The 72,089-nt window shown below is 36.9% G+C and overlaps 1 pseudogene; it reads left to right on the forward strand.

The window, feature by feature from the left end:
- The first annotated feature begins 29,114 nt into the window (after positions 1-29,114).
- Positions 29,115-38,363, forward strand: LOC102504004 (annotated as a pseudogene).
- Positions 38,364-72,089: the final 33,726 nt, after the last annotated feature.

Genomic DNA, 72,089 nt, shown 5'->3' on the forward strand with positions numbered 1-72,089 from the left:
GTTAATAGATGCAAATGCATCTTAGCTCATGTCCTGGCTGATTAAGGAGGATTTTTTTCTTGTGAATCTTATCACTATAGTAACTGCAGTATAGGGAGATAGTCCCATTTTCTCATTAGTGCAGAGATTTAAGAGCAAAACCAAAGTTCTATTATTTATGTAGCAAAAATGAACATGAGCAACACAGGAAAGCATGTGCTTAATTAAGGGTAAGTTGTTTTCTAGTGATCACTAAAACTTCCTTTTACCTTTTTTCCAAGCTTCACATAATAAATTGTAGTGAAGCATCCATTACATACAATGCACAGAGCTGGGTGTGTGTTTTATACAAAGATACTTATTTCAATTCAATAGACACTTGTGAGTACCTACCATGTTCCAGGAATCTCACCAGGTGCTGGTGATGCTGTGGTGAATGAAGTGGTCCCTTTACCCCCAGAAACTGATGACAGCGTAACAAGACATTGACATATAATCAAATAATTAAAATAAAATTGATATCCCACCAATAGAAACATACCCAAGTTCTAACTATGGTACACGAAGAGGAGATATTAACTCAGATGTTAGAAATGGCTTCACAGAAGAGGACAAATATTTTGAAGGATCTGCTAAGAGTTTACCAGGCAGGAATGGGAAGAAGAGAAATTTATTTAGTTTTGGGATGGTTGCCTTTTAGTCTTTAAAAAGATCATGTGCCAAAAAAAGTACAAGGAAGGAAAGGCATAGATGTCTAAATCAAAAGTGATAATGATGCAATGTTTATAGAGGTGCAGAACAGTATTTATTGGTCATCAATAATATGAAACAAACTGTACCAAGCACCATGACATATCCAAAGCTGAGGGAGACATAGACCCTTTCTCATTCTTGCACTTTAGTGCAAAAAATATGTAGAGAATTATTTTTAAAAGACAGAATAATATAGTGCTATGCTAGTCAGAAGTGTAAATTGCAGCAGGAGTAGGTTGTCTATTGTCACTTGGAAATTGATCAGGGATAACAGGGTTAGATGTGGCTGGTGCATTAGAAGTAGGATGTTAGTGTTTGCTCATGTCTAGGATCCTGATCCTTTGGAGCACCCCCATAGAGCCTTTCTGCCTGCCTTACACACACACACACACACACACACACATCCCTCATTATCTTCCTTGGCTCCCCTAAGCTCAATAATTCCTTCCCAGCTCCTACACTGCTCCCTTCTCTCCATCAACTAGGTGACATTCTGGACCTTCTTGCTCTCACATCTTAGTTTCCCTTCTTTTCCTATAGCATCTGGATTTGTTCCTTGATCTGTTTCATGAAAAAATCACAGAAATCTCCAAGATGACTGCTATGATCCATGTTCCGTGACTAACTCCATGAGACAGTGTACTCCAGAAGGGAACCTGGAAGCTACCCCATAGTCTGATAGTTATTGCTGGGTCACAGAGTAACATCATGTAGGAAAGGGACTGGTACTATTTTGTGCTCTCTTGCAAGGATTGGTATAGTCTTGTCCTTTCCTTCTCTTTTTCCTTTCTTTTAAATTAACGTTTACTAACAACTTCTTTTCTTTAAGTCTTGATTTCTTAGAAAATGTAATAAATTGTAAACTCTGGAGCTGTGTCCAGGCATGCAGCTGAATGTGCTACATGCTCCACAGGCGATTCTAACGTCTGTGGAGTGTGTGACTCCTACCTTAACTGCTGTGGTGTACCACCAGTGACAATGTCTCTCCAGCCCCCAAGACTGGAATCTAAACCAAGGGTAGTGTGATCACACTGACTAATCTTAATCTTAGTTTCACATTTGAATCAGTGAGAGTTCTGTTTTGTTTTGTTTTGTTTTTTTAAGTATCAGTGTCCCTGCTTTACTCCAAAGCTAGCTATTAAATCAGACTGCAGGATGGGTCCTGGATTTTATACCTTAAAGAACTCTAACATGCAGCCAGGGCTGAGAATCACACATCATCTGAACTTCATGTTTGTAGAACAGTCTGGGGATTAGCTAAGGAACTAATCTGAGCAGACTTTGCATGTGAACCACAGGCAGATATACGAAGTTTCTAGGGTCAGAATGAACGTTTTCATGAAGAAATGACCAAGAAATGCACCCACGAACAAATGGTGTTAGATAATTGGACAGATGGATGGATGGAATTTCAATAAGAAGAGGTCAAGGTAGAGGGCATTCAAGTTGGAGGTCATGTGGAGGCAGGAAACCCCTTGTGGAAGGTAAGAGGTCAGAGCCTGCCACGTAGGACATCACAGGTTAAATTGTAAGGCTTTGCTGTTCAGAGTGGTCCTCTCATATGTAGCATCAGTTTCTCTTTCTTATTAGAAATGTGGGATCTCTGACCCCATCTGATGCCTGTGTTTGTGCAGGAGATAACACTAAAAAATTGAAGCCAGAATAAGCAAAACTTCGCATGCAGGCTAATGTATCCAGTGGGCACTAATACTGTTTGTTACGTACCAGGCAATGTCTAATTATTATATGCCCACCTGCTTGATATATGAGACTACACAGAACAATGGAAGGAACTTTAACTGAGAATACATAGGATTGTTTATAGACCTAATGTGCTCTTTCCTTAACTATGTGACACTGGGAAAAGTCATTTAACTTTTAGGTTTTTTGTTGTTGTTGTTGTTGTTGTTTTTACTGAAAAGGAAGGTATGATGGCTAATTTTTTAGCTCTAAAAGAGTAATTAAGCATAATCATCACAAATATATACTTATATGTAAACCAAATATATTGGAAATAGTCCTTAAATTCTTAAACTTTTCAGAGTTTATCATTGTCTAGTAACTCTGCTTGCTAGCCCATTACAATTTAGGTTTTCCTCTTTCATCAGCCAGATTGTAATTTAAATTTGGTGCTCAAATAGGAATTAATTTAAATTCAATAAGACATTTATTACATAGTGTGCTAGCCAAATGTCATCCAGTTATTTAAAGCATATTTAATGAGGTTTGTCATCCAAGTAATTATTGCACTGTATTGCTTAAACTAGAAAATATGTACTTGCAAATCATCTTTTAACATGGAAATTATGGCAATTAGATGCATCTCCTTAGATTTACTTTAAAATAATTTCATCTGTCTAGTTACTACTTGATCCCAACATACCTGTTTTAGACCATTAAGGCTAGTATTCATATAACTTTGCCACCAAAGTCTGGTAGTAATAACACTTCCTCCAAGGAGAGGAAACACAATATTGGACAGAGACTCCGGTTTTCAAAGCAGGTCAGAACAACATGGTTTCAAGCCTAAATCTGATGTCAAGTGAACTTAGATGAGAGTCTTAAATTTCTGCATTTTCTCATCTATAAAGTAAGGATGAATTGATAGCTAGGAACTAAATGAAGCATATAAAGTACAAAACATACATAGCAGACAAAAAAAAGGGATTATTATTATCTTTGTCATAGTTATTATACAAAATCTAAGCTAAACAAAAATGTGGTTAAACCCCAAAAAATTAACTGATGTTTCAAATATATTTTTTGGCATGTGTGTGCACATGCATCATTCAATTTATTATTTAATAATTACTTATAGTAAAAGGTCAAGGAATATTTGTTGATTTATTTATTCAGTTTGACTTCTGATAAATCATTGTGCTCATGACCTCATTGTGATATTTATAAAGTGGTATTTCCCAATGCCAAGTAAATCTCTGCATTTTTTTTTCTGTTTTACATTTTGGATTTTCATGTAATAGTTTTTCAAAAAGTAAACCACAACCAAATACCTATATTCCTTTTTCCCCTTTAATGTACCAATGATCTATTTTTACTTCTAATTTCAATTTCTAATTCATACTCACTGAAAATGCCTCAGTGCAACTGACTTGTCCCTTAGCACCTTTCCCAAATTACTTTCTCACTCTCAGTTTATGGATAAGAAACAGAATCCTTTTTTTTTTTTTTTTTTTTTTACCAAATTGCCCCCTTTCCTCTGAAATCCAGAATTAATTCCTTTCTGTAGGATAAGAATCACACAGCTCTATGAGACAGTGTTGAGGAGAAAAGGAGGAAGAGATCATTTGATTTTCAGAATCCAATCACTATAAAAATACGCAGATTAAACTGGTTGAAAAATGAAACATTTAATCAGTCCCCTGCTTGATAGGGAACATGATGTTAAATACCCTGTTCTGACTCATTCTGTTTCAGAGAGTAATCCAAAATTAACTCTTCATAGGCTTTATTCATTTCTGGTCAAATTAATTATTATTTATTCATCCTATTTGTTTATTCATATATCACAAACACATATATGTTATGCACACACACATACACAACACAGATAGATAATTGCTGAAAAATACGAAATTGTATCTAGAATTCCTGTAACTAAGTCTCTAGAAAAAATAACACCTATAAATGATGCATCTCCAAGAATTATACATATCAGACTTCAAATGCTATAATATCTACTAATTCTTAGGCATATGCAGGCATTTGACAATCTTCTGATTAAATCTTTCTCTTTCTCCTTTTTTGTTTGGATCTAAATCAAAATATTGACAGAAACAATTTCAGAAAGGAAAATGGGAAAGTACATAGGATAGTTGGAGTTGCATGCGTGTCTGTGCATTCGCATGATTTATATTCTGTTTGACTTCCATAATGCAAAATAAATAAGAATTCCAGGCCCCTTTTTACTCTGAACTATGATTTTTGGCAAAGTAGAGGAAAAAATTTTGCTATATAAAATGATGATGTTTTATTTGGTAACATTCTATGTTATCCTGTAAACATTCACCATATAATTGCACTGACCCCTACAATAATGCCTTAAGGACAAAAAGTAATTACTGAATCAGAGTAAGAACACTTGATATGAGCATCTGAATAAATACATAAACCACCTATAATACATATACATTCATCTATCCATTCTTTTCTCCCTTTCAACAAACATGTATCCAGAGTTTCTGGTGCGACAGGGATTGCTATATAGACCAGGTCTGTAATGAAAGGAGAAGTGGGGTCATGAGATCAAAAGGTGATATGTTGAAAACATTAGATTCAAGAAAACCAAGGAAGACAGTGGGGTAACAGCTTGGCTGAGCTGAACCTATGAAGTTTCTAGGTTCCCATTAGAGCCAGGCCACTCCCTATAAAAACAAGGAAAACAAAACCAAGCAAAAAACAGAAGACACAGAAGGAGACATGGCATTTTAGGGAAGGGGCGCAACATCTCCACTCTTAGTTTCCTCATCTGTTAAATTAGGGAATAGTCCCCAGTTCACAGATGGAAGAGGGATAAGACAGGATAGTGCACATGAAAGCGGTTTGTAAATAATTAGGCATTGCTCAATTATAGGCTGTCATATCTGCCCCTGCTCCATCCTTAAAATTGGTATTTAAGGATGAGGGGGACTAAACCTGAGCAAGCTTAGGATATGTGGAAGGTGTTATCTTTTGCAGGACAAACTGAAGCCAGAAGTTGTGATTTGGCGAGAGTAAAATGGGAGTGTGGCTTTATGAGGAACGACATACAGATGACAGTGATTCCTATCACGGTGAAAAATAAGTGTTCCCCAAACAATGTAGAAGCAGAAAGCTGAGAATCTGTTTATCAAACCTGTTTTTTTTATCAGTAGCCATTTCAGAGACCTATCAGTTTGTCAGCGCGTTCATTTCACCCACTGCATAAAATTCTCCCTTCAGACATAACAAAAGCATGAACAGAACCAGTATTCTGGCAGTATTAGTGGCCTTCGGTGTGATGAGCTGCGTGGGAAGCTACTTGTCAAGGCCCCATGATAATGAAAACGGTTCTCTTCACATTACAAAGATATTACTTATCTCCCATGGTTTGAAAGCCATACAATTCTTACACTTCTCATATTTACATTCTAGGCTTCCACATACTGGTTAAGTGCATGATATTTTGTTTCTGCTATTCTTGCCAGAATATATGAAAGGATGTGTGGGTTGCTGTTATGTTTTTGTTTTAGGAACCAGTCAAAACGTGGTTGCCTGTAACTTTAAAAGACTTTTAAAAACTTCAAACTTCGCTGTTATTGTTGACCGTTTTTCCTCAGCCTGGAGACGATGAAAATCCGTTCCAGGTGTTTACTGTGGCACTGACAAGGAGGCTTCCAGATAATAGGCTTCTGTGAAAGCTCGGTCTCACCGTGAACGGGGGTGGAAAGGGTATCTGCCAGTTTATTTGAAAGGAAGCAACCATAAGAAACAAAGTGTAGTGGATGGTTTTTTAAAGCAAGATCAAAGGAATGAACCCATAAGAGACTTCACACTGTCTTTTGGAGAATTCTGCTCTTTTTGAGGCGGGCTTTTTATTTCACACGGTCACCACCTCTATATAGGTAGAGAAGGGTATTATTTGAAATAATATAATTGAACTCAGTGCATCCCAGGTAATGTTTGTGTAAACTGTTACTGTTTCCTAGTGTCCCAAGCTATGAGAATTATTGGCAAAAACAAATACACAAGCAAGTAAATAAAAAGATGAAAAGTCATTAAAAATAATGTCATATTTGTCTAATTTTTTATATGAAAATTGAATTAATTAATTGATGAATTACATATTAAATTTCCTGAATAGGACTATTTAAATTAGAGCAGTTAGTATTTTTTGAGGAATTGGTTTATTTTGTCTAAGTTGTCAAATTTATGTGTGTGGAGTTGTTCATAACCTTCCTTCCTCGTCCTTTTGACCTCTGCAGAATCTGCAATGATACCCTGTTTCATTCCTAAAATTGTTAACTTGTGTATTGTCTCTTTCTTTGTCAGTCTTGGTAGAAGTTGGTCTATTTATTGTCCTTTTCAAAGAACCATTTATCTGTTTCACTGATTTTCTACTATTTTTCTGCTATAAATTTTATTGATTTCTATTCTTATTTTTGTTATTTCCTTTCTTTTTCTTGCTTTATTTTGTTCTTCTTTTTCTAGGTTCTTGAGGTGGAAGACTAGATGATTGATTTGAGACTTCTCTTTTTGTCTAACGTATGCATTCAGTGCTATAAATTTTCCTCTCAGTGCTACTTTAGCTGTGTTCTGCACACTGTGGTGAGTAGTACTTTCATTTTCTTCTGTTCAAAGTATTTTATTTCCCTTGAGACTTCCTCTTTGACCCAGGGATTACTGAGTGTGTGGTGTTTGTTTCCTGTTTTCTTTATGTCACTGATTTCTAGTTTGATTCTGTGATAGTTGGAGAGCACACCCCTTGAGATTTGTTTGATGATCCAGCATATGTTCTATCTTGATATATGTTCCATGGGACTTGAAAAGAATGCATATTTTGCTGTTATTGGGTAGAATGTTCTATAAGTGTCAATTAGATCCTGTTGTTTGTTGGTATTGTTGAGCTGTTCATATTCTTGCTGTTTATATGTCTATTTATTCTGTCAAGAATGAAGGGTGTTGAAGTCTCTAACTATAATTGTAAACTTTAGTCTTTCTCCTTTCCAGTTCCATCACTTTTTACTTCAGATTATTTTACAGCTCTATTTTTGGTGCATAGAGATTAAAGATTGTTGTGTTCTCAGTGGATTAACACTTTTATTATATATCCTGTCTCTCTCTGTATTTGATAATTTTCTTGCTCTGAGTCTCCTTTATCTGGTATTATTATAGACCCTCCTACTTTCCTTTGATTAATGTTTGTGTGATATGTCTTTTTGCATTCTTTACTTTAAAACCTACCTATATTGTTATATTTGAAGTGAGTTTCTTAGAGACAACATATAAGTGAGCCATGTCACTCTAATCTCCATCAATCTGTCTTTTAATTGCTATATTTAGATGACTTACATTGGTAAATGTTAGTATTTTAGGGCTTATGCCTGCTTTTTTCCCCTGTTTTTCATCTCTCTTATCCATTTTGAGCTAATTTTTGAATGTGGTGTGAGGTATAAATTGAGGTTAATTTTTTACATTGCTACACAAATATGTCACATATAGTCAGATGACTATTCTTTCTCTACTGATTTGACTTTTTACTCTTGTTAAAAATAAATTGTCCAGAAATGTGTAAGCATACTTTTGAACTCTCAATTCTGTTCCATTCATCTTTTTCTATCTTTTGCCAGTACCATGCTATTTTATTACCATGACCTTATAATAAGTCTTGAAATCAGTTGTTAGCCATTCAATGTTGTTCTTGTGTTTCAACATTGTTTTGGCTATTCTTTGTCCTTTATATTACCATATGAATTTTAGAATCAGATGTTTTATAACTTTAGTTCCAGCTTATTTTCACACACACACACACACACACACAAACAGAGAGAGAGATTTATATATACCAACAATATAAAATTGTCTCTCTGTTTACTTCTGTAACTTGCAGCATAGTCTTCCCTTTGGCTTTATTTTCCTTATTATAGATGTAAGATCTTTAGTAGTTCATTCAATAAGAGTCTATTTTTAATAAAAATTTCTAGTCTTTGTCAAAAAATATTTTTATTCATTCTCAAAATATAATTTTTCTTGGCATAGAATTTGATGTTGATGGCTAATTTTAAGTAGCATTTTGATAATATTTTCCACTCTCTTCTGGAAACTTTCATTATAGACATAAAGTCTGTACTTAATCAGTACTTCCTATATCATCAGGGTCCAGAACCCACACAGTAATTTGAATAGACAAAGTTTAATATAAAGAATCATTAATTTTGACAGGGGATTGGAATATCAAGGAATGAGATAATGAGAAGAAAAGCAAAGTATAAAAAGTCTAGAAATAGCAAATGTAAGAAGTGGTTTCTACAAATGTAAGAAGTGGTTTCTAATGCCAGGGCTGACATTCAGAACTTTGCTGAAATGTACACAACTGCTGAATGCCAGAGAGGTTTTCATGGTGCCACACTGGTGGAACTTTCTGGAAATCCACCTTCTAGGATGCTGAAGAAAGCTGTTCATAGGGAATTATGTCATCAGTTGCAATCTGCAATGAAACCATCAATGTGGCAGTGTGGTCTGGCCTTTGCCCTTGGTTCTTGGTATATATTCTTTAAGACTTTGAAATGCCCTGTCTGACAAGAGTATCTTTGTTACCATATTGGATGGTAACAAAGTGTGAAGCCAAGTGTGATGGCCATGTGTTATCAGTTCAACCTCCATGCCCAAGGTCAGCCACACAGATGATCAACTATGTCTGTGTGACCCAGTAAAATCTCTGGGCACCAAAGCTTGGGTGAACTTCCCTGATTGGCAATACTCATAGCATATTGTTGCACATCATTGCTGAAAGAAGTTAACACTGACCATGACTTTACTGGGAGAAGACCCTGGAAGATCTGTGTTTGGAACTCTCCTGGAATCTGCCCCATGCATCTCTTCCCTTGGTAGATTTTAATCAGTATCCTTTTGTTTAATAGGCCATAACTGTGAGTATAATAGCTTTGAGTGAGTTCTGTGAGTACTTCTGGTGAATTATCAAATCTAAAAGTGGTCTTAGAGCTCCCCAAACTTGCAATTGGTATAAGAAGTGAGGGTGATCTTGGGGATCTTAAACTTTGCAGGGCTAACAGAAGTGAGAATAGTCATGTGAATTGTTCTCTAACTTGGCATGACCCAAGAGGCTTGCCAAGGGAAGCTGTTGGCTGTTGGGTGTAGCTGACAACGGGATACTGCAGAAGCTCGGTGCTGGTGAAGCTATCTGTAATGTAGAAGTACAACACTGAAGAAGCTACCTGCACTGCACTGCAGACGCTGGGATCTGGGGAAGCTGCAGCTGTTACAGGAGCCACTTTCTGGGGAAGCCCTCTGTATTGCAGGACCTGGGCTGTACTGCAGGAACCTGACAAGACATTGAACTGGGAAGCAAAACTTCTATTTCATCCCATGTCTCTCCAGTGCTTTTTACCAACAAAGCTCAGCATCATGTCAACTGGCCAAGAAAAATATTAAAAGGGTCCACCTCTGTTTCTAAATAGCAGGTAATGAAGAGTGAATTTGGAGATAGAGACCATAAATATATATGTAACAAAATTTTAATTTCTCTTTAGATTACATGTCTTTTTTCTTTAAGATTTTTCCTAAAATTCTGCAGTTTACTATAATATTTCTAGGCCCCCTTTGTCCTTCCTCCCTCCCTTCTTTCCTTCCTACCTTCCTTCCTTTTTCTTTCCTTTCTTTATTGTTCAGTCTTGCTTGATGAGCCAGTTCAACTTGAGGATACATATTTTCATTTATCTCAAGAAAACAAATATATATTACCTTTTTACTTCAATCCTTTCTATTCATATCTTCAAGGACTACCTCTAGATGGACTCAAGACTTCTCTTTCTATCTTCAATGTCTCCTAAATTTTTCTTTACTTTTTCTAGTATTTTATCTCTCTATGATGCATTTTGAAAGATTTTCTCAGTCTTTTGTTCCAAGTACAAATTTTCTGTTCATTCTACTATGTATAGTCTACTGAGTTCTAATTTTTAATGACTATTTTTCACTGGACTTCACATTAGTTCTTTTAAAAACCAATCATTTTTGTTAATGCATCTAATTGTGTCTTCTTGGATGTCTTCACTAATTAGCAATTTAAAATACATGTAATATCTCCGTTACATTGATGTAAAGTCTTCAGATTATTGCTGTGGGGTGTTTTTGCAGCATTTGTCCTCCTTAAATGCTCTATAATTTTTGTTGTAGAGCTTGAGCTTCAAAAATAATTTTCCCAATAGTGAACCTTCCTGTAGGATAATTACCTATAGGCTTCCATATTGACCCACAGGATGCCATGCCTGAATAAGCTCTTATGCTTAAAATTTAAGTTGCAACTTCAAGTGCATGTGCAGAGCAGTGGTTTTTAAACTTTTTTTTTCTCATTGGAAAATCAGTTTATTCAAATGCATGTAGGAAACTCCAGTAATCAAATATTTGAGCTTTTCTTCATGGAGAGAAAGGAATGAGACTAAGAGCTTTTTTTTTTTTTTTTCTTACCTCTTCACTTGTAAAAACTTATAAACTACTGTCTAAAGAATTTTGACTATATTGCAAAAAAATTTGCAAAATACATATATACATATAAAATATATAAAACATGTTTAATGTGTTGACGTGACTGAAACATTCTGAAATTCCTGGATGACAGGCATCACATTGAAATATGTGTGGAGAATTGTTGTTAGGAAATCATATCAAGATAAGCAATTTTTCATATTTAGAATGAAATGTTAGGAGAATAGATGTATCTAGATATTGAGTTTACAACAATATTAATGAAGTCTCATTTCTCAAGGCTATATATTAGAGAAAGAAAAGCAGGCAGAAAAAGTTGTTTAGTTGCCAAAATTGTGTAACTCAAATATTTAGCAAAAGTTAAGCTTTCATAAAATCTACCACATTGATATATTTTCTCATTGCTGTTTTGGGTGAACACTGTATAAATAACTCTGTGGTTTGTTTAGTTATAAAAACTGATGCGAGGTGAGTACTGTCACATAGCTTTGCAACAAGGTGAGGAGATAGGTGCTCCTTCTGTCTGATAATGAGGAAAGTGTAGCTTCAGTTTGAGGATTCTCACATAATGAAAAGTGACACATTTGCCCATTAAGTCTGAGATCTCTAATTGATTAGGTTCCATTGGTAAATTTAAAATAAAAAGCAGGATTCAGATCTTAGCTCTAAAGTTTTCTAGTTCAAATGATCTTGTCTTGCTAGGACTTGTGTAATAGCCTCCTGACTATTCTCCCTTCTATGAAATGAATCCTTCCCTGACTGCATCAGCCTGCTTCCAAAAAAAAAAAAAAATCACTGTACTGAATTAAGTGTTTATTATTACAGTTGTATGGATTTATTGATAATTATACTATAGATATATGGATACAGATACAATATACAGTTGACCCTGGAACAATGCAGAGATTAGGGGCGCTGACTCCTGCACAGTTGAAAGTCCACATATAACTTTTGACTCCCCCAAAACTTAACTATTAATAAACTACTGCTGACTGGAAGTCCTACTAATAATGTAAACAATCAATTAACAAGTATTTTGTATGTTATTTGTATTATATACTGTATTCTTACAATAAGCTAAGCTAGAGAAAAGAAAATGTTATTAAGAAAATCATAGAGAAAATACATCTACAGTACTGTACTGTATTTATCAATACCTTAAGTTTGCATCATCTGTTTACAAGATGAATTGCCTGTCAATACCTACATCAATATTGTCTTATATAATAAAAACACTGTAATGTGATGCATATTACTAACACTAGACATCAAAAGTGAAAAAGAAATTCATATTTATTTATGGGTATAATGATTCGTGCACTGATAATGAAGAAACAGCAATGACTGCATTATGATAGCCTAGTGTAATCGATACAACAGCTTCATGGTAGCCTGGCCTAGACACTAATGAGTGAATTGTTACAAAATGTTTATAATATACAGTAGTACAGTCATATTTGTAATACAGTATTGGAAACATTGTTACTTTTTTTTTTTAAAAACCACTTCCTTGTGATGATAGGCTGATATGTGGTCTCTCCAATTATAAGGGAGAGAGGGATACTGTATAGTAACATTAATTCTTTGAAAGCAAAATTATAAACAGTAAGAAAAATAACACATGATTGATTTTATATTAAATACCACTTCCATACAAGTCTTGCACATAATGTTCTACATGATGAATACTTAGGTGATAATGATGATAACACAAAAGTGTCTCATATTTAGGGGGAGGTTATAGCTCAAGTGGTAGAGTGCATGCTTAGCATGCACAAGGTCCTGGGTTCAGTCCCTAGTACCTCCCCCAAAAGTAAATAAATAAGTAAATAATTACCTCCCTCCTGCTGCCAAAATAAAGAAATAAAATAAAAATAAATAAATAAAAAAATTTGAAATGTCTCATATTGTTCTTGCCATACCATTATTAGGTTTTCACATGAAGATACGCATATGCATGATGTTTATTTATTAGTCAGTAAGTGGAAGTGGATCATTATAAAGGTCATCATCTTTATTTTGAGTAGGTTGAGGAGGAGCGGGGAGAGGAAAGGTTGTTCTTGCTGTCTCAGGGTGGCAGAGGTGGGCAAGGTGGAGGAAGTGGAAAGGATGGCAGCAGAGGCAAGCACACTTGCTGTAACTTTATGGAAATACATTGTAATTTCTGTCTGACTTTTTTGCTTTTTCATTTCTCTAAAAATGTTTCTAAATTTGCTTTGGTTTCTGTGCCCATATCATAGAAGGGTCCATCTCATTAAAAAAGTCAAGAGCAGTCTTGAGTAACTGGAACCCTTCTGCCAGATTGTCTAATGTCAGTTTGTTTTCTGGCACTGCTTCTTCTACATTGTTTTCCTCAGCATCTTGCACTGGCCCAGAAGCGCTCATCTCCATCAGGTTGTCTTCTATGAATTCTTCTAGTGTAGTTTCTATTTGACTTTGAATTTCTCCCAAGATGCACATCTTGAAATCCTTTGGTTCCCCCACCCCAATTTTTTTTTCTTTTTTTTGCCATATCCATTGTCTCTTTCATGATTTCCTTGACTGGCTCTGCCATAAATCCTGTGAAGTCATGCACAACACCTGGACACAGTTTTCTTCAGCAAGAATTTATTATTTCAGGCTCAATGGCTTTCAAAACATCATTTCTGTAGCAATGGTGGCATCTTCAATGGTGTAATCCTTCCAAACTTTCATGATGTTGTCTCTGTCGGGGTTCTCTTTGGTAACAATGACAATCTTTTCTATGAATATCATGTGTAATGAGCCTTACAGACCTTAAGACCCCCTGATCTAGAGGCTTAAATTAGAGTTTGAGGAGAGAGTAGACCACTTTGACGGCTTCCAGTGTTGAACTCATGGGGTTCTGAGTGGCCAGGGGCATTGTCCAATATCAGAAGAACTTTAAAAGGCAATACCTTACTAGCAACATACTGTCCTGACTTCAGGGACAAAGCATCAATGAAACTAATCCTGCAAAAGGGTTCTTATTATCCAGGTCTTCTTTTGCACAACTAAAAGACTGGCAGCTGGTGTTTGTTTTTTTTTCCTTCAAACTCCAGGGTTAGCATCTTTATAGACAAGGGCAGTCCTGATCATAAACCCTACTGCACGTGCACCGAAGAGTCGAATTAGCCTGTCCCTTCCTTCCTTAAATCCTGATGCTCACTTTTCTTCCTTACTAACAACTGTCCTCCTGGAAATATTTTTCCAGAATAGGATACTTTCGTTTGCATGAAAAATTTATTCACGCAGATATCCTTTCTCCTCAGTGATTTTCTTCATGGCATCTGGGAACTCTTTTGCTGCCTCTTGGTCAACAGAAACTGCTTTTCCTATTATCTTGACTTTTTTTTAAGTCAAACCTCTTTCTAAAATTATCAAACCATTCTATGTTGGCATTAAATTCCCTAGCTTTACATCCTTCTCTTTCCTTTTGCTGTAAGTAGTCATATAATGACTTCACTTTTTCTCATATTGTATTAGAGTCCATACGTTTGTCTTTCTTATAGCAATCCTGCATCCACATAAAAGCTGCATTTTCAATGCAAGTAAAAAGGTATTTAACAAGAGGTACAAAATTTTCACATCTGCTGGCATAGCTACAGTGACAGCTTCGAGAATTTCTTTTTCCTGTTTTTATATTTGTCCTTATGCTGGCTTTATCTTGAAGTGGTGGGCAAATGCAGCTGCAGACTTCCATCTATGGTCCATATCAAACAACTTAAGTTTTTCTTGAATGTCATGACTTTTCTCTGCTTCTTGGGAGTGCCAGCATCACCAGTGGCACTTCATATGGGTCCCATGGTGCTATTCAAGATTTATGGCATTACACTTAACATGATGAAAAATACATAAGAACCGTGAGAGATCACTTTTTACTGCCATGTACAATTTACTGGAGAGAAAACTGCTCACAGAAAACTGTGATTATTAACATCACACCACATTTTAAGCAGTTACTCCCAACACTTGAACTCACCGCAACAGCAACAGGAAGTGGCTGTGAAATTATTACAGAAGTACAGTATGTACTCCAGTTAATTTTATGCAGTTATGATTTAATACTGTGTCCTTTCCACTTGTTTACACTTCTCTTTTTTCTTTTTTTTAGTATGTGTATATTTTTATTAAAGTATAGTCAGTTTACAATGTTGTGTCAATTTCTGGTGTACAGCTTAATGCTTCAGTCATACATGAACACACATACATTTGTTTTCATATTCTTTTATACCGTAAGTTACTAGAAGATATTGAATATAGTTCCCTGTGCTATACAGTATAAACTTGTTGTGTATCTATTTTACATATGGCAGTTAGTATCTGCAAATCTGGAACTCCCAGTTTATCCCTTCCCACCCTCTTCCCCTCCAGTAACCATAAGTTTGTTTTCTATGTTTGTGAGTCTGTTTCTGTTTTGTATATAAATTCGTTTGTCTTTTTTTTTTCAGATTCCACATATAAGTGATATCATATTGTATTTTTCTTAAGCATGCACTCTACCACTGAGCTATACCCTCGCCCGCTACACTTCTCTTGACTGCAAATGGTGCCATATAGAGTCTGTATTTGTGTGCATAAGTTTTGAGAAAGTTTCCCTTTTTATAACAAATTTGTATATATTTTATGGTAGCAAATGATAAAACAGACTAGTATCTATGTATATTTTATGCATTCATGACACATCTAACTTCTTAATTTTTTCAGTATTTCTAGGGTAGGCCAGTGCATCTGTTTATTTTTTTAATTGTTGCAAATTTCCAAAAAGTTTTCCTATGTATTTATTGGAAAAAAATCCCCATATAGCTGGACCTGCACAGTTCAAACCCATGTTGTTCAAGGGTCAAGGTTTTACTACATGTTTTCAAGTTTTATATAAATGCAGCTTGTGTTTTGTTTGGTGTTATGTTTTGTGAGATACACCTATGTTGATCTCTAAAACACCTGTTTCAATTTTCATTTTCACTGCCATATAATAGTCTTTTTTATGAAGATAACATAATAGATTTATTCCCTTCAATGATGTTTTTCTATTACTAACAACACTGTAGTAATTATTCTTATGCATATGATATTGTGCATTTGTGCAAGAGTTTTTCTAGCTATATGTCTGTAAGTAAAACTCCTGAAGAGTAGCATATTTGCATCTTAAATTTACCTGATATTGCAAAATTGCTGTCTAAAGTGTCCTTTACGAATTTACTTCTCATAATAATACATGAGTTCCATTAATTTTCATTCTTACTAAAATGTGATCTTGTCAGGTATTTTAATTTTTGCTAATCTTATGGAAATAAAATGCTACTTTACTGTGGACTAATTATAATCTCTTTGATTATTAATGGATGATATATATTTGCCTCTTAATTGACCATTTTTGTTTTCTCTTCTATGAGTATCTGTTCATATCTTTTCCTTTGAACTAGTTCTTTTTTACTTGCTGATTTTTAGGAGTAGTTTTAATTTTCTTCTCTTAGTTTGTGAATTATCTTTTATGTGTTTTCTAATATTTCTTGATGCAAAACAGTCTAATTTAAATGCTTATTTATCTGTTATTTCTTAACTATTTCATTTTTAGTGCTGTCTGGGTCTTGTTTTAAAATAAGACATATGTCTTCACTTGAAAGGTAAAGTTTCCATCCCTCCTCATATGCTTTTAATCCAGCTGGTATTGGGGTGTGTGTGTGTGTGTGTGTGTGTATAATCTGAGAGAATCCAAATATATATATTTTTTCCATTACTGCATTCCATGAGTATTTGTTGAATAAATTAACTCTATCATTTCATCAAATTATTTGTAAATCATTTAATCATTTGTGTCATCCTTGCCCAGAAGTTAAAAAAATTACCATTGTATCCTATTTTTTTTAGTATATCTACTGATGAAACAAGCACAATTTAAAAATAAATAAAATATATTAAATGTGGATGAAAATTTCTAAAATCCTGTTGGTAAATGGATAAATATGTCAGTAAGGGAAACTCTACTTTTGCTCAAAATATTTTCTCTAGCTGGAGTTAATATAACCTAATATGAAATGCAGAAACTTTGCAATTTAGGCCATTTTCTCCCTGCCTTTCTGATGTCCATTATAAATTTGCTGTAAATAGTCATGGGTATTTTAAAGAAATAGCCTGTCATTTACTAAGATTCTTACCATTTCTGGTGCTCTTCGTTTATTTCTGAAGATCTGAGTTTTGCCCCAGTTCCATATCCTTTCAGCCTGAAGAATTTTAGAAATTTTTTCTAGTGTTGGTATACTGGGATTAATTCTCCTAGGTTTCCTTTATGTAAAATGTGTTTCTTTCTCTTTCATTCTTGGGAGATATTTTTGCTGGATGTAGAATTCTGGATTTTTTGTTGTTGTTTTCTTTGTTTTGCTTTGGTAAGTTAGAGATACTGTTCACTGTCTTCATCCTCCAGAGTTTCTGATGAAAATTCCATGCTATATATGTATGTTTTCTGGCTCTCAAGATTTATTTTCTTATCTTCTGCCTCCCAACAGTTTGACTATGATGCACCTGGCAGGGTGAGGAGTGGTGAGGTACTTTTTGGACTCATTCAGATTGGGATTTGCTGAGCTTCTTGAATCTGTCTTTCTCCAAATTTGTGAACTTTTCAGTCATTATTTTTTAGATTTTTTTTCTGTCCACTTCAGTCTCCTTCTCTTTTGGGACTACAGCTTCACATATGTTAGATATTTTGATCTATCTCAGGTCTTTATGTGTCTTTATTTTTATTTTTAATCTATTTTCTCCTTTATTAAGTCCAATTAGTGACATTTGAACTTCTAATATTGTATTTTTTGCTTCTAAAATTTCTATTTGGTTATTTTTTATGTATTCTATTTCTCTGCTCACATTTTCTGTCTTTTCATTTATTAAAGGTGTATTTTATTTTACCTCTTTGATTTTATGTTTATATCACCTGCTTTAAAGTCGTCTGCTAATGCCAACTTCAGATCATCTCAGAGTTGGGCTCTGCTGATTGTCCTTCCCCATGAAGATGGCTCATATTCTCTTGGTTACCTGCATGTAACATAATTTGGGCTGCATCCTAAACATTGTGAATGTTATCCCGTGTAGGCTCTAGATTCTGCTATATTCCTCAAAATGTATTGCTTTTTTTGTTTTTGCAGGCAATTAACTTGTTCAGATTCAAGCTGCAAACTCTGGCTCACCTGTGGTGGGTGACAGCTCAAATCTAAGTTTAATTCTTTTCCATTTGACTGGTCTGCTGGTAGCTTTCTTCATGCATCCATCATTCAGGATTATCCAGAGACCTGGGCAGAGTTTATTCACACAGTTTGAAGATTCCCCTGTCTGGATCTGTCTTTTCCATGATTCCCTCCCATTCTCCATCATCTTTGGTTGCTGGCTTCATTCCCTGATTCCTCAGGACATAAACACAGTGGGCTTCCTATCAGAATATAGGGACAGAAGGCAGTACTATTTGCATTTTTCTAGTGACAACTTCTTTTCAGAATCTGCCTGCCTTATTTCCTCTCCAGAGCCCTCAAGATATTGTTTTTTAGTATTTTGTTCAGAGTTTATAGTTGTCATTAGCAGAAGAGCTGTTTGAAGCTATTTTGGAGCTTATTCAGCCATTGCAGAAGGGCATCAACATTTTTTCTCTTGAATAATGAAGCACTGGTAAGATATAAAGTTGGTTCAAAATGAACAAATAAAAATGATTAATTCTTATGACTTATTCTCTCTAGGTAAGAATATAGTCATTTTAGGAAGCTATTTATTTAATCTGTTACATTTTCCAACATGTGTCTAGAACTTCTTTTGAAATTGCCTTAAGAGCCTGTGATATATTTTTCAATTTACTAAGAATTGGCACTTATCTAAATAGTGAGTGTCATCCACCTCAGAGGAAATTGGATATTTTTTATATAGGCAAAAAAATTGGGGGGATTAAGTCAAAAAAATAAGATGGCTGCTATGGACTATGAATTGTGTTCCCCCCAAAATTCATTTTACAGTCCTGACCTCCCAATGTAACTATATTTGCAGGTTGGAACTCTATGGAGGTAGTTAAGGTTAAATGATGTCGTAAGAGTGGAGTCCTAACCTAATAGGACTTGTGTTCATATAAGAAGAAGCGATGCCAGAGTTCATGCTCTCTCTGTGCACACACAGAGGAAAGGCCACATGAGGACATGGTATGAACGTGGTCATCAGCAAACCAGGAAGACAATCTTCACTAGAAACCAGCCCTGCTGGAACCTTGATCTTAGACTTCCCGCCTCTAGAACTGTGATAAAATCTCTCTGTTGTTTAAGTCACCTAGCCTGACCTATTTTGTTGTGGCAGCCTGAGCACACTAATACAATAACACAACTTGTTCATATCATGTTTTGAGGGTAAAAATGCTGTAAGTATATAAAACAATGGGAAAAAATTGAAGAAAGAGTGGAATACATTAAAAAACCATTTTGTGCAATGGCAACGTGCTTATAATTGGCAGTGTCCTAATGCAGTGCCATTTAAGAGGAAAGTTCCATGATGACCATCTGGAGCTTTGGAGAGGAAATGGCTTCATGATTTTAAACCAACAACTTCTATGTTGTTTACCTTTTGGTAACACTTTATTAGACTACTCCAAAATTACACATTTTTTCAAATTTATCTTAAACTATAGAAAGGTCAAAAAAGCTTTTTGCAAGCTTTCAATATGCATGAGTTTCTATTTTCAACAAGCATTTATTACCATGTTTAGGAACCCTTTGACCTTAAGGTGAAAAGATACCATTTATTTGGCTTAAATCTACAGGACTGTCATGAATCCACAAGAGAAGTTACTTACAGAGCTTAGGAGAGATAAGAAAATAATCACTCATTACTTTACCATCTAGCAGCTGTGACCCCAGCGGTGAGTGTTTATGTGCGTGCATGTGTGTTTAAATTTGCTAAAGCAATGGAACAGTAAATCACCAACAATAACAGGTGGATCAATACTCTCACCTCTTTTCTGACATCTGGAGCATGGCCTGAATCTGTCAGACAGAATTAAAGGGCTCAGGATGTCAGGGAGAATGCCAACAAATAGACCTGCCATGCTGTCCATTAACAAAAGCCCCCAATCACCACCGTTGCCATTGTTACCACTTTAAAAGGGGGACATTTGGGACCTGCCACTTTTCAGTGAAAGGTGGTCTGGATATTCACAGCAGAGATGACTTATATTTCTAACAAATAAAATGTACACCAATTTTGTGATAACATTGAATAAATTCCGTGGAAAGGAGGAATCATTGTATTTTACCATGACGAAGGAAATGCCATTTGATCAAAAAACAGATAGAGGAGGCTGCTGTGAGACTCAGGACCACAGCTCATGACTTGCTTGAAAGTTTCCATCATGTGCACAGTCTTTCCTTTGGCAAAGGCTAATGCCTAAGGCTCTCTGGGTTCTTTTGTCTTTGTACAACAACAGCAGTGCATCATGCATCTGGCCAATTGTGCAGAGGGGTACCACAGGGAGGGTTTCCATCCCAGCACCAGCTGGTGATGATTTTATGGCTACCAGCATGAGGATTGATAGCTTCCATAAATTCACATCCAGCTAGTGTACCCACAGATGCCATTCTTATTCTTATCTTGAAACTTTACTAAATTTTAGCCTGAGAAATATCCTGCAGCAGTGAATTCTGAAAGCTGATTATACATCGCATAAAAAGTCTTTTTATCCATTTTCAATCTGCTGCCTTTTGAATTCCATCCAGTTTCTGCTTTTTCTCAAATTAAGGTGAATGGGAGTATGGTATATAATTAGGCTGTGTTATACTATTCATTACTACATTCACCTTAATCTTATTATCTCTGCAGACATGCTAGGTCAATTCCAGCAGCATCTGAACAGAAGATGTGGTTAATTTTAAATGAACTGAATATAACTAATGATACGTTTGATTGAGATAAACTGCCAAATTGAAAGAAATTGTCATAGGGACTTTATTGTGTTATTAACATGGGCAGGAGGGAAGCAGGTATTTTACAGGCACAGGGCTGGGGCTGGGGTGTCTCCGTATTTGTGAAAGGCTGTGAAGACATGGGAAAACTTCTATAGATCCTCTCTTCACTTTGCATTTGTTGTAGGTGAGTAATAGACTGTAAATTTTCAGTTGTGTGATTGTGAGCCTTCCAAAGGATGAACCCGTAGCAAATGTTTGTGACAGATGAAGAGTATGTAGTCAGCAACTTCTGAGACTTGGCGTTTCCAAAATAGAATGTTAACAAGGAAATAAATGGAAGTATTATAGAGAACTGCAGTCTGAAAAATATAATAAATGTGTACACACTCCCATAATGTAAATAGAATATAGATTGTTCTTCTGCTGGAAAATGAAAGGGATGTTTTGTAGATAGCAAGCATTGTAGTTACTACAGATATTCAACACATATAATCTAGTGTTTAACATAATTCTTCTTCTTTCATCTATAATAACATTTTAGATCACATGCTTGTGAATAAGCTACAGTGCAGGTCTACAGAGTCCCAGGGCCCTGACTTCTGCACTGGTTTGTTCCTTTACCCAACAATTTTCAGGGACCCTTAAGCTCATTCTCTGTCTGTCTCCCTCCCTCTCACTCTTTCTTTCTCTCCCCTCCCTTCTTTCTTCTCCGATGTTGGCTACACAGGAGATTACTGGAATCCACGCCCCCTCTTTGTCCTTTGCTTGTTGGGTTTGCCAGTTTACCTGCTTTCCTAGAGAGACTCTGAAGTGGCCAAATCCTCAGGCTGGTTTCTGTTCTAACCCAGAGCATGTATGACGTTTTCTGCTGAAGGAACTCACCCTGAAAATCTCTTTGCCCCCCAGTAATGTGATTTTTATTCTTTTCTTGTTTCTGACTTTCTACTTGAATATTTGACCACCTACCCTGTTTTATCCATCTGATTTTCCTTTGCTTATATAGCTCTGGTCGATGACTGACAGTTTTCTGGTTTCCCTAAATCATGAGTGTCCTGACTCTGACATTACTAGCCATAGGGGCCTGGATTTTTTGATTCCCTGTAGTTTCTGATCCACTGTTGCACCTAGATTTCAACTTCCCACCCACACCTCATTGCTTTAGCTGCAGCTCACAGCTGGAGATAGTCTAGTTTTTTTGAGGAACCATGTTTATTTTTCTACCTTTCTTCCTTTTTTTAAATTATAAAATAAGACATAATCCTTTTGAAATATTTGCAAATTACCCATAAAGTAAAAGAAGTCAGAACTAAACAAAGCAAAACAATAATTCCACAACCCAGAGACAAGCAGTATGGACATTTGGCATTTTCTTTCCAGTTTTTTTTTTTTTTAACGTAATTCAGACAATGGTAATGGTAACTTTTTAAATTCAACTTTATACCATAAACATTTTCAATTATCATTAAAAAGTTTTGACACAAATGATTTTTAGAGTTTAATTTTTTCACGTCATAAATCTCCCATAGTCATTTAATTATGCCTGTACTTCTGCCATTAATATTATTTCTAAAAATTTTGTGTAAGTAAAACTCTGATAAATACCTGTGTGTAAATATTAATCTGCATTTCATATACTTTTCTTGGGCTAAATTAATCAAACTGAAATTATTGTGTTAAAGCACATAAATATTTTATAGTTTTTTGAAATAATAGCTATATCATACAAACGGAGCAGAACTAGGATTAGAGAACGACTCCTCTTAGACAGATGAACGTGCCTGTGCAGTTAGGGAAGGGGAGCGGGCAGAGCACACGGCTTCTTTACGTGATACCACCGTATGGGAGAAACAGTTTGTGCGAGTTCAAATTACGGTCTGACCGTATCATAACACGTGCCTATTACCCTATGATGATGTGTGCCACATTAATGTGTATCATTCTCTATTTGTGTTTTACGGCTCATGGTGGAATTTTCTCTTATATCTCATCTTTGTAATGTTTGACTGCATCATATAATCTCGAGAGTCCAGTATTTTCTCCATTATCACCTCTGTGGATGGCTCTGTTAAATCATTGTATTTTCCCCTATTCCCACTCCCATGTCTATTTCTGGACCATCTTCTGTACATATTAGTTATCTTTGGGTCTCAGTTGCTTCTGATAAGAAGCAAATGTTTGGTTGAATTGTTGTTTTTCTGTATTCAATGTGTCATTTTTTTTCTGGCTGCTTTCAAGATTTTATTTTCTCTTTATCTTGGGTCTTTAGCACTATGACTAATGTACTTGGAGGCATTTGTTGGTGCCCACTCTATTTAAATCTTTATAAATTTGTCTTTCATCAAATCTGAGAAATTTTTGACTCTTGTATTTTCAAATATTTCATCTGAAAGTCCTGCTGGGACTCCAGTAATATGCATTTTATACCTTTGGGTATAAATTCTCACAGACTCCTGAGACACTATTAACTTATTAATATCTTTCCCTTCTGCACTTCTTCAGATCAGATAATTTCTATTAGAGTATCTTTGAATTCAATGACTCTTTAAAAATTTTTATTCTGCTATTAAGCACGTTCATTGAATGTTTTATATTAGACACTGTGTTTCTGTTTTTATTTCAAGAAATTCCATTTCGTTTATTTTCAAAATTTCTATTTCTCTGCTGAGATTTCCTATTTTTTCACACAATACAATCATAGTTTTCCCTTAGCTTATTGAGCATATTTAAAGCTGTTTAAAAATCCTTGCCTGGTAATTCCAACATCTGCATTATCTTGAGATTGGGCTCTGTAGATTGTTTTTCCTTTGAAAATGGGTCATATATTTCTACTTTTAATTTATCATGAGGTTTTGGAATGTACACTGGATATTGTGAATCATGTATAGTACAGACTTTAGATTCGGATATATTCCTATAAAGAGAACTCAAACTCAAACCCTGAACTCATAGTTCAATTTTTGTTTGTTTGTTAGTTTATTTTTGTTTTTAGCCTTAAATGGGCTGCTTGGGAGCTGCCCTCTTGAATGTGTAGTTTGGGGGTGAGCCAGAGATTTGAGCAGAGTCATTTATAGAACTGGGGACTCTCCCACTCTCTCCTTTTTCTAGGATTCTCAGCTTCATTCTCCAGTTATGATGGTTGCCCCATATTCTGTATTCTGGTTCCTCAATAACCTGGAGGAATTTTTCTGTGTTTTAGCCATTTTGCATGCCAGCTATGTCCTACTCTTAGGCTAAAAGCCTTTAAAAATAAGAAACTTACCACATGCTATTTATTTTTTCTATATATTGACTGCCCTCTAGTATCTGGAAAAAATTGTTTTCTCTGCTGCCTTGGGCAATTTTTTTCTACAGACTGTCCAGAGTTTATAGTTGTCATTTACAAGAGCTTGGTCTAATATGAGCTACTCAGTCATTACCAAGAGTGGAAGGTTACCCATGGTTTTCTGAAAGAAATTCATATTTGTGTATGTCTGACTTTCCCTCATTTGCGACTAAGGTGCAAAGAAGCTATTTTACATGTGGAGTAACTGACCCGAGACTCCAGATTTATGACCAGTCAAGGGGAAATACTCCTAGAGTGGCTGCACTTTCCCTCCTGCGGCTGAGTCCAGCTGCTGGAGGAGCGATTGCTCACCGCCACCCAGAGTGCTGCCAGAGACAGCTAGAGTGGGTCAGGATGTTGTTCTTAGAATTTTAGAGTAATTTAAAGCCCCTTGTGTCTGAAAATAGAGGTGGAATGGGGGTTCCATGGACACAGTTGGAACACCACTCTGTTTTCCGGGAGATGGATTCTTGACTAACTGTCACGAAGCAGGCAGAATGGTAGGTTCAGCCCATATCAACATATTTCAGAGTGTGGCCATTGAGGAACTGCATCAAAATCATCTGGAGTGTTTGCTTTAAAAGAAAGATTTCTAGCTCACCCCAGACCTTCTTAATAATAAGCTTTGCAGACATCTGCATTCATATGCGAGTGATGCCTGCATTCATTAAAGTTGGAGAACCACTGCTCTGTGTCAGTGGTTCTTAAGCCTGGCTGCACATTAGAGTCACCTGGGAAGCTTTTAAGTCTTCCAGATTCCCAGACATCCTCAGACGCTCTCTTAATTGGTATGGTTTGGGGCATTGGTATTTTTTAAAAGTTGCCTGAGTGATTCTAATGTGCTGTCGACTTTGAAAATCACTGCTCTTTGTGAATAGTAGTTGCTTTCTAGAGGGTCAAGAGAATGATTTCTAAGACTTTGAGGACAATGGGACATAAGATAACACCAACTAGTAACCCTTCCTGGACATGCAGACAGAAAATACACCTTTGAATATGGCACTAATTTCTGGATACTCTTGACACATATAAGGGGACCAAAAGATGCTGTGAGGTCATTCCACAGTGGTATTTCTGATTCGTAAATCCTAAGTCAAGACTAAACATGTTTCGTTACTACTGAAGTTTGTAGAACCCAATCTGTCAGCATCCCAGATAGAGACATACTATGCCCCATTTCTCAAACTGATTTAATTCTGTGATGCTTTTACTTATGCAACACTTAACATCTTGCACAAACAAACATGGGAAGTATTTGTTCTACGAAGCATTCATGTCAAACAAATATACTGGCTAATCAGACCCTGGAACACTATTATTTATAACTGGCAAGTTTTTAATATTTGCATTTTTCATGCTGGAGGTTTAATTATTTTATTCACATAGCAGTCTCAGCATTAGTACTCTCCCTCACTTGAGGAAGATGTTACCTGCATGTGCAAAGGGGGTTTTACACTATAGATGAGGAAGCTGCAAAATTATAGATTTCAGAGCTTCTATAGGATCTTCCCTCCTAGAGACAAAGGGAGAAAACTTTGCTCTCTAATGGAAACAAATTCTGTCTTGGAGGAGAGAGGGGAGATTCCCAGGTTTATAACAATAATCCTTTAAAGTGTAAACAAATAGCTCCAGAGTTTATCACTCTATGAATTATAAATGTAAGAGTTCAGGAAAATAAATCTCTATATTTTTCCAATGGTTTTTATCTATTTTTCTAGAGAATTTCTGCTTAGTCATTCTTTAACTCAATGTTGCTGGCAGTCATTGCTCAGAAAGCCCTGAATGGGCAAAAACATTGAAAATATTCATATTTTCTTCACAATACCATCTACTATCAACTTGGAACAACATGACCAACTCCAAATATGTTCCTGATTCAACAATATTTCTACTATCCATCCTAGCAAAGCACTCCCTTCATGGAATGACTACCCGGAATAACTCCAGGACATGCAGACAGACTTACAAAGTAACTTGTTACATGAAAAACATAAGTAAAAATTAGATTCTAGAATAGAGTATCCCTTAGTATTTAGCACTTCATAAATATTTCTGTATATAATTTTTTATTGAAGTATATTCAGTTTACAATGTTGTGTCAATTTCTGGTGTACAGCATATGGTTCAGTGATACATGAACATACATATATTCATTGTCATATTCTTTTTCACCATCAGTTACTAGAAGATATTGAAATTAGTTCCCTGTGCTATACAGTACATATTTTTAAATATTTTATTTATTTATTATTGTATTATTTATTTCATTTTGGCAGGGGAGGGGAGTAATTAAGTTTTATTTATTTTTAAAGGAGGTTCGGGGGATTGAACCCAGGACCTCATGCATGCTAAGCACGTGCTCTACCACTTGAGCTATACCCTCCCCTCAGTACTCCGTAAATGTTAACTATTACAACACAAACTATGTCTAGTTTGTTCATTTTATCTGCGTATATGGTGATGTTGCTATTGTTGGCTTCCGTATTTGTAGCACTTTTTCCAGATAGTGTGGAATGAACTAAAACCGAGGCGGAGTTTTGGAGGCTTGAAATGTAAACAGAAACCAGAAATGTGGATGGAAATTTACATATTGGGTATCAGGTCTAATTCACTGTGTAAGTATTGGATAGGTGGATGGTAGCAAAGGATGGAAGATGGGGTAGGGATCAACTAAGACAGACAGCAAGTCAGCAATAGATTTTTCCATGAAAAGAAATTAATAGGATTTAAACAATTTGAACCATAAATCTCAAGTCAAGGGCCAAGAGTTAACCTGGGATGAAAGGGAATCAGTTATGACAGCGGCTGTCAGACGAGAGACTGTGTTGATAAACGCTGACAACTGAGAGCACTGCTATTTCTGCTGGCTCTTACTGTCCTAATAGTGCAGAAGACACGTTGGCGCCTAGCTTTTCTTACAGGCATTTCAAGGATTTAGAACCTGCTGGAAAGATCATTTGGTAGAGAGATCCTCGACAATATTTTCTCCCATGAGGAGAAAAGCATTCGCATGCCTGTCTGCTTCCAGCTGACTAGTCCCCAGGGCACTTTGCCTGCTGTGATCCTGACTGTCCTCTCCACACCTATTCTGTAGCTGATAGCCTCCTTTGCTTTTATTTAAAAACGTTTTACACCTTTCATTCTGTGAGTTCATTCTGGGATAAATGACCGCTTTATTGTAAGAGTTTATGTATGTAGGTATGTAGGCATGTATACATGTATTTATTACTGTCTTAATTTTGGGGGGAGAGTATAGCTCAGTGGTAGCATGTGTGCCTAGCATGCATAAGGTCCTGGGTTCAATCCCCAGTACCTCCATTAAAGATAAATAAATAAAAACCTAGCTTTACCTCCCACCAAAAAAAAAAAAAAAGAAGAAGAAAAAAAGATTCATTACTGTTTTAATTTTTAGTTTGCCTTTGAACTTGATCAATTTGGGGGTCTTTCTCTTCCTTATGGTAAAGCACTCCTGTACTTTAAAGGCTTTTCTTCTCCTTGACAATCTCACTTGCTTTTATCGATAAGTCACACAAAGCTGATCCATTTATTTACTTATGTTTATTTATAGATGTCATTTTAATTCCCATTTTGTTATTTCTAATTCATGTGCCACAAAAATGCTAGGCCTCCAAATGGAGGCCTGGAAATGATCTCCAAATTTTCTGTGTATCTTTCACTTTTTATGTTACTTCCTTTTAGATAATGTAGCGCACCAATTTAAATTGCTGTTCAGTGGAATAATTTAATTTGTCCATTTTTCTCAAGTAAGAAAGTAGCTCACTATACACATAATAGGAATTTACTGACTTTACAAAACGAGTTTACACTGCACTCGTATTCCATTTAATAGTTATTGTAAGCTATCTTTAAACTTCATATGTAAATAGTTAATGATATAAATTAAAGTTAAGAAATTACTTAAAAATTGTACTCTGGGAAGTGGTAAGCAGAATGTTCATTAACTAAATTTAATTCTGAAAAGGGCCATAGCTGCCATGGAAGTGGCCAAAGGCATGGCCTGAATATTCCATATCTCTGTGATGCAGAAAGCCAGATGGCTATACACTGATAAAAAGCTGCAACAGAGCAGCTTAAAAATAGGGTTGAGAAAGGCCACTGACGTGGGCTGTGCATACTTCCACTGACCAGCCACAGGTGACCCAGCTAGTTCCCAAGTAGTGTTAAATTTAAATTGCAGACTGGTTAGCAACTGTATATGTAGGAATACGTATGCTGTGTGTGTGTGCATGTGTGAGTTTGCCCGTAAGCATGTGTGCCTCTCAGGGGAAAAGAGCAGGGAAGAGATTATAGTACAGCTGGTCGAAGAAGTTGTATTTTCCATGACTGCTTTCATTTGAGAGATGGGCTTTCAAACATACCGTTCAATGAATCTGGCCTGGCAATTTGCTGGATACAATTTTTCCATATCAGTTTAAACTCTGTGTCCCAAAACATTTGTGCTTGCATCCTCTGGCTCTAAATACGTCTCCTGTTTTCATACCTCCACCACAGCAGTTAGCCAACTGATACTTCAGAAGAGCATTAGATGGCCAAATAAGTAGCACCATCTGCTGCAATTTAGAGGAATCCTCAGTGGTGCTGTGACAGCTGTCTTGTTTTGAGTCCTGAACACCAGAATTCATTTGTCAAAGAGGACACATATCCAGTGGTAGAATGGCCATATTCTATAACAGGAATGCTTTTTCTAGCAAGCAATACCCTATTCTTATGGCGGCTAGACTTCTGGAAACCATTGTTTAATCTTCAAAATACTACCCCAAATGTGGATGCTGACAAAATAGTCCTTCTAGGCAATTAGATTTAAAGCCCGAAGTCTCAAGCCATGCTTTAATGTATGAAAAGTCATTACACCCTCCCTAAGTGCCTAATTACATTTACTTAATGTACAGTCTTTAATAAGCTTGATTATCTGGCTTGTGAGCATGGAGCATCATAGGAGCTGCAAGCTAGAATTAGATATGGTAGGGTTATAAGTGACTCAAACTCAATAATTACAAGTAGAGAATTCAGTGAATTTTAATAAAATATTAAAATGTAGACCATGATTATATACAGATTACAATGACATAGTCATGTATTCATTCATTTAATAAATACCCATTTACTATGACCCAGGCACTTTTCTAAATGCTAGCACACATAGAGAAGTTAGTAAGACAAGGTCTTGCACTTAAAGAGTTTGAATTCTGGTCAGATGGGCTACTTCATGAATAATGCAAGGTAGGTTATACAAATACCATTGGAGGAACAGACAATTTAACATAAGAGCTCAGACTAGGCTAAGATTACTTCAAACACAGGAAAGATTCATGGGAGCTGTGGCATTTAAAATTGACTTTGAAAGAAAAAACGTGGTGTGTAATTTGAATATACTGATAGAGGAGCATGGCATTCCGTGTAAATAAAAGAGTGTGAGAACACCTGAAAGCCCAAAGAACTATGGGAAATAGGACCACCAGGGGACTGAAAGCTCTCCCAGACAGGCTGTACCTGTCCGTGGCTTCTGTGGGTACAGACGCCCAACAGTACTTTAAAAGGGTCACATAAGTAATTTTTGGTATACTTTTAGTTAATATTGAACCAAATTAGAAAAAAGTATTTTTTACAGGCAATAAGATGCACTGATTTAAAAATATAAGTCACCATGTTTGACAAACGTATAGAACACTTTCATTATTTCAAAAAGTGACTTCCACCTATTTGGGGAGTTTTCAGGTATCTTTCTTAAAATTTATAATCTATATCCACAATGGTCTGATTAAATAGTGTCAATTTGATTGTTTAAAAATTTATTGAGATTTGTTTGTAACCTTAGTAAAGTTTTGTGGACACTTGGAAAAAATGTGTATTTTGCTATTGTTGTTTAAAGTGTCCTATAAACGTGCATTAGGTCAGTGGGTGGGAAGTGCTGTTCAAATCATCTGTACCTGTGCTGATATGCTGCCTGCGTGTTTCACTGAGGAAAGAGTGTTGAAGAGCCACGTTGTAATTGTGCATGTCTATTTCTCCTTTCAGCTGTTCAGTATTTGCTTATATGTGTGTGTGTGTGTGTGTGTGTGTATGCATGTGTGTGTATATATATATATACACACACACACACATATATATATATATAAATTTTGGAGCTTTTCTGTTAGGTACATATACCATCTAGGATTTTTATTCTTCTTAATGAATTGGTCCCTTTATTGTTATTAAACATGTCTCCTTAAGAATGATCAAATTCCTTGCTCTGAGGTCTACTTTTCTAATATTTAATAGCCAATGCTGCTTTCTTATGATTAGTAAATTGTATTATTTATCATTTTCCATCATTTTACTTTAAAAATATAGTTTCTATATTTTAAGTGCATTTCTTGTAAACAGAACATAGTTGAGTATTGCCTTTTTATCAGTCTAACAATCTGCATTTTATTTGAAGTACATTGACTATTTGTATTTATTTTTTGATCTGGATGTGTTTACTATTAGCATCATTCTATTTGTTTCTTGTTTCATCTGCTCTTCATTTATTTTCTCCTTTTCTTTTTTTTCAGATTGAGTATTTTTAATTGTTTGGTTTTATGTCTATTCTTATAAGCTGTATCTGTTTTGCTGTTTAGTAGCTGAACTAAGATTTACAATATGCAGTTTTAATATATCATTGTCTTTCTTCAGATATTATTACAGCACTTCATGTATGATGCATGAATCTTATAATATACTTCCATTTCACCCTCCTATTCTTTGTGCAATTGTTATCATATATTTTACTGCTGCATATCTTACAATTCATTATTATAAGTCTAATGTTATGGCCTCAAATTGAAGGAATTTTTTAAATGAGAAAAAAATTTTTTCACACCTTTAACATTTCTCATACTCTTTATACCTTTTTGAAGAGCCAGCTTCCCATTCGAAGAATTTTCTTTAATGTATCTTATAGTGCAGATCTGCTGACACCAAATTCTCTTAAGCATTGTTTGTATGAAAATGTTTTTAGTTTTATTTTTGCTGCATGTAGAATTCTGAGTGTTTTTAGTAATTTAAGGATTGTCTTTTTCCATTGTCTTCTCATTTACCTTTTTTTTTTTTTTTTTTTGGATGAAAAGTCAGGGATCATTCTTATCTTTGTACTCCAATATATATTGTGATTTCTTCCTCTGGCAGCTTTGAAGTTTTCTCTTTATCACTGTTTCCCAGCACATTCTTTGGTATGGTTTTCTCTCTGTTTATCTCGCTTAGTGTTCATCAAGCTTCTTGGATTTTCATCAGTTTGAAAACAATTTTAGCCATTATTTTTTTACACATTCTTTTGGTCCTCTTTTTCTTTTTTATCTGTACTTCAAATGCCATGCATCTTTGACACTTGATATCACTCTACAAATCACTGAGGCATTTTCTTTTCATTTCTTGTCTTTTTTTTTGTTTTATTTTTCTCTGCCTTTGCTTAAGTTTAGATGGTTTTTACTGTTATGTCTTTAAATTCACTGATCTATATACTTCAGTGTCAAATATAAATGTACTATTAAGTGTACTTGGTTAATTTTTTCATCTTATATATACAATTTTAAAGTCCTTGTTTATTAATTCCTTTGTTTCTGTCATTTCTGTGTCTGTTTTTATGTACAGATTTTTCTGTCTTCACATGTCTATTAATTTTGGATCAGCTGCTCGCCATTATGATGTCATGTATTATGTGAAAATAGATATATAGACAGATAGATAAAAATCCATATAAACGTATATGGATTTTGTTGTTTTCTTTTAAAACTTGTTGGCGTTTATTTTGGCAGGCAGATAAGTTAGTTGACAATCAACTTGATCCTTTTAGGTTAGTTTTAATCTTTGTTCGGAAGGTTTTACAATATCCTTTCTTGCAGAACTAGTTTAGCATTACAGTTAAGGTCTGATCCTCTGCGGTATCTAAGGAATACCCTGAGTTATGAATACCTCTCACCCCTATGTAAGTTCAGGAATTATGTAGCTGACGACCTCCCAGTAGTTGATAGTTTTTGGTTTAGCTGGTTCATTTTTGCTTGGGATGACAGAGCTTTACTTGATGCACGCACAGCTTGGTGTTTAGCGACAGACCCAAGTAGACCCCTGCACAGATTTTTGGAGTACTCTCTCTGCATAAATCACCTCTTCTAGTTCCCTGGCCAGAAAACTCTTCCTGCCTCAACTTTCTTACACTGGAATCTCTATTTCCTCAACCCAACACTGCCTTGCTCTGCTTCATTCCATCCTCCCAGAACTGAGTTCTTGGAAGTACCTACAGAAGTAAAGCCAGGGAAGTTGTAGGAGTCACTCTCTGTGCTTCTTCTCTGACAAGAGCACCTTGTTTCCTAATATCCAGTGCTTGGCAATAGTCTCATATACTTTCATTAAATTTTCCCATTTTTTTAGTGAAAGGTGATTTTTTAAAAAAAATTCCAGTTAAGTGTAATATATATGGTGCCAATAAGAAAAGATACATACATTGCGTATTTGATTCAGAATTTTAAAAAATGATTTGGTTTTAAGAAATTACTAATACAGAGGGAGGGTGGGGAGGAAGGAGGGGAGACGGTTGTAGGGCTCGTGCTGGTGCCGGAACCTGGGCGGCCCGAGGGGCGCGGAGACTCGCGGGAAGGGAGACGGCAGCAGCATGGCGGCTGGGCACGAGCCGCTCCACCGCCTCTTCCCGGCTGTCGCCGCCGCCGGAGTCGCTGGGGCCCTTTAGTCTGCGTGTTTTAGTGTAAGACCGCTGTCTACCCTTCAGTCCTCCGATCTACCCGTCCTGCTACCTCTCACCGCCACTGCCAGCTCGAGGGTCGGGCCGGCCGGGTAACTCCCACCCCCCCCCCCCACCCCCCCCCCCCCCCCCAAGCTCGCGGCCGGACCGTGGAGGACGTGAGGCTGGAGTTGCCCGCGCTCCCACAGTGCAAAGAAGCCGCCGACGAGTGGACCTATACTGTGAGACGAGAGATGTAGGAAATTTTACCTGGACTGTTTTTAGGCCCATATTCTTCAGCTATGAAAAGCAAGCTACCTATAATAAAGAAATATGGAATAACTCATATAATATGTATAAGACAAAATATTGAAGCAAACTATTAAACCCAACTTTCAACAAGTATTTAGATATTTAGTCTTGGATATTGCAGATAATCCAGTTGAAAATATAATACTTTTTTTTCCCCATGACTAGAGAGTTTATTGATGGGAGCTTACAAAGTGGAGGAAAAGTTCTTGTCCATGGGAATGGAGGGATCTCCAGGAGTGCTGCCTTTATTATTGCATACATTATGGTAACGTTTGGAATGAAGTACAGAGATGCATTTTGTTCAAGAAAGAAGATTTTGTATTAATCCTAGTGCTGGATTTGTCCTTCAACTTCAGGAATATGAAGCCATCTATTTAGAAAAATTAACAATACAGGTGATGTTGCCACTTCAGATAAAAAGGTCGTTATCTGTTCATTCTGGTACCACAGGCAGTTTGAAGAGAACACATGAAGAAGAGTATTTTGGAAACATACAAGTGGCGACTGCGCAGAATGGCTGACTCAAGAGCAACGTTATAGAGGATGTGAATTTCTATTTGGGAAGGAGAAAATACTAGAGACAGTAATAATGTAAAATGGTAAAAACACAAGTAGTTTCTTTTCAATTACATGTTGCTTCCAGACGTGTTTCTCTGCAACTTGTTGAGCAACATTTTAAGAGGCTGGACTTCTGCAATAGATGGCACTGATGGTTTTACTCCCTTTTTTTTTTTTTTTTTTTTAAATTCTTTACAGTTTTATTATAAACCAAGAATTTTGGACTTGCAAAGAGGTATTATTGTGATAACGCACTTTTCATACCTGAAATTTATTTGTATGATATAAAATTATTACTTTAAACAAAATGTAAGTTAGGGGGAATTTGTTTATAAAATCTGGGTAATTTATAACAAAAGAATTTCCTAACATTTGCTAAAAATTCATTTTGTGTTCTACATATTTAAAAATAATTTTACAGTTCAGTTTTATGATGGAGCCTCTTACATAAACATTAACAAAGGCAGGGATCTGCCACATTTCTTTTTTAGTATAATTCAATAGCTTAATTACCTTTATTTTTTTAAACTTCTTGATCCCTTATTAATAATCTTTAGATAATGACATTAGCCAACTATCCTTACTTTAACATGATCCAAGGATTGCTTCCTTTCCTATTACCTTCCTAATTTTATTCTACAGTAAAAAAGTTTAATGAAAAAAGGAAGGTATTTTGCTTTATAATACCAGATGCTCAAAAACAAGGAGTTTTAAACTTTCAAGTGACTTTCCTTTAACATTCTTAAAAGCCACATGTTGTGTTTGTTCATTTCAGAGTTATGTAGACTGTTTTTTCTTTGTCCAAAATGGTTCTAAGTAGTAAATATAATAAGCCAATGTAATACTATTTTTTCTAAACCAAGCCCCCCCCAAAGTGCCTTGCCTCATTAGAAAAAATTTTAAAAAAAATCCTCATGACCTCTAAATTAGTATGTAGAACAGTGAAAAGTTTTGAACGTTTCCCTGCAATTTCTGTTTTGTTTTTTTTTTTAAATCATAAATTAGCTCAAACTGAAAGTCTTTAAGGCTTGAAGAAACCTTGGTAAAACTATTTGGAATATTGGAATATGGAACATTTACTCCATTTTATATTGTCTTAATGATTCTGTGAGTTTGTTCTGACTTAGAAGCTTTTCTTTGAGGTTGCAGTTATTGGAGAAAGTGATTGTGGAAGAGTTTGTTGTATTATAAATTAGTATTGTAATCAATACAATGTAATCTTTACATTGAGTTAATCCAAATTTCCCCGCATAATTTACATTAGAGTCATTTTATGGATCCTAGGTTCTCCATGTTTTTATTTATACATATAAAAATTGTTCTAAGAAAAACTTCTGCTATTTTAAGAATGATGTTGGGGAGGAGAGGAGTGTTTTTAACATTTTATATGTGATGACTTAGGGTAGCACAAACAAAACTCCTTTGTATCTCACTTTTCTCAGTCCTCTCTCTGGAGGTGCTCTACTGATGGAAATGTTTTCCATACATTCCCTTAGTACCAACAGGTACTATGCAAGGTAACCTACTACAAGTTACCTACTTTGCTTTCCTCCCTGAGATGTAACAACACAGTGTAAGCTTTTTTTATCCAGCATAGCAGGAGAGTGGAAGTGAATCAAAATTGCTTTGTTAATTAATTGTTAATTCCTTTTGACCCAGGTGGTATTCCTTTTCTGATTTCCCTTCCCTTCTCCTGTTTTTACCACCCTGACAACAGCATATTGTTAATCCCATGTGGTCTCATGCTCTGTTGTGTGACCAGGTCACTGGGTGTGGTGGTCTAGTATAGTTAAGATTTGCATTGAGTGCTGTGAAATTCCAGTTGGTAAAGTGCCAGATAACACAGCTTTCCTGTATATAGATCACTATTAGGTAGATCAGCAGTCTCTTTTGCAGTCTGTTAAGATTTGATGCTTCATTCAGCAAAAACTGCTTACAAGGACCTTCATACCTGTCCATTTAGGTCTTAAAAATGAGGCAGTTAAGATTTTTTAAAATTAATTTCTTAAATACACATATCCTCTCCAGTAGTCTGGCCACGAATACAAGTTTGGTTATTTATTTATTTATAGCTGGTAATTTTCCGCTTTTTCTAACCACTATAACTTTTATGTTGTTACTGAAGTGCCTGCCCAGTACTGTATAGTAAAGACTGTCTCTCACAAACACTAGAAAAAGGGATTGTCATCTTCTTGAGTACTAATTAATATGGACAGAATGTTTATTCTTTCTTTCATATAAGAACACTACAAGTTTGTTTTATCTTGAGTCCATTCTTTCACCTCATGTTGAGCTAGTTCTTCTGGTAGCTCTGCCTATTCTTCTGTTGGGTTCTATTTCCATAATTCCTTTATTTCCACTGTTGTTTTGTGATAGTTAACCAATCATGATTTACTTTCTAGAATATTCAAATAATGTATGAGTGATATAGCACCCAATTTTAACCAGTAAATATTAATCTGGGCACAGAATTTAAAATGACATCACATCAAAACATAGAAAAACTATTTATTGTCCATTTTGAAAGTATGAAACATAAATATTGAAAATATTCAAACTGGAATGGTAGTATTTTAATCTTCTATTTTTATTTCATTGGTTCGTGGTAATTTCTTATCAAATATTTAAACAGCACTTATTTGTATCTACTCTATGTTGGAAAAGTTAAACCGTGATAGCTTTTGCTACCAACTCTCAACCACTTAACTTTCTGAGTAGAATATTTGTTTTGGGAGGATTTTGTGCTTCATCTGAGTTTAGAAGTAATGTCAGAAAATGTTAAGCATGTCCTTTTAAAGAAAATGTAAGGTTTCTAATTGTCTTATTACCATGGTAATTCAAGTGACTTAGAAGTATTTAACTGCAATCTTGAATTATAAAGTTGGGATGCATATATAGAGACATGTATCAAAATCTCAACTTGATGTAAAGTAAATGAGCAGTTACCTGGTGGTTTTTTTTTTTTTTTTCCAAATAACTGTTTAACTATAATTTCATAACAAACTTAGCTTCATTTCAATATTTATTTTGTCCATTTGTCAGTGCTCCAAAAAGGAAATAATAGGAAATAGCTGAAAGTTACTAAAATTTTTTTTCTTTTTTATTGATTAGACAAATTAGTTTCTAGGGTCTTCGAATGCTGAGTTTTTTTATCTTACCCATCCATGGCAGCTAAAAAAAAAATCACTCAAAATATTTAGGTTTACATGTTAGCTCTCTCATAGGGAGTTGCCATACCTTACAATTCAAAGTGTATTCTATAGATCAGTAACATTATACTGACATGTAGTTGCAATTTACTATGCAGCAAAAATGATTCAAGAAGAAAAATAACCTACAGTGTCTATTTATCTTTGCATAGGCAACTGCTCAAGTTACTCTACTTTTAACATTTGTACTTGGATAAAATGCTTATGTATGTATAGGAATGTCACAGTGCAAATGCTGCTAGCTCAGGCACAAAGTATTAAAGTTATTTTGTGAAGATTGGTGGTTGTATTAAAACTGTTGTGCCATTATACCTCAAAAAAAAGAGATTACTAATATAATATTTTAATATAATAAAACTATTTATGACAAAGCAATAATATTGAATTATTAGTACAATATATTAATTATATTATAATGTCAAAAAATAAGTTGTTAAGTTTATATAATTCTGTTTTTAAAATCCTGTTCTTTGACTATTGAATCTAGTGTCAGAACAGAATCCCTAATTCTGGTTTTCAAATTTTATATTGTTCAAGAATTAGCATATTTGCCAAGGAGCAGATTCTTGAGTCTCAACTCCAGATATTCTAATTAATTAAGTTTTGGGTGGGACCAAGCTATCACCATTTTTGAGCAATATTCCCATTGATTGTGATATAGGAGGTCCAAGAGAAAATTCTAATGAAATGTCCTTGTGCTGTTGATATTTTCCGTTTGGGTGATTGATTAATAACAAATGACGATATTGATTCTGCAGGACTGAAAGCATAATTTACGTGTTGCAGTGCCTCAAGGCTATGTAGGTCTTGTGTTCAAACATTTCAAATAAGTAAATGTATAAACTAAAAGTTTTGTTTTCTTTTTAATTTGATTTTTTTCCTCTCAATTCAGGAAACTAAAGAAGATGGTATTTAAATTCGGCATGAATTATTATCACACAGGTAGCTTGAAAGATGTTTTAAGTGCCTTTTAATCACAATGAAGACATATTTGAAATGTTTAATGGAACTTGGAAGCCCAAACCACCTTACAGCTAGAAAAAGATGGAAAAAGAAAATGCCATTTTTCACAAGATTTCATAGCACTTGAGTTCTGGTTTTAATTTTCTCCAAAAGGCAGTTGGCATGAGGCAATATGTCATTTACTAGTGCTATTTACTCTGATTAATTACTTGGTAGACAAAATAAAGAACATTCTTTCGGAAGTAAGTCTCTGAAGCCCACTGTGTCCAGGGAGCTGTGGGAGACTGAGAACACTGTCCCCATACTGAGTCCTCCTCTATCTTCAGTCCAGTCGGGACCCTTGGTTGAGGAGGAAACGGTCACTGTGACCCAGAAAATTCTTAAGAATAAAAGCTGTCGCTGATGAATCCATGGATACATTGAATACTGGGACATGCTAGTGTTCTCTTGACCCTTCCAAAGGTTCAGTTTAAGACCATAACAGGACTGGGAGAAATATTCTGACAAATAGCCTTCTAAGGACAACCATTTCATGCTTGGCTCATTTCATGGCTTCAGAAAAAAAATCTAAGAGAAATTGCTGATTTTGAGAGAGTTTTGGGGAAAAAAATTTTTCTCCTTGTAATTCTGGAGCTCATCTATTTTTCTTCAAGTTGGAAATTTGACAGTCTACCCCACAGTGCAGCAGCCTCTAAGCTTCAACCCAAACCCACAGACTGATTTCTGGTTTGCTGGAGGCACTCAGTCTATCCTGGAAATTGCCTTTAGCCACAGTTGCAACGTCCAAGAGTGTTGACGCTTGTCAAAATAGGAAAGAGAATGTAAAAATGGGCTTAGAGCTCCTAGCCTTGTACTTTGAGAAATCTAGATGTGCTTTAACAAATATGAATGTAGGAAATGCCAAACTCATATCCCTGCTAGTTTTTCTCTTCCTAAAGTCTTTCCTTTATTGTTCAGTTGCTACGTACTCAGACATAAAGCACTTTGTATATTTTTCTCAAGTCTTCACAGTAATCTTATGACATGCTATTATAATACCCATTTTATAGGAAAGCCAACTTAGGATAAATAAGTTAAATAACTTGTTTAAGAGCAAAGCCAAATGTGGTAGAGCCAATAAGTGGCAGAATCAACGTTCAAATCCAGGATGATCTGAGTTCAAATCCAGGGTGATCTGACTATAAGGTCCATGATCTTAGTGATTATACTGTAACTCAACATCTCAACCTCTGTCCTCTCTCACTATTGGCTTTATCCAAAGGACACCCATGTCTACAAACTTTATTCTTCCCTGGCAATCGGCCCTGAAAATCGGCCCGTTGGCTTTATTGAGTTTTGGAGCTAAGAATCTTTTCTACATTTAGAAGTCAATGTTCCAGTCATGTCTGAAGGATTCCTTGTTTGACTTCCTTTGGATTCCCTTTGGCAGGTCCCGTTTGTTATCAACCATATTGGAATCCAGTACTGTAGACATGAGGTGCCCATATTTTGCCTAGATATGTTAATTCCTATGACTCTTCCTCTTCCAGTGTTGACCTGTCTGGAGCTCTGTCAGGAGTTTTCCTCCTCATTTTATCTATTGCTCTAGCTAGCGCTCGTTTTGAAAACTGAAATCCTATTCTTCACTACAAGTTGTTCACAGATTCTGCTTGGCCTTTGTTTTTTGCTTTCTAAAACTAGACTGTATTCTTATATGGTCACCTTTTGAACTGGACGTCTTCTACATATAGACAAAGTGTTTAATGATGACCGCCACCGATGACCACCACCTGAGTTATATGGTTGGTTGGTATGGTTAGATTGCATTCCTTGTTGACACTTGATTGGCAAACATTTGTTGAGTGTTTTCTGGTGCAGGCTCTGTGTTGGGGCCTCACCTACAAGGAAGAGGTATATCCTCTGTCTCTGTGGTATTCACAGTTCAGTAACTCTGCCCTATGTTAGTACTGAGTCCTTTCCCTTTGGTCATTTAACCTTATTTGTTGAGTTTTTCCTATGAAATTGCCTTTCTCCAGTCTCATCTTAGTAGGAATGTCCCAGCTTGATCTGTTTTATTTCTATTCTCTGGCCTAGATTTGCCAAAGACCCACCGTGACACATGCACAAGAATGTCTAGGGCAATGGCACCTTCTGTCTCTGCTCTTCCCTCTTCTCTACCATGCCACTTCTGAGACGTGACTTGAAGCTGACCGTGCTAATCATGTGTCTTCGTCCTTCTCGATATGTGCTCTAGCGGGGTGGGCTTTCTCCCTCCATCAACCATTAGAGAATAAGCAATTTTGAAGTTTCTAGCAAGTTCCTTTGTAAGTACTAACTGGAAGCGAAAGTTATAGGGGAAAATTGGTTGAAATTTTCTAAGATGAGGGTTGGCAAACTGTATTCCATAAGCTAAATCCAGCCCAGCACCTATTTTTGTAAATAAAGTTTTATTGGAACACAGTCACATTCACTCATTTAGGTATTGCCTATGACTGCTTTTTGTGCTACAATGGCATGAAAAGTTGAGTAACTATGAAAGAGAAACAGTGGCTCACAAAGCTTAAAGTATTTACTATCTGATCGTTCACAGAACAGTTTACCCACACTTATTCTAAGACATTGTTAAACTCCTTAGGAGGTACATTAAATAATAATATGTGGTTATCTTAAGTACTCTAATGGCTAAGAAAATTAATTTACGGTGGATGTATAACGAAAAGAGTACTCTCCTATAATCCTTGTTTCTTTGGCCACACACACAGAGCCTTAGCAAAAATCAAGAAAGCACTTGACTTGAGCACTTCTTCATATTTCTCAAGTCTCTAGCCATACCAGTTACCCTTGATCCTATGTTGTTCTCATACATCTTCCAAAGGAGATGCCCAATAGTCTCTTCATGGCTTTTTATGAAATAGTACATGCTGTTCGGGGTCACAGGGTCTTGGTCAGTGTCTTCTTGTCAAATTGCTAAACAGCATCTGTGCAGCGCTTGCCCTCAGCTTTGTGCAACCTTCTTCAGCTCCACGTTCCACCGCTTACCTGGCTCCCAAATGGGAGAAAACTTCATTCTAAGCTTAATGTTGTTTTTGTTTGCTGAGCTTGGCAGATTTGTTTTCTAACCATAATCAGTTTAGTGGGCCTTGAAAACAGGGATTTGCTCTTTTAGGTTTGTAGCTCCCTCTTGCTAACAAGTTCTCCAGGGACTAAACCAACTTTCTAATAATGATGATATTAATAATAATGCTACAATAGCTTTGAATGCTTATTATATGCTGTAATAATTATAATGAAAATAGGCATTATAATAATAAGCCATAATAGTTTTGAATGCTTGTTATGTGTTATATCTACGAAATGGTTCCAAGTTCTGCACATAAATTAACTTATTTAATCCTTGTAACATTTCAGTCAGCCTTACATCAGAGTCCATGTTTTTAATCACTATGCAAAAGACATATTACTAGGAAGTTTTTGTTGGTTCTTCAGCATGGGGAGAACATAAGAAAGTGGCACTACTCGTTGAATTTCTTTGAGGGCGTTCCCTAAAAAAATAGAATACACACATACATATATACACATACATCTGTATATAAGTATTTCATATACATATATACATACCATGTAGTAAGTACATAATAAATGTTCCTAAATGCATAGAAAGTTTAATTTATTCATCAAAATATTATCAAATGCTGTAATGACAGGCATTGTTATAGTTTGGAAGGAATGCTTCATTTGCTTACCAGATATATTCATAGTCTCTTAAGAATAAATTGCTGACAGTAACAAACTCATGTAGACTGGATTAAAGCACAGAGTCAAGCAGTTAGGGGCCAAGTTAGTCTCCAGCAGTCTCCCTCTGTCCCCCTGTCTTGCTTCTCCTTCCCCACCCCCTCCATATGCACATCTACCACCCAGCCTCTCCCTGGCATCTTTCTGAGCCCCCTTACCTCCTCTTCTCTGCCTTCCTGCAGACAACCTCTTTCCGCTTTTGAATGAACATGGAAGGCAGTACACTTCGAGCTCCTACAACACTGACTAGATCTTTTGGATCCAAATTGCAGATTCCAAGAGAGGAAATCAGTAAGTCATCTAGAACCAGACGTCCTCTTTCAGGCTCAGTCAGTAAAGGCTGACAACAGGGTTGAGGTGAGTTCACGTGACCTGCTAAGGAAACGGAATTCCTAAGACTGGATCTTGAATAAGGCATGAAAACTGAGTAAGAGGGGTACAAAATATGTTGACTTTTTTCCTCTTTCTTTGAATGCCCAGAGTCCATAGTAATATTCCCTAGAACCAGGTAGTAATGCTTTTAACTGCCCTCAAAAATGATAGGAAACTCCTTCACAAGAAAGAGCTGACTAATACGTTAAATGTGAAAAAAGTACATTGTATTCCTAGACCTTCACTTCTTGGAGGATGCAACTCCCTGGGATCTTCCTACATTCCTATGTTTGCTTGTGATGCCAAAAAAAGTTGCAGTGGAGACAAACGTCAGACTTTCTGATACTACCTGCAGCCCCATCCATTATAGACTTCATCCTTCTCTCCAGATTGCCAGTATGTAATCAACAAAGATTGCCCAAAATGTATGGAGAGGGTAGATGGGGCCATTTTGCATGGTGTCCTCCAGACCTGCAGAAATCATAAAACCGGACTACCCAAGTGAACTGGTTGGCACTGTCAGGCCAGGGACCAGAATAAATTTCCACTCCACTGGAAGAATTACGACTACGAACTCCTTTACTCATGACTCTCCATAGGTCAAATGCGGGATCTGAAAAAACATGTAGCTACTAGAAAAGAGGGAGCCTTGGAGATGCTCAAATAGCCAACTGAATAGCTAGAGTCTTCCCAACATCAGCTTTCCTGATGTAACAAGTCCTTTTTTTAACTAAAAGTTAAAATGCTTTTCCTATTTGAGTGACTGATAGTCAGAATTATTCTTTGCTTTTGGCATATCCATATTGGGAAGATTTATTCACACAATGTAGAGATGGAAAATGGGACAGATGCTACACTTGAGCCTTAATTCCTTACAAAATTAACAGGAATTAGAAGAGGAAGTTTGTGCTCTGGGGTAGAGATTTTATAGACGTACCACAGAGACATACCCTTCACTTGCACATGACCTGCCAGGTACAGAGGGCTTCCATGTAATTAAATTGCCTGAATTCTGTTTGTCACAAAATTCTCCCCCGGTCCCACAGCTCTCTCCCACTCAAGTTTTAAAGATAATGTAAAAGAATAGATGAGATGCACGTGGACCTCAGGATATACTCTGGAATGTAATTTTTATAAAATATGAATTTATTCTGCTCCTATTTTCCTTTCTATTTTAAGTGCCTGTTACTAACATTTTGCAGAGTTGATGAATTCAGACTGAAAGAGAGGTTTTCTCAAGGAACACATAAAGTGGCAAATTGTTTCAGTACCAACTACTATGCAGACCAAATGAAAGTTAGATTTTGTGGGAAGGTCATTAATTTATTTCTGTGTAAATCAGTGGTTCCCAAGTTTGGCTGCACATAAAGATCATCTGGGGGCTTAAAACAATCCTGATGCCCAGGTGGCATCCCAGAGATTCTAATTTAATTTGTCTATGGTGTTTCCATTAATATTTTTAAAATAAACTTAATTTTTTGGAATGCTTTCAGATTTATAGAAAGTTGCAAAGGAAGCACAGAGGGACCCTATATGCCCTTCACTTAGTTTCCCTCTTATCTTAACATTCCCACCATGTGAGCTTTGTCACAACTAAGAACAAACATAGGTGCATTGTTACTAACTGAAATCCAGGCTTTATTTGATTCCATTATCTTTTCCACTCCTGTCCTTTTTTGGCTCCAGGATCCCACTTGGGGTACATTACATTGTGTCATCATGTCTCCTTCATCTTACCAGGTCTGTGATAGTTTCTCAGTCTTTGTTTTTTGTGACCTTGAAGTTTTGGTGAGTGTTGGCCAGATATTTTGAAGAGTATCCCTCAATTTGGGATTTTTCTGATGCTTTTCTCACGGTTAGAGTGGAATTATGCATTTGGGGAAAGACTAGCACAGAGGTAAAGTGCCTTCATCCCACATCAGGGTGTAAACACCATGAGCATGACTTCCCCTGGGGATGTGAACCTTGATCACCTGCCCAAGGTGGCGTCTGCCGATTTCTCCACTGAGAAGTTATTCTCCCTTCTCTTCCCCTTCCTGTACTCTAGTTTTTGGAGGTAAGTCACTAAAAGTAGGGGCGGTGTGAGTCTGGGTTCACCTCCTGCAGTGAGGCATATCAATGTGAAGTATTTGCCATTTTTTCATAAAGAGGATTTGTCTCTTCTCCCACATTCATTTGCTTATTTAACCCTTTGTTTATGTAGATACAGGCTTATGGATATTTATTTTATGCTTTGGGTTATTATCCCAAGCTGCATGTATTCTGTTACTCAGATCATTTTAGCTTTGGCCGTTGGGACCTCTCTGAGGTCGGTTGCAATAGTATTTTAAAAGCCCACCAGGTAATACTCAAGGGCAGCCATAGTAGGGAACTCTGATTTACGTGCAGGAGACCCGTGTTTCTCAAAGCGTAGTTCCTGAATAAGCAGTGTCACCCTCGCCTGGAAATTTGTTAGAAATGCAGTTTGGGGGCCCCCACCCCAAACCTACTGAATCAACACCGGGGTGGAGCCCAGGTGAATCTGATGGGCACTAGTATTTGAAAACCACTGAAGTAGGTAATATCAGGGATACCCCTCAGTCTTCAATAATGTGCTTACAAGGTCCCCACAGCATAGCTCCATGAAATTCACTTGCAGTTTAAGCATCACATTTTAGGTCTAGAGTTGCCAGGCTAGCATTTTAGAAGTGGCCTAACTTCTCCCAGGCAATCTGCATTGATGTAGAAAGTTCTGACAGGAAATGTCCCCGCCCTGACACAGAGCGCTCTCTAATCCTGGACAGCTGTGAACAGAACACACACACGATTGAACATTTCCCCCCAAATTTGCCTCTTTATTGTGATAACATAAATATTGATGTACTACTAATTATTAAAATGTGAAAAATTACTGTGAAGAAAGGGACCTTATCTAACCCCAGGCTTTTCTTATTATTCTCGAAGCAGAGCCATTATCTTTCTCTAACTTATGCTTCAGGTGTTGAAAAGCTAATTCACAGCTCCCCAGCTGCCTACTTGTGGGGACAGCTTTCTTCTGCTACAGGCAGTAATTGCCTTACTATTAGCCTAAATCGCCCTAGAGAAGAAAGCATAGCTTTGCTTGCTTTATCTTGTGGATTTAAAGCAGTGCCTATACTTGCTTTGCATAGAAGAGAATTTCCACAGATATTTTTACTCTAATCCATGTGACTCCTTCCAGTTGGGACACGGAAACAAGATTATGAAGACGTGCACTTAAGTACATTTTATTTGCACTTGTAATACCTCAAAAATAAGTCAGGGATTATCTTGGTGGTGGAAGGAGCCAGAAACTACCTTCACTGGTCCAAATTAGTGGTGATAGCTCGATAGGTGCTGTAGATAAAAATTCACGTTCAGTTGGATGGATAAGAATCGTTTAATTTGGTCAAACAGATTAAACCAGAAAATTTAAGTATAACCTGTTTTTCCCAGAACAAACAGTTCAGTAGGTAGAACTAGGCACGTAACAAGATTAAACATATTGCACTAATTCTGCTCTGATGTGATGCGCCGGACCGGACTGTGAAATCAGACTCACAAATCTTACCCAAGGTATTGGCTACCAAGAGGCACAGAGAGGTCAGGGAAGGACGTGGGACATCAAGGACAGCCAGCCAGGTCCTTTCTTCCTGGAGCAAACATATACTTCTGGCTCAGAAAAAGTGAAGTCTGTAAGTGCGACTGTTATTTCGCACAGCAAGGAGCATTTAAATTATGAAAAATTCCCATTTTGTATCTCAGGGTGGTAGAGCTTACATGAAATTCTGTAGAGAGCCATGTCTTACAAATCCAGAGATTCTGGTTTATCATAGATACATTTTTATCCAGGGACATCCTATTGAGGACATTCTGAAGTCAAGGTCTCCTCCTCCTAGCGTATATTATTGGCCTATCTACTTGGAGATTCAGTTGACAAGGAGATTAGCCTGGGTGACATACCCTCTTTCCTTTCCTCTGAGGGTACGCCCCAGGAAAAAGTATAAGTGAATTACAGTCGGTTGCTGTAACTCTCTCCTCCCCATGCCTCAATCCGTTTTTGTAGGAACTTCATCTCCGTGTGTTAATCTCTACACCCCATCCAAACACACAGCCTCACTCATAACTGACCCTGTCAGTTCTTCATGTAGACTTAGAAACCCAGAGCACTTTTGGTTCCTCTGTGGGGCCTACATTTTTGCTTCTCTTTTGCTCTGGCTTTTGTCAGTGAAATCTGCTGCGGGACCATCACAAGGCCAGGGCGCTGGCATTTACAACTATACAAGAGATTTTGCAATGAGTGGTGCCTGGTGCTCAAGGTACTGGTGCCCAGTGAAGGCTCCCCTCCCACTGAGCCTCCAAGGCAGCACTGCACAACTTCCACCCTATTGTCTTTCTCGGCCTGTAAGTTTACTGACCGGTCTTCCTCCCAGTTCAAGCCCCTGAGTCTATCCCACTGCTGCAATCTGTCTCCCACATTGCATTCAAATGCTCTTTATAAAATGTAAATGTGCTTGTACGCTTCCCATGATTAGAAACTTTCAATGGCTCCCCAGGATCACCAGTATAAAAACATAAGCTCCTTCTTCTGTATGCTGTATTTCAGAGCTGGATCCTTGAATACTTGTCCTACTTTGCATTTTTTCCACTCAACTTAGAGAACTCAGCTTTAGATCAGATGTCCTTCCTTTTCATGATTCTGTGCCGTTGTGTTTCTGCTCACTCTGTATGGGATGGTCTTTTCTCCCACTTTTTTTTTAATCCATGTTAGTTCTGTCTTAACCTGCATGGCTTGGTTCAGGTGTTGCCTTCTCTGGGACAGTTTTCTGGCCTCAGTATTCTAGAGTAGATACTCTTGAAGCCAAAAAAAAAAAAAAAAAAAAGAGAGAGAGCAAAATGACACATACCATACCATGTTACATTTGTCATTCTCTTGCCCATCTCTCTTACTATCTTTGGAGCAAGCATTCTATATTTTGTTTGGTTGCAACTTCAGTGACAGGCATACAGGAAAGTGCAAAGATGGATGTAGTGAAGGGTACAGATGGGAGCTTTACCGTGACAAGGGGGTGTAACACCTTTTCATCAGACTGAAGGAGAGGTGTGGCTGTTGAGAGAGTTCGGCAGGGGACAGCGAAGGAAACTTAAAGTGCCTTGGGCCTGTCTTGATACGAAAGTGGTTCAGCTATTTGATGAGAGGATGGGGACGAGGACTTGAAGAGAAAGTTTGGAGGGCTCACAATGAGATGGGCTGCTGACCAAAGATAAATACAAGGGTTTAAAAGGAACAGGACTCCCCAGGGCAGATTGCCAGCGGTAACTCTGAGTGGATTTCTGCAGTGATAGTCCGTGGACTTCGTGTAGAAGCAGGTGACAGACCCTGAGGCTGAAGCAGGTTCGGGAACTGTGGAGGTTGCGGGCTGGAAGGACAAAGGGCTGGGCGGGTGGAGGAGGTTGGTGAGAGAATGGCTGAAGCCACGGCCTCAGGAGGTTAGCCTGGAAGAGGAAGAAGGGAGGTCAACAGAGGGCTGGGAAATGGCAAGCCAAGTGTGGAGTCACTTTGCATCCTTGGCTTTTACTGTGGTTAAACAGAATAAACCCTCATTGCCAACAAGCGACATAAGATTCCCCAGTATGGGAGCTGTGTCATCCACATTGATGTCAGAGATCTGAATGTTATGAAATGTTTAAGGCAAAAGGAATAAGAAGACAAAGGCAGAGGAACTCCATGGTTGGGAGAATGGGAGGAGCTAGAACTAAAATTAGTTCTCACGAAGGAAATTGATAACATCCTTAAAATCTAGTTGCTCTTTCTATCTGGGTACCATCTGGAACAGAGAATTAAGTAACCGATGACGCTTTCTGCTGTTCAGAATTACTTTCTTTGATTTAAAATATTCTTCAACTCTCTTGTCTCCTGGGCTAATTGTCATTATAGACAAGGGCACTAGATGCTGAATTGTCCACCCGACTCACTGTGCAGCCAAAGATTAAAAGATAATTGGATCAAAAAATTTCACAGGAAAAGCACCAAGATGAAACATCTCTCTGTTAGGCCTATCCCCGGGAGGAACACTGGGATTAAGTGAGCCACAAATAGTACAGGACGGCCTCGCCAAATGCCGCATTACCGAGCCTGACTAAGACGGTTATGTAATAAGAAGAAGCTGCTTTACTTGTGATACAGGCAAAAAAAGACCGTCCACACTCTTCCACCTCATATACCAGACAGCTTGAGAGTTCTTTTGATCCTCATACGTAGGGTTGGTTTTAGTGTGTTCATCTGGGCTTTTTTAGGGTCCTTCTAAGCCCAAGGCATTCTTACTGTTGGAGACCCCCTCCCATCCCATATTATAATAATAAATAAATTAAAATGCACCTCGGTCCCAGATCAATTTAAATTTACATATTTATTTCTGTAATAATTATTGCAGTTATTTAGTTAACTTGTTATATTTTATCACAATTTAATTAAAATACTTATTGCTTTTAGTTTTGCAATGTTCTTTTATTATTTTGTAGCCGAAATTATTTTTCTAGGTCTCAAACTTTCAGTTGGCCTTTGTAAAGTTTATTAATCGTAGGCACTGTTGATACCAATGGACGAGTGGCTCTGAGCATGGGGGAGAGGTTGGATTCTTTGAGGAGATACTGTAAGATGAAGTCAAGGTGGCTGAGAGTGGGTTCAAGTCCAAGCTTTGCAGCTAACCTGTGTGATGCAGGCAAGACTTTGTCTCCCTCAGCCTCATTAACTAGAGCCACTACTGATTACTGATTTACCTTAGGCATCCATAAAATGAGAATAAAAACATAGGTCCTAGATGCCCTTACTTGGTATTTGTGAATATCTGAAGGGCTAATATATATGGAAAATACTCATAAACTGTAAACAGCTGTATCTGTTGAACATAATCAAATGATTTACTTCACACTCAATTCTAGGGAATAATAATAGCTAACATTGATTGTCAAACAGCACTTTATATTTATTTACTTGTCTAATAATCCTCACCACAAGCTATCATCCCATTATACAGATGAAGAAGCTGAGGCACAGAGACTTTTCCAATGGCACTCAGCTAGCAGGTGGGCCTAGGTGGAAGAGGAACCTGGTGATCAGTTTGGCTCCAGAGTCAGCACTCTTAACCAGTATACTAAAGCTGTAGAATTCAAGTATGTCTTAACTATAATTTCTTGTGTCATACATTTTAAAGAATGTGTCTTGTTAAGGAAATAAAATAGCCATAGAGGAGATTATTTCCAAATGGAGCAGAGAGCCCATGAAACAGTATTGCCACTTAGTCTAAAAGTGTAAATTTTCTTCTGGAGGCAAGTGAGAACATGAATGGACACTTAGATAAATCTACTGTCCGTAATGGGTGCATCCTCGGGCATAGGGTCAAGGAAAGCCCTCCCCCCCCCCCCGGGCTGAAAGGGGTCACCAGGACTTAGCTCAGAATTCTGTGCTCTGGTACGTCCTCTATAACATTTTCAGGTTACAGACATGTGGTGAAGGTGACCAGTTTGAATTTTGAAAGGCTGAGCCATTTCAAGTTCCCAATTTCCCAGCCCCCACTTTCCCACAGGGAAAGCCTTCCAAGCAAACGGCAGGGGGAGAGTGCAGAAACCATGGAGAAGTGAGACTGCTCCAAGCCCCGCTACAGGGAAGTCAGACTCCAAAGACCCACCTCAAATTACATTCTAGAATTACTTCCCCCTGTGGTATTACGTCTAGCACCCTTTTCTTGTCAGTAGCACCCCCTTCCCAGACGTACATGAGCACCAAGATTATTCACTGTTGATTATTATTTCAGCTGCATAGATAACCGAATTTGTTGCTGTCATAAAAGTAAAGGAACAGAATTTTTAAATTGCTGCATGAAGGGGCTCTGCTCTGTCAATGCCATTAAATTAAATTTCTGCTCTGGATGAGGCATAAAAATGGCTTGTGATTTTTTTTTTCCTTGGGTGACTCATTTTATTTGAACTCCAAGGCAATTCCTCAGAAATGGAAAGAGGCTATTTAAAAATCAGCTGCGAGGATGTCATTTAAAAATCATTTGAAAAGTGTGGAGCTCTTCTCTGCCAGCACCAAATGATAGAACAGAAATCTTAGAATCCTGAACTCAGTTCTCAAAGGCATTACCTTTGAAAAAGTAATGTAAGAAATGTTAAGTAGTCTCTAAAAAAAGCAATTTGAGAGGAGTGAAGGAATGAGACTAAAATCTTAATTTTTAAGTGAAAAATTATACCTTGTCTTAGATGAAGAGAAGAGTTTCTTGGTACCTCTGGCTGACATCCCCCTTAAGAAATTATCAGCATTCCACAGCAACATCTAATACCTCTTCTTATAAAACAAAACTTAATATAAGCCTGAAAAACAAAACTTAGTGTAAGCCGTGGTTGCTACAGCTTCAGTGGACAGTATAATAATATTTGAATCTTTTTATTAGGCATTAGGGTCTTTGAGATATTCTGGTGGCAGAATACAATGTTAAAGGTCTCCAACAGAATTCATATTATGCAGCTTTTCTTCTTAAAATCTATTGTTTCTTTCTCCTGAAATAGAATTTTTAAAATGCTCCTCTGGGGAATGTCTTGGGCTGTTGAGCTCCCTGGCCTTATCCTCTTCCAGCTCCACCCTCCCCCCACATTTTTCCTACTCCCCACCCCCCACCCCCACCCTGGGAAGTCTTGCTCATGAAATTACCCCATAAAGCCTTTATCATTTTATTCAATCTGTGTTAAAATAAAAATATCCCTGCAAGAAGTGAGGCTTCAGGTGAATGACTTTCTGAGTGTTTAAAGCATTTTTCCCCCAGCTGCACAATTCAAAGGAAGTCTTTTCTGGAATTGCCACTAGGATCAGGTTGGGGGAGATGCAGAAGGGAGGGAGATGTGGGGTCGCCGGCTTTCTGCCTCGCATCCCGCAGTCCCACAGAAGGGCCTGATGGCCCAGGTTAAACCCTGGAGTTGTTGAGGTTGTCCAGTCTGTGAAGATTAAAGCACAATGTGCTTAGACTCCTTCCTGTTGGTGGTAGAAAACCTTGTTCCTCCCAATTATTATGGAAATTCTGGGGGAGGTGATGTATTTACATTTTCTTTCTTAGTCACCTCTCGCTTGCAAAGCCCTTTTCCTCTGAATTAATTCATGTGTCATTTTACCTTCATTTGTCAGCTGTCCGGGTTCTCCTATTGTGACCTAAACCTGCATCTCAGACCCATTTCCTTCGTTTCCACACACACAGATAAAAAGACAAAAGGCCTTGGCGTGGGTGGTTCTGTACCCCTCAGTGTGAACAGCTTCGGAATGAATATTAAGTATCGAAGTTCTAACATGTACCTCTGTCGTTCTGCCAACCTGGACGCTGGCTTTCCTCCTGCCCTCTGATTTCCTCTTCTCCCACCTCCCCAATTCCATCTTCACCTCACAATGTCATTTCTTTGAAAAATAGTTGTCTCCCTCCTATCTATTCTTGCCAACTTCTCCTTTTTTTCTCCAATGTTAAACCCAAAATATTCTTTTCTCAGAAGGAATTCTGGGGCCAGCTTATAAAATAATACCCTTTCGACTTAAGTACTTTATTTCCATCTTAGCATAAATAAAGCATCACAGAACAAGTTTTAACCTTAGGGTGGCAAAGAGGAAGAGAAGGCCCTCCGTGATGGGGTGTATGGAGGTAGAGGGAAGACGCACAGGGGAGAGGTCCTAGGAAGGGGTGTGGTGGCACTGGAAACTAGCCTGCCATGTGCCACTATATGGCTGAGCCTTGTCCCTACTCCCTACAATGGCTCTCTTCATGGTCTGTGTTTCCATTAACTTCAGTTCTAGATTCTAAGCTTTTTTAAACCAGAATTGTGGCATTGCAAATTTATTTTGTTACTGTCTCCAGATTTCCAAATGTTGCCTTTCAGAATTACTTTTATCACCCCTCTCTACCAGCTAATAATATATTCTCTCTACAGATTCTTGCATTAATGACTCAGGATCATAACCTCCTGTGAATCGTGTATTATTAAATCTCCTCTCCAGTGGCTGAGATTAGAATAAAGAGAAGTTAATAAGTTGCATAGAGTCACAAAATGAGTCATTAGAACTAGGGACAGATTTCAGACACTGAAGTCAGAAGTCCTGCTTCTCAGTAGACCCACTGGCTGCATATTAATTTAGCTTCCCTATAAAAAAAAAAAGCTGAATCACGCTGTCCTCTTCTGTCATATTCCCTGCTCAAATGGGATTCTGTCTTTGACGATCCTTTCTCACTTTGTCATCCATCCATTTAACTATCTATCTACCTGTCTGTCTAAATAATTTCTAAAGAAATTTTTACAAATATTTCTAGAACTTTTTACCTTACATAATGATTGGATACCATTCTTTTGAAAGAAGTTGAAATTATCACCTTCTAAATAGCAAAGTACCATATCATTCTTTTCTACAAGCAGCCCACAAGCATTCATTTAACTTATTCCATTGTTCAAGGTTTTTACCTTAGATGACTTGGGCCTTTTATTGAAAAAAAAAAAGTTTGGAAAGAAAACTTGAAACAACAGTCTTGGAACTCTTCAGTTCTTGAGGAAAGGTAGGGAAGAAAGGACTTCTGAATTAGAAAATAACCATATTCAGTGGTGCCAAAGCCAAGGTTTGTCAAATCCAAAAGTTCACTTACAGGCATATTTATTTTTGAAACACTATTTCCATTTGTTATATTCCCACGAAAAGTATATTTTAGTGCAGCTCCTTATTAATCAGGAAGCAAATGATGTGACTGGCTTTTTGAAAGCAATATTGGAGAAAATGTTCAAGGTAGGAGTCAGGGGATAAAATGTGTACAGCTACTGAAAGGCTGTGTAATAGGACTTCTACTGAGAGAGGCAGTCAGACAGTAGAAGGTAGACTAGAAGTCAGAGGGCCCGTTATTCCAGTGACGATCAACACATGGTAGTCATAGACACCAGATCAGGCAAATTACTCATCGTGAAGCTCAAACAAGATAGTGGATGGAAAGAATCCTACACCCTGTGAAGTGCATGGCATTGCTCTGCCCGCAAATATTAGCTCACACTGGTGTGAGGCCAAAGGGTGCCTTGTAAGTTAGGCCAGTTGGTCGCTCATACAGATCCTCACTAGGTTGGGTTAGCAGACAGAATACAGGATGCCCCATTTAGGTTGAAGTTCAGATAAACAATGAATCATTTTTTAGTATAACTGTGCTCCAAATTATTTGTTATTTATCTGAAATTCAAATTTCATGAGCACTTAGTATTTTTTCTGCTGAACCTGACAACTCTATCGACCAGGGAAATGTACTTGGTTCGGAACTGCCTGTCAAGAGAGCCAGCTTTCAATACCAGAAAATCTATACATTTTTCTCTGAAGGCAAGTTGAATATGAAGCCATTTTAAACAGTCCGTGGTTTCTTGGTGAGCAAGTTCTCCCCTCCTACAGGGATGCCAAGCCAAGGAAATGGTAGGGTTCAGCTCCCTGGGATGGCTACCACCAGCATTTGCTTCTACAACTCTCCTTTTGCTCAGTCTTCACAGATCTTCTTCTGACTGACACATTATATTTTATATTTATAATGACCATTTAACTGAGGATAATTCATTCTTGCCTAACTTTGAACAAATCTGTCTCTTCAATTTTTGTTGCTTGATCTGTAATATCTTGATCTTAAAGTTGAACCTTTCACATTAATCTTATTTTTCAATATTTAATTTTCATGGTGGTAACCATCCTATGGTCCATATTCTGATGACAAATTCCAGATATATGAATAAAAGACACACTGGCACAGAAAGACACTTTATCAGAGGTTCAAAGAAAATACAAAGAAAAAAATAAGATATTTTTTATAATTTAAGATCTTTTTTTTTCCCGGCTGATTTATGACAGGAAGCTAAGGAAGATGACCTTTAAATAGACCGTACAGACCCAGAAATATAATAAGCAGTCACAAACAATGCTAGCTCTCTCATAAACAGTCTGCAGCAAAGTCCCCATGGCCCCAGATCTCAAACTCAGGAAACAGTTACAGTCATAAGCAAAAAGATGAGTAAGTTTCTTTAGAAGTCTTGCCAAGATAAACCTCTGTCACCAAAGTGCAGTGAGTGGTGTACTTTTGAACCTCAGAGTTTCAAGGAAGTTGGAAACAGTGGGTTTATTGGGTAATCTTCCCTCTGGAGGAAAGGCTTTTGTTTTTTCTGTATATTCCTGACAGGCGATAATACTAATGGACAAATTCACCCAACAGGCAACTGCTAAGTGTACTCGGGCTAGTTCAGACATCACTGGATTTTTACCTCAAGTTTAGGCATCCACAGAATAAGGATTAGATTTCAAAAACTGAGACTGAGCATTTTTAATCCAAGGAAGTGCCTTATCATTGAATGCTTTTAGATAACTTTTGGAAATGTATATACGTAGTGTAATACTCAGAAAGTAAAGGATTTCTTACTTAGAAATTATAATCATATATGTCGATTTTTCTACTTTAACATTCTTTGTGTGTCCCAGATTCATTCTTTGTTTATAAAGAGGAAATGATTCTAAATTTTCAAATGATGGTATAAAATGATAAAGTGCTCTACCTGAAGAAATAAAACTTAAGAACCACTTAAAGGAAAATTCAAATTCAAGAGCAAAAATAGTTGCAAAAAATTAACTTTTAAATTTACATGGAATCTTAAAATGTATTCTCAGTGGACTGGAACAATAGGTGTTATTTATGTATAGTCTACATTTCTCTCTTACAAGGTTTAGGCAATTCAGAACATCATACAAAATCATTTCTTAGTGTTGTGAAAGTTTTATTTGATCTCCTGTAGGGGGAAAAACAAAGAAAATTACTGTACTAGAAAAAGAAAAAAGACTTCCAACTTTTTATAGTATTAAAATGTGGACATTGGAGGGATCATTCACTTTACAAATATTTACCGAGATAAGATTATTCACCAGACACTGTGCTAGAAGCTGGGAATGCAGAAATGGGCTGCATTGTCAGTGTTCCATTCTTTAGGGACCTCACCATCGATCGAGTACGCTGCAGTCCTATATGTTAACCATTAGTCACATGTAGAAATTAAAATTAAATAAAACTTAACATTCAGTTCTTCAATCACATTATTCATATTTTAAGTGTTTAATATTATAAAACATTTCCATTATCACAGAAAATTCTACTAAGTAATGTTGGTAGTGAGAGAACCAAACAGTAATCAGATCATCACATACATAAATACACTAATACAAACTGTGATAAATGCTCTGAAATAAAAGATGAAGGTACTCCAAGAGCATAAAGCAAAATGATTTGAACTAATCTAGGGTGTTAGAGAAGGCTTTCCTGAGGAAATAATGGGGAACTGACAGTGGAAGGATAAGGAGGGAAAAGACAGCCAAGGGATGAAAGCGTGGTCGTGCCAGAGGGAACAGTGTGAGCAAAGATCCTGGAGCATGAGGGATCCAGGAAAGGCTGGGAAGCAGGAGCGTGGTGGGTGATGAAGGCTGAAAAGGTTGGTAAGAGCAGCTCATGTAAAAGATGAGTCTTTCTCCTGGGAGTGGTCAGCACCCATTAAAGGATTTCCAGCAGGGTGGTGGCTTGCTCAGATGCTCATGTTAATGCAGCAGGATGGGGCTCTGACCCCTTCAGTCCTTTTGCTCTTCTCATCCTCAGCTGTGCTGGGAGCAGCAGCACATCAAAGATATCCCATGGAAGGCGATCTCTAGTAGCAAGAGAGCAGTCTGTGGAGCTCTTAGATTCTCTGTTCTGAAGAATAAGATCCAGGGGAAAAGCAACTGGCCCATTTATACAAAGAGGAGAACCCCACAAAGATGCAGTGGGAAAAGGGAGGAAGGTGGCATACCATGGGGGACACTCAAGATGAACTTAACACTCACTGAAAGTTGCTTCTAGAGAACGGTAATGATAGTAAAACATAACATTTATCCAATGACCATAACATGCCTATCACTGTATGCCATGTTTTGCCTACTTACAGTCATTAATCTTTGAAAAGTGTGTGTATATATGTGTATGTCCTATAAAATAACTCTTAATATTCTCATTATCTAAACCATTGTTCTCCTCAAAATGTGGTCCCCAGACGATCAGAATCAGCATTATCTGGGAACTTGTTAGTTCAGAATCTCAGGCCCCATGTCAGACTCATTGAGTCAGAAAACCTGGAGATGAGCCCAGCATTCTGAGTAGGAACCAGACCTCTAGGCGATTCCACTGTACACACTACAGTCTGGGAACCATCCATCAAGAGCAGAGCTGCCTGGATTAAATTTTAGCTCTGTCGATTTCAGCTGTGTAATCTTGGGAAAGTCACTTAACAGTTTTAGAGATAAATGACTAAATTATTTTGGTAGTATAGCTCTCATCTTCTTTGCTTTGTTTCATGGTTTTTCTGTCATTGCAAAGTGATTGTCTTTACCTCAGATAATTTTTTTACATATACTCTACTTTTCATGATAATAGATTAAATAATGGTGAGAGCACATTTAAAATGACAGCCTGAATTTATAATCTACAAATTTGTGAACTTCTCAAAAAAATATTTAGAAGCCTAGGTGTGGGAATGGAAAAAAAGCAAAAATCAAGGGTGATTTATAAAAAATATAGATTTATATTGCCCATTTTAAACTTTTTAAATGAAATTAAACTCTGAATATTGTCTTGCTTCTTTAGTTCAGAACCATGCTGTTAAGTTCAGTTGAGGTTTGGTCACTTTTATTGCTGTACAACATTCCACAGTATTGCAGTCTAGTAGTGCAATCTATGATAGCAGCTTTTTTTTTTCTTGAATGCTCCCTCCCCCAAATTCTTTTTCTTTCTTTTTTTTTTAATTGAATTATAGTCAGTAACAATGTGTCTGTTTCTGGTGTACAGCATAATGTTTCAGTCGTATGTACACATACATATATTCATTTTCATATTCTTTTCCCTTAAAGGTTACTGCAAAATAATTGAATACAGTTGTCTGTGCTATACAGAAGAAATTTGTTTTTTATCCACTTTCATATATAGTAGTTAATATTTGCAAATCTCAAACTGCCAATTTATCCCTTCCCACCCTCTTTCCCCCTGGTAACCATAAGATTGTTTACCATGTCTGTGCATCTGTTTCTGTTTTGTAGATGAGTTACGATAGCAGCTTTTGACAGTTTTTTTGACTGTTGCTACCAAAACTTCTATGAATATACTGGTATTTTGCTTCAATGTGCAGGCGTTCTTGAAGATAGATACCTACAAATAGAACTACAGGGTCATAGGATATGCACACCTTTAGTTTTACTAGGCAATACCAAACCTTTTGTATAGATTTACACTCTCACCACACATGTATGGTATCTATCATTGTTTCACACCCTCACCAACATTTTATTGATCCTTTCCTGTCCATCATCTAAATAGATTTCCATATTTCTTTATCTCCCAGATCCTGAAATCTTCTTCTGGGACTTTGGCATCATGTTAATAATTTTTCTGAGTATTAATTAGTTCAGAGAGTCTTGACCTCCTCATATTCAATGACCTTCCTCTCTATCACAGGTCATCCACTCACTGGCCATAGCATGAATATCATCACTGCTCACAACAGTTTCTCCACCTTGCTTTACATCGTAGCTCTTGGGAGCTGGGGAGGTAATAATTACATCCTGTTTCCATCCAAATTCAGAATCAGGTGAGAACTTTATAGAGGTATCAGACAGGCGAAGCTTTATTATTGTTGATGCTGAATGGAGAATGCAGCTTCGGCTTAGGCATAATGGGATTCCTACTGCTTTTCCTCATGAATTAAAACCTTCCCACACAGACATGAAGGGCTTCCACACAGAAAGCGAAGCCCTGCTTCTTGATGGCATGCTGAGATAGACCCCCATAGAAGGAGCTGAACCAAGCAGGCTCTTTTTTCTGATCTGACCACCTCGTAAGTTGCTGCCCCTCCTTTGCGAGAAGAATGAAAAGTGTTCCTATTAGGAATTTTCCTTCTGTGACACGAGCTACCTCTGTTCTCAGGAAACGTGAGAAGCCTTCCCTTGTAACGATAACTTTTTTATTTTCTGCTTCCTGACTGTCACTGTCACAGACCCTGTTCTTCATTTTCAGACAGTTATTTACAATCCTTTGCTTATTCTACTTTTTCTGGAAGCGTCACAAGTCTTCTGGACTTACTTGTTTTCCAACCCAGGCTGCACCTCATGTCTACTCGGCTCCATATTAGCCTGATGTCACCCAAGAATTTTGTTCCTTGACTTAACTTCCATTACTGCTCTATCAATCCCCCCTCCGAATCACCAACAGCTTTTGCTCTTTTCCATTCCCCTTCTTGAGTTTCTTAATTTTATCCTGGCTTGATTGAGGTATAATTCACAAAATTGTGTACCTTTAAGGTGTACAATGTGATGCTTTAATATTCATTTATATTGTGAAATGATTATCCCAATCAAGTTAATTAACATATCCATCCCCTCACATGGTTTCCATGTTGCCAGTTTTGGGTGTGGTGAGAACACCTAAGGTCTACTCTTTATCAGATTTCAAGTATACAGTACTATTAACTATAGCCTTAGGCTTCTGAATATTTTTTGAGATAGTCGTAAGTTTACTGATTATGAATTCAAGCTGATTTTAAATGTGTTCTCATAATTTTAAAACAAGTATTTAATTCAATTACATCTTTTCACATTCATCACATCAACTGTTTCAAAACTTCGTTGTCCTCATGTCCTGTTTTCAGTCCACCACTATCATCCAGCAAATGCCCTCTCGCTCACCCAAATAGCTACAGCACTGTCTTTGCTGTCCTCCAGGTTTTGCTGTATACCATGGCCCTACATTCTTCTGCTAGATTATAAATCCCTTTTTTGTATGAATTTTGCCACTTCCATCTTTATAGTCTCCATTTCCTTATGTACTCAGGCCATGATATGATTTTTCAATTTTCAGTAAAGGATTGAGTAAAAGAAAATGGCCTCTAAACCCCTGGGGTTTTACAGACTTTGCTGCGAAGGGTTTGGGTGGTCATACAGAATCTAACTGTACCATGGTATATAAGAAATCCATATATACAGATGAACTGTACCCCCATCATATATATATGTGAAGCAGATCCCTAAATAGCAACTTTACTTCCTATTTATTCAGCTACAATTTTCTATATTTTGCAAACATTATTATGCCCAGCTTAGGATAAATATTAGTTTCTCTGCTCAATATTACCCTACTTTTAATCTCAATACCCTCTGTGTGTATACAGTAATAAGTCTATATAATAAAGGTGAGGTTGGCTTAAAGTCTATAAAACTTACCAATACTATTCTGTTTATTGTTTTGTTGTGAAAAATAATCTACTTATTTTTGTGATTTCCTTAAGTCACATTTCCTTGGCTTTGCTGGGGAAATACATGAGGGTTTCAGAGAGATGGTAACTGATTACCTATTAGGAGACTCTGAATGACAGATACAATTCACATGCACTTAGCAAAGCACATTTTCTTATTAAGAGGAAGCAATAACACATTTTCTTATTAAGAGGAAGCAATAACTCTAATAACCCAAGAAAGACCTTAATTTATGTCAACAAATTATTACAACTAAAATTAGAAACTAAATGTGTCATATCAGCTTATCAAGAGTTGTTTCTTATTTGCAAACATATAAAAACATCCAAATCTTGACTAAATACTAGAATTGTTGTCTAGCTATTATCTAGCATCGTGTAGACATTGTCTTTGATCACTCTATCCTCAGTCTTGTTTCCATTATTTGGTAGAAAGTGAAGTGGATTGCCAGTCATGTACGGATCCTAATCTTGCCTTTGCTATAGACTAAGTTTATGGTTTAGTGTAACATATTTGATTCTGTGCCTTTGATGCTTCAAAACAGAAAAACAGTTTAAAAATATTCCTTTCAATGTACTCTCATTGAAAATAATATTAGAAAGGCAGAAAGCTTGGAAAGTTCAATTGTGTCAAATAATATAACTAATCCTCCTCTCATGTCAATGGAAATGATATAGATACAAGAGAGAAAATCTATTTCTGAGTCTTGGTCTAGAGTTTCGGATAAATTACAAATCTCCTCACACCCTTCCTAAAGGCTTAGCACTTTCTTCATTGCAACGTTTGACAAATTGGGATCAACAAGATGGACCTGTAGTTACTTTTCAGAGAGCTATTTACTCTGGGTTGTTAAATCTGACAAATGATGGAGGGCATTACAGAGGCTCAGCTGTTCAGTGAAAAAAAAGGAATTACCATTCGAAAGGAGGAATTGCTCTCACTACATATAAATATTAGTCTTGTATTTAAATTCATATAAAACACAGCCTTAATTGCAAATTTACCACTTATTAGTGTCTCATAAACATTAAGAAAATTGTAGATGATTCGTCCTTTGAGAAGCTTCCTTACATACAGTACTTAACCAAATCAGTATTAAAAAAGAGACTTATTACCAGATACAAATTCAAATCACACATTGTAGAGAAAGATTTCTTGAGAAACTAGCTAGAGAGGTCATTTCAATTACAAATTCGAAGTCTCATGGTAGAGAAAGGCTGGACTTTCTTTGTATATTTTCTTCTCTATTCTCTTTCTATTGTCTCTTACACAACCATAAATAAATTGTAGATTTTCTGAAACTCAGCCATTATGTATCCAAAATTTAAATGAAGTAGTCCTTTTCAGCTATCTTCTGTCTACTGTACCTGCTCCAGAGAGAGTACAAAATGTAGAGAAGGAACCAGGGGAGGCAGGGAAGCTGTGAAATGACTGAGGACTCAGAAGTCCCTGAGTTTGCCAGGATGATGTCTGCTGGGGAGAGTCTGAATGGGCCCGTTGAGGAGATGCTGGCCTCCCTCCCCTTTCTTCATGTGCTAAGATTCCATGACAGTATGTACAGGACCAAAGAAAAACATATGCAAACTTGGATCCAGGAAGAGTAATTAGGAGTCAGATGGGAGAGGTTATTTCTAATCTGACACAGGAAAGAGACCCAGATACTGTGGTTTAGTCCCATTGAACGTCAGCCAATTTCCTAAGATAGAAAATTTGAATTAAATAGTAACTTAAATAAAGGACTGTATTAGGTGGGACAAGTGCTTTAATAAATAAAGAGTACAAGGAAATAAACATATTTTTGAAGAGCACAGGCAGGCTTTGGAGATAGAAGTATCTGAGTTCAAATTAGTTTAGGAAGTAGTAAATGTAGTTATTTAAAGTAAACTCTGTTATATGAAGAATGAATACTGTAACCCCCGAAGTAATTTCTTGCAGTAGCTGTGTAAAAGTGGACCAATTACTGAATCTCTCCAACTCTCAGTTTTCCCCAGTGTTGAAGGAACTAATAATAATACCATGAACATAGCATTGCTGTCAAGTATAAATGGACTGTTAAATAAAAAGCACTCAGAACAGGACTGAAAAATGATATCTACCAAATTAATGAAGTAGGAGTGGTAATAATTCACCAGTATAAGGGCCAATATCTCTGCCTTTTGTTATTGGTTCATTTGTTCATCATTTATTCATTAATTGAACTGGGCTAAGTTCTGGCAATACGGAGGCAAATTAAGATGTAATGATTATCCGTAAGAGACTAATCACCCTCCACTGGGGACCCCTGGGTCTGTGCTTAGGTGGACTGGTGTTACACAGCCTGTGAAAGAAGAACATGTGGTGGACGCTGGGGCTGGGAAGGGTGTGGTCAGTTCTACCCGGTAAAGACTTAATAAAGGAGGCATGCGTTTGAGCTGCATCTTGGAAAATAGCGAGGCATGCACTCAACGGAAAGGGTGGGAAAGATTATTTCAGGTGGAACTGGTAGAATCTCATGACTGGGACAAGAGCATCTGGAGGCCTGGGAGGCAATAAAAGGACAAGGAAAGCCTTAGGTGAGGAACTCAGTAAAGCAGAGAAGAAGGACCCTGCAAGAAATAGATGACTATTTCTGAGCCACTGGAGTCATGCCTTATACAAAAAACAAAAAAATTGGAGTCTAACATTCCTGTCATGTTACTGGTAGGTTTCAAATTCCAAAGAGCTGTGTGACATCAGAAAACATTTAATCACTTTAAGCATTTACTTCCCTGACTAAATTTAAGCTGACACCCACCATGCAGACTGATTGTGGCAATTAATTAGGTACTATATGTAAAGGATTTAGCAAAGAGTAAGTGTTCAAAATGATTGCAAATATGCCCTTATAACCAGAATAACGTGCTGTGACTCAACTGGCTGGCAGGCAAGAAGGCAGGAGTGAATCACGAAGGTCCAGGATCCAGAGGAATAGTCTGGCTCTGAGGGCTCTGAGACCGGAGGTGTGGAAGAAGAGAGAGGGCACAGAACTGAAATCAAAATGTGCAAAGCGGGGTGGGCTACATAATTTGCAGGACTCAGAGCAAAATGAAAATATGGGCCCTTTATTCAAAAAGCAGGAAAAAAGTGCCATTAGAGAAACTAAAATATAAAAAGCTTTTATTTTATTACTTATGTAACTTAAGGGGGTAATAGTGATGAATAGCAACATCAGCATATAAGTAGCAAAAGATATTTTACTTTCATAATTTTATATAATACAATAAATAATAAGACTCTTAAAGTGTGTTATCTTCATTTATCATATGATTTTCCTGGCTTACTTTTCTGCAAATTCTTTTGTTAGGCCATCAAAATACATACTTTTAATAATTTTGTTTTCAAATGACATAATTGAAAACTGTATCAGTGCCCTTGTCAAATGCAAGTTTATAAATTATTTTTAATAATTTTTTTAATTTTAAGAAAGTTCTTCTGATACAACTCATTTTATAGATTGTGAGTTATTTTGAAACATATTTATAAGTTATTTTGAAATACATCTTACTACACCAGAGCTTGTAATTCTTTTGGAACAATTTTTCCAAAGAGACTTAACTCTTCATAAAAATGATCTTAATATAAATCTGAACTTGATTTTAAATATAAATTTTAAAATGACATTTTAAAGTTTCCTTGAACAGTTCTTATAACTTTCTATACAATAAAGCGAAAGTGGCTTCATGATTTGTATAGAATTCAAAGCACCTGTTTAGGCATTCTGTTTTTGTATTTTCAATTATAAGGAAAATTTAATTATAAAATTATCTTCCATGTTAAAATTAGTTCATTCCGAGTTCATTCATTCGTATAACAATAGTGTTGTTTTCCTTTCCAAAGTGACAATCACACTGAGTTTCTATTTCTAAGTTTGTGGAAATTTGCTTTGCAATATTGCAGCTGTTTTCAAAATCAGAGATTCTGAACTTCTTGCAGAGTTCTAATAATTCCCTGAGTTATTTACTTCCTGAGTAATTGACACATGGAACGACCACAGACATGTTTTATTTTGTAATAACTGACTGACAAGAGGTTACTGTCCGAGCATCGGCAGTTCCTGCCACTGGGCTGTCTGGAGAGTCAACATTGGTTCAGATGCTGCAGAGACAGGCTTTGGGACCAACCTCCCACCCTGAGTCCCAGGGCTGCTCCCAAGCAGAGAGAGCCCTTCCTCTCATCCATGGCTGTTGCTACTGCGCTGCTTCTGCTGCTGTGGCCACTGTCAATGTCATCAATCTGGGCCCCCAGCTCCTCAGACTCCCCTGAGATGAATGCATATGTGCTGGTCAGCCGGGCCAATGCTTGGTGCCTGGCACTGCCTGTGATGCCCGCAGGCCTGAGCCTGCACATCTGCTCTGCTGCCCGAGGTGTCTCTCCGCTCAAGGTCATGCCCATTGCCCCATCAGACCTCACTTATATAACCCAGGTTCAAAGACAGAATTATTCAAAATTTCAGTAATCTGGCCGTACAGCATTAAACCAAATGCGGGGCACTCCAGAGCGCAGGGCCCTGAATGATGGCACGGGTCACAGCCCCCAAGGCCAGACTGGTCCAGACAGAGATGGCGAAAGCTACGTGCGTAACAAAGGCACATGAGTCTAGGAGAGACACACAGTAAATACAGAATCCAATTGTTGATAGTCATGTCAAGGAAAGAGAAGGATGCTGTGAGAGAAGATAAGAAGGTTCTGTTGGTTAGGTTTGTAATAATCTCACTCTTCTGAACCACGTAGAGAGTGGGTGAGGCTCCTACAAGCTCAGTGAGGAGTAGCTCCTTTGCTGTGCAGCACTAACGTTCATTTAGAAAAAATACTCCTACGTCTTTGAATTAGGTGGTTGGCAGCTTGAAGGTTGTTAGAAAATCTGCCGGATTTTACGCAGGATCTTAGCAAGTGGGTCCAGGCTCTGGAGAGGAGGCAGTAGGGCAAGGCGGTTTGTGAGCTTCAGGACGAGCTGTAGGCATTAGAGGAACGGCAGTACAAATCAGGAATTCAACCCAGCAGCACACATAGGAGGGGCAGTCACACTGTGGGGACCATTAACTCTTTAGGAAAGTTTTCTAGCTCAGATGGATTGAGGTCTTTGTCCCAGTACAGCAAGGTGTTCCTCACACGCCCATTTTTAATTGTTGTATAAGCAATTTAAAAAAAAAATTTGTCTACACTAAGGAGAGTTGTTTTATTTGAAAATACGTTTCTGAAGCGTGAAATTACATCTTTTCCAAAACATAGATATTTCTATGTTTTAGATCTGAGAGGACCATTTGTTCTCACAGAACTCCTTGACATCTCTTCCTCTTACATAATCCAAGCTTTAATAATTATTCCTTTAATCATCTTTGTAAATTGTCAAAACTTTTAAATAGGTTCCCTAGGGTATGATATGAGTATGGAAATTACACAGAAATGGTGATCTTAGCTTAATCCCTGAAAACATAGGAAACACAAATACCTTTTCTTTTTAGATTACTGAAACTATTTTAGCAGTGGTAGAAAAATCTTAATATACTCTTGAATTATTAACTAATGTTTTACCAACTCAGCACATTTTTACAAAAATGCCCTTAGATTTTATTAAACTTAAACCCTAATTTAAAATAGCAATTTCTTATAGGTTGGGAAAAACTGCTCTAAATGGAACAGTGCAGTTATTTCATTGCTGTGTATGTAAATGATCCATTAATGTTTACTTGGAAAAAATGTTCCCTTTGAAATGTCACAGGCAAACAGAATTGCTATAATGCTATCATTAGCATTTAAAATATACCACTCTCCAAAAAATTACATCTGAAAAAGGGTCTGAGTCAGGTTTTCTGTAGAACATGTAACCAAATTATTCCATATTCAAATTGCTCTTTGAAACTAATAAAAAATAGGTTTGCACCCTGATGTCAGATATTGAGAGTCGCTGTCAGCAATTCCTGTTGGTTTGGGGGAGTAAGAAAGCATGGGTATAATAGACGCTGCTCATTGCCGACCCAATACCTGTTCACTCCTTCCTCATCACCAAAAGAACCCCAGTTTCATTCGGAACAGCACTGAGCCCAGCAACATAACACCTTCCTTCACTGCTTTAGACTTGGGAGTTGCGGCAGAATATGGTGAGTTTCTGAGAAAATTTTTATATTTCTAATTCAGGAGTCCCCACCCATCTTCCTTCATTCTATATTCTTCTTCCTTCAGACTACATATTTTAACATTTATTACTATAAAGCCAAAAGTTCTAAGTTGGTCTGGCTAGTCTGCCCTACCTGGAAACAAACGGAAGCACTTACCAAGAAGAGTATGAACTTGAATTTCCAATTCTTAAAATACATCAGAACTTTCAACACATGTGTTGAGAGCGCCAGTTCGTTCGTAATGGACTAGTTCCACACATGAATTGGCAACTTGAATTGGATTCTTTTTTAACAGTGGGGCCATGTGGAGCCTGATTCTTCTATTTTTAATAAACATTTTTATTGATGTATGATACGTGCACGTGTGTGTGTACATACCCCAAGTATACAGCTGGATGAGTGTTTTCAAAGTAAACATGCCTGTGTAACAGTTGCCCTGATCAACCAGTGCAACACGAGCGGCACCACAGAAGTCCGCGTGTGTCCCTCCCACTGGGATGGGTTCATGTCTCCTTCCTCCCCGAGGAGAATTATTATTCTGACTTCTAACCCCATCAGTTAGATTTCCCAGTTTTTGAAACTTTTATAAATATAACAGTATATACTTTTTGAGTCTGACATCTTTTGTTCAATGCTGTTTTTGTGAAATATATCCACATAGGTGCATATAGAGCATTTTATTTACTTTCATTTCTGTACGGTTTCCCATTGTCTGAACAGGCCATAATTTGTTTTTCCATTCTACTGTGGATTTTATTTGGCTTGCTTCCTATTTGGGCCAGTTATGGTTAGTGTTGTTATGAACATTTTCATTCATATATTTTGTGTAGAAATGCACACATTTCTTGCGGGTATATATCTAGTAATGGAATTATAGGGTGATGAAGTATGTATATATTCAGCTCGGTAGATACAGCCAACAGTCTCCAATTTACAGTCTCCATGGCATTGGATGGGAATTCCAGCTATACCACGTCTATCCTCACTAGCACTTTCTTTTTTCACTTTAAACTAAAAAATTGTTTTGACTAGGATGTGTAGTGGTATCTTCTTTAGCTTTAATTTCCATTTACCTGATGACTAATGATACTGGACATTTTTCATAGGCTTACTGACCATTTGGATAGCCTCATTCATAAAGTAGATGCCCAGGACTGTTCAGAATTATTTTTGGCTAATTTTACTATATCTTTTACTTATGGATTTTTATGGATCATATATATTCTAAGTCAGATGGCTTTGTTATTTAAACACTTTGCAAATATCTACTCCAAATCTGTGGCTTGCTTATTTATTTCCTACATTTCATCTTTTAATAAAAAGAAGATTTAAATTTTAATGTATTCCAATTTACAGAAATTTAATTTTATGATTATTGCTGATATGTTCTGTTTGATAAATCTCTACTTACTCCAGTGTCATTCTTCTGTGATATCCACCATTCTTCTAGGATAGCTGTCATTTTTCTATAATATCAACTGGACATTTTATTTTTCATCTTTAATATTTAGAGCTATGGTTGTTATAATATTTATTTTTAGATTCATTGTGAATTATAGATAATTTTTATATGGATATTCAATCAACCCAATATTATTTATTGATTAAAAAACACACAGATTGTAACCTCCACTGTTTGAGTCATCCTTGTTATAAATCAAATTTTCACATATGTGGACTTTTTTTCCTGAACTCTACTCTTTTTCACTCTTCTTGTTACAAAGGCTAGGAATTCACTGGAAGACAGTTAATTTCAGCTGTATCTGGAGACTTCTTTTCAAAGGTAGGGAAATATAAGGACAAACTGCCTGCTCGATAGTCAGTGAGGTTAACTGCTGCTTGAGATGGTTGAGGCCGCTTGGCATCATGGGAAAATAGCCTGGACTTTAAATTCAGACTTGAGTTCAGTCCTTGCCTCCAACACTTTCTAATCATTTAACATTAGGCAAGTTTTGAATCTCTCTGGTATTCAGTTTCCTCATACTTCAGTGAGGAACATAAATAGTAGCTAAAAACCACAGGGATGATGTGGGAGTTAGATAGTTTACAGACAGCAAGTAACGTAGGTCCTGCCCCATAGCAGAGGCTGAAGAACAGTAGCTATCTTTAGAATTATAAGTAAACTCCTGTGGGACTTATCACTCAGGCTGCCAATTAACATCATTTGTGATGAGAAATTAATTTGAATAAATAATTTTCTTTGTATTTCAAGAAAGTTATTTTATGTATCCCCATAGAAGTCCACAGCATAGACAAAGTAGAGTGTTTTATTACCTTACACAAGAAATTTTGACCCAGAGACAGCACTGAATAAAGGTTCAGCTTGTCAGTTGTCAGGATTAGTGTTGCTAGAATTCCTTGAAAGCTTTGTCCTTTACCAATGGACAGGAGGAGCTAGTGTGGTTAATCAGAACACACATCTCTGATGTTATAAAATACTGTTTAGGGAACCACCCATTATTCAAACTTTATTTCTACTTTTAAGTCCTTTGCATAGCCCCAAATATCCACGAATTGGTTATATTTGTTTGTTTTCATTATAGCCTGTCACTAATTAGCATCGCCCTTTATGATGGTGTACTAGACATAAACACATAAGCTCATGGTTGGGGTTAAGAGGTCCGGAGTCTAAACGTGACTCTGCCAATCATAAAAGTCACAGAAACTGACCTCCTTGGTGTCTCGGTATACATTCTCTTGTGGATAAAATGAGGGGGCTAGGGGCTTTTTCAGAACTACAATTGTGTGATTATATGGACCCCATGGTTGTAATACTAACAATAAATTAATAGGAGAGTTCTGTAATAAATTACTTTTTGGTACTATTGGATTTACTGTTAGGCAACTCATATTCAGAATGAGTAACAACACCCTGCCTTGAGACGTCTGTAAATAACTCATCGAGCCACTGCAGAGTTCTCCCCAGTCTACAGAATGTTTTCTGCAGGAATGTTCAATAAATAGTTACTGATATATCCTTGAGTACAGGAATGTTTTTGAAACCCCGATGCTTCTTTTTATTTCACAGTGGGAACAATCAGGATGGACTCTTGAAATTGCTTTTACGGTTTTATGACTTGTTTGGAACTCTTCATTCCACACTCTAAAAGAAAAATGGGCATATTCAAGTTCACCTAAGATGAACTCCTGTAAAGTTTCCACTCCAGTGATTGAATGATGTGTAGCAGTAACATTATCAAGCAATGGACTTTGGCAAGATACTTGCATTGATCACCCTTGGAATGTAAAAACAAGGCTAAGGCAATGAGAGAAGAGAAAAGAGTTGGATTACTTGGCCACCGATAATTCCCACAGCATACAGAACAAGGCTGATGCAGCAAAAGACAGTAGACAGTGTTAAGTAGACGTGAAACCTAGATAGGAACAGTTTCCTATTTAGTTTTTTTAAGTTAGTTTTGCATAGTACAGTAAAAAAAAAATCCTAATTTGTGATAAAGTCAATCTGAACAAAGGTGCAAATCAGGTAAAGGTGTGATGTTATTTCTTCAGGCTTTTACACTACCTAGAATAACAAGAAAACATCATAATTTATAATCATACAAATGTGAAATTTCAAAAACCTATAAAGTCATAAGAGAAGATTTTGAGGATTTTAAGTCAAATGGGAACTGAAGTCAGAGTATACTTCCAATAGAAACACAAAGAATTGAGGACCCAACAGGTAGTTAAAGGGCACCTAGGATCAGCATAAAGACATCAAATTGGAAATCATTAGTAAGGAGCTGTAGTTCTGACTGGTCACTGACTATGTAAACATAAGATATTCATATAACTTCTGTGGCCTTCAGTTTCTTCAACTAAAAAAAGTCAAGGGAAGTTGTTTAGATCAATGGAACTCGAACTGTGGTCCATGAATTTCCTGGAGACCCTGGAGCTATGATACAGTGACTGAATTTATCAATAAACTGACCACCGTATATAAATAGTATGTTTGTATGCCCATGAACTACAAGGTATCAATTATACATATTTACTATTGTAATAAATGGCATACATAATAATTCCTTACTAGCTAGATGACAGTGGGAGAAGTAATTTAATCTTATTCTGTGCCCCAGTTTCCTCATCTATAAGATGGGGATGTTAATAACAAATACTTTCTTTATAGGTAGACTATGACTATTAAACAGCTTCATTAAGTAAAGCTCTTGGAAGAGCACTTTGCAAATAAACAATATTAATCAAAGGTTAGCCATTACAGTTGTCGCAATTATTATTACTAGAATTTTTAAAAAGCATTTCTTCTTATCATTATGTATCTTTTTCTGTGAATGAGCATTACAAATACAATGATCATGCAAGCCTGCAAGGTATATTTTGAACTTAGAAAAGTTGTTGATCTGGTTATTTTTGCTGCAAAACAAACCTCTTCAAAATCTACTAGCTTAAAACAACCATCTTTTATGACTGGTGATTTTGTGGATCAGATATTCAAGAAGGGCTCAGCTTGGTAGTGTGTCTGATCCTAGTGGCATCCGCTGAAGCAGCTGGGCTAGATACTCACATCCAGTTTGCGGGAGGGGACTACACAAGGATGTGAATTCCAGGAGGCACAGTTTACTGGGGAGGAGAGCATTTTTGGAAATTGTCTCTCACAGTCATTATTCTCACGAACATTGGGATTAACTGGTGAGATCATGTTTATACCCTCTTTCAGCTTTTAGATTCCATGAGTCTAATTGGTACTTGCTTAATGGGCAGCAGAATGCTCTTACTAATACCAGAGCTTCCACCCTTCAGGCATTCTCAGTGCTATTTTTGTTGGCACAGTTTTATTTCTTTCCGAGGATATGAAAGCAGCATGCTCTGCCCACTTCAGACACATTTGCCATTTACAAGCCTCTAAGTGTTACTTCACCACTTATTTCCCTCTGTGTATTAGAGTGTGAGCTCTCTTCCTATTTAAAATTTAAATATTGCCCTGGATTGCCCTCCAATACGTCAAATTTTGAAGGTGAAAGTAAACGAAAATTTTTGCCTTTTGGATTTGTGGCAACAGACATCAGAAAGAGACTATGTAAATAGGCAAATGTAATTTTTTAAAAAAAGGGCTTGTAGGGCTATGCTGAGTTACTCATCACCTAAACGTCCTTTTTAGGGATCAAGCAATTTCTGTTTAAGAGGCTTAAATATCTTTAAAGTGCAACCTAATCTGCATAGAAAGAGAAGATGCCTTTGAGCATGACACAGATCTTCAGGCCTTATCTCTCAGGGCAAGTCTATATACAATTTAGGGTTCTTTTTTTTTTTTTCCTTTTTATGCATGGCTCTTCAAATTTGAGAACCCAGCTCCCAGTTTTCAGACTAGAGTTTTCAAGTTTTGCTTCAGGGTTCATTGAATCCGTCAGGTTGTCAATGGGCCGTTCCAATTTCTTGATCGTCAAACGTTTCTCCTTTTGTTTAAGGCTTGAGTTGTGTGCTACGCTATTTCATATATACCAAGCCTCAATACTTGTGTTTTATCTTATCCATTGCTGTCTTATTAACTCTAGTTAGATGTCTTTTATTTTTGTTGGAGTTGGTCATATTGCCTCACTGGATATGCCTATCACAACTTTGTCCTATAACCTTGGATGTTCATCACAGCACACAATTTCTTAACAACTGAAACTTAAAGGTCAGACACAGATGGTTGAGCAGATTTCCTGATTTATTGTTGGCTCATGATTATAGAGTTCAAAAATAAATTATTAAGCTCTTTCAAAGTATTTTTTTTTCTCCTGGGAATTCTGAAAAATTCCAGCCAATGCATTTTCCAGAAATTCAATTTCAATGATCAGTTTTAATATCTTGTCTACTGCCACTGAAGATAAAAACTCTTGTCAGGAATGCATGCATCAAACATACTCTTTCTGGGCATATTAGCACTATGGTAGATTTCATTTTTGACTGCCTTACTGACTGCCTTACTATGATTATGGAGGGAAATTAAATCACAAAATGTAACCTCTGTTAGTCCAATTACTTGGTAAAATGGAATGAGTATTTCTATTCCCCTCTAAAACTTTTAAGGGACAGTATGTGGATCTATTTAAAAATCATCGTAAGTCTTGCTAGTTAGCCTCCTTTTCATGTAATAGAAAGAGGTTGAATGAGTCATGTCAAGTGATCCATGAGATTAATATAGACGAAGATGTCACATCCTCATGCATGCAGCTGTGAACGGCATATCTACTTTGCCATCTGGTAAATTTAATGGACAAAATGTCCCAGTGACTGCTTCAGGGTTTAAAGTAACTCAGTTATCAGCAGCCACATTTCCTGTTGCCTAATACCCAAATTCAATTCTATGAGGAACTTTAGTCTGGCTCTTGGAGTAGGTGGAAAAATCTGCTAACCACATTATGTTCTTTCATAACCACATTGAATTGGACTATTAGCTGATACTCAGTAAAAGCAAATACCATTTACTTTGAGAGAGTACTGTGTTTTATATGGATTGACGTTCATTCTCACTGCATTTATATTTTAACTCAGTAGTAAAATTAAACAATGCATGGTAACGTAGCAAC

This window comes from Camelus ferus, chromosome 1 (genome assembly GCF_009834535.1).
Source record: "Camelus ferus isolate YT-003-E chromosome 1, BCGSAC_Cfer_1.0, whole genome shotgun sequence".
Taxonomy (NCBI): domain Eukaryota; kingdom Metazoa; phylum Chordata; class Mammalia; order Artiodactyla; family Camelidae; genus Camelus; species Camelus ferus.